General features: G+C 37.3%; 5 protein-coding genes and 1 pseudogene across 6 annotated transcripts; 3 read left to right on the top strand and 3 right to left on the bottom strand.

Annotated features, from left to right (window-relative positions):
• Positions 1 to 4893: 4893 nt before the first annotated feature.
• On the top strand, positions 4894 to 11365 carry LOC143597110 (uncharacterized). The gene is made up of 8 exons (XM_077075702.1): positions 4894 to 5228; positions 6474 to 6535; positions 8966 to 9249; positions 9336 to 9464; positions 9735 to 9857; positions 10687 to 10794; positions 10900 to 11078; positions 11169 to 11365. The coding sequence occupies exons 1-8, from the start codon at positions 4894 to 4896 to the stop codon at positions 11290 to 11292; spliced, it is 1344 nt and encodes a 447-aa protein (XP_076931817.1). The 3' UTR covers positions 11293 to 11365.
• Positions 11366 to 11430: 65 nt separating this feature from the next.
• LOC143597115 (peptidyl-prolyl cis-trans isomerase CYP40-like) lies at positions 11431 to 16613 on the bottom strand (annotated as a pseudogene). Its single transcript, XR_013146837.1, has 8 exons — positions 16374 to 16613; positions 14858 to 15299; positions 14316 to 14403; positions 12532 to 12584; positions 12353 to 12457; positions 12190 to 12265; positions 11586 to 11623; positions 11431 to 11492 (listed from the first exon to the last, which is right to left on the bottom strand). The product of XR_013146837.1 is annotated as a peptidyl-prolyl cis-trans isomerase CYP40-like (transcript).
• Positions 16614 to 44220: 27607 nt separating this feature from the next.
• Positions 44221 to 46985, top strand: LOC143597114 (putative GDP-L-fucose synthase 2). Its single transcript, XM_077075707.1, has 3 exons — positions 44221 to 44573; positions 45991 to 46189; positions 46616 to 46985. Exons 1-3 carry the CDS (start codon positions 44237 to 44239, stop codon positions 46983 to 46985), a joined length of 906 nt encoding a protein of 301 aa, XP_076931822.1. The 5' UTR covers positions 44221 to 44236.
• A 4004-nt stretch (positions 46986 to 50989) lies between these two features.
• LOC143597113 (peroxidase 10-like) lies at positions 50990 to 53292 on the bottom strand. The gene is made up of 4 exons (XM_077075706.1): positions 53065 to 53292; positions 52482 to 52673; positions 51817 to 51982; positions 50990 to 51423 (listed from the first exon to the last, which is right to left on the bottom strand). Exons 1-4 carry the CDS (start codon positions 53260 to 53262, stop codon positions 51011 to 51013), a joined length of 969 nt encoding a protein of 322 aa, XP_076931821.1. The 5' UTR covers positions 53263 to 53292; the 3' UTR covers positions 50990 to 51010.
• Positions 53293 to 58386: 5094 nt separating this feature from the next.
• On the bottom strand, positions 58387 to 60109 carry LOC143597117 (transcription factor HHO3-like). The gene is made up of 5 exons (XM_077075709.1): positions 59920 to 60109; positions 59121 to 59410; positions 58828 to 59041; positions 58634 to 58710; positions 58387 to 58546 (listed from the first exon to the last, which is right to left on the bottom strand). The coding sequence occupies exons 1-5, from the start codon at positions 60107 to 60109 to the stop codon at positions 58409 to 58411; spliced, it is 909 nt and encodes a 302-aa protein (XP_076931824.1). The 3' UTR covers positions 58387 to 58408.
• Positions 60110 to 66929: 6820 nt separating this feature from the next.
• Positions 66930 to 71648, top strand: LOC143597112 (serine/threonine-protein kinase SRK2E-like). Its single transcript, XM_077075704.1, has 9 exons — positions 66930 to 67119; positions 68708 to 68782; positions 68884 to 68985; positions 69164 to 69217; positions 69323 to 69415; positions 69502 to 69594; positions 70437 to 70541; positions 71162 to 71276; positions 71350 to 71648. Exons 1-9 carry the CDS (start codon positions 66943 to 66945, stop codon positions 71637 to 71639), a joined length of 1104 nt encoding a protein of 367 aa, XP_076931819.1. The 5' UTR covers positions 66930 to 66942; the 3' UTR covers positions 71640 to 71648.
• Positions 71649 to 72089: the final 441 nt, after the last annotated feature.

Below are 72089 nucleotides of genomic sequence, written 5' to 3'. Positions count from 1 at the left end.
TTGTATAAAACCTTTTTCTAGCAAATCGTCTAATTGCTTTTTCAACTCTAACCGTTCTGTTGGCGCTAAGCGATACGGTGCTTTAGCAATTGGTGATGTTCCTGGGATAACATGAATTCTGAATTCTACTTCACAATCAGGCGGTTGTCCCGGTAAATCTTCTGGAAAGACATCAAAATATTCTGATACTACCGGAATTTCTTTTAACTCCCTTCTTTTGCGCTAATGATTACAGAAATCATATATACTATACCCTGCTTTCTTAAGTAATTTGCCGCTTTCATTATCGATATAAACTTCGTAGGTCTAAGAACTTGGTCTCCTTGAATTGTAATAATCTATCCTGTTGGCGTACGAATCTCAACAGAATTCTTATTACATAGAATTCGAGCATGATTGGCTGCTAACCAGTCCATTCCTAATATAACATCGAATCCGACCAAATTCATTGGAAGAAAATTTGCTTTAAACTTGTGACCTAATAAGTTTATATTCTCTCCTTAAAGTACTTCATGAATATAAGTGGAATTTCCGTCAGCTGTTTCTACTATGCAAACTTGTTTAAGTTTGGTTAATGGTTGGTTTAAGACTTGACAAAAATTCTTATTTATGAAACTTTGATTTACTCCGGAATCAAATTGTACTTTAGCGTAAACGTCATTAATAAGAAACGTACCCGCAATGACGTCCGGAATCATTGCTGCCTCTTGTGCAATAAGCTGAAAAGCTCGTGCGTTCCTCTTAGGTCCATCAGTATTCTTAGCTTTGTTGTCAGGCACCTTTATCAACTTGGGATATTTTGGACGGATGTGGCCAGGTTCTCCGCAATTATAGCAAACACGGGTTTCTTTTCTTCTACACTCTTCATCCGTATGACCAGCCATCTTGCAGTAGTTGCAAAATTTAGTCTTTTTAAAAGCACATCTTCCTGAATGCCTCTTTCTGCAGACTTTACAGAAAGGCTCAGCATAGGATTGCCCTGTTCCTTTCTTTCGGAATTCTTGAGAAATTTTCTGGGCTAAGTCCTTCTTTTTGTTTTCTTCCTGTGTTAATCCTTCTGTCATGGTATTGGCTAGTTCAACTGCTTCCTCAATAGTCTGAAGTCTGGCAGATTTTACCAGATCACGGATTTCACTTACGAATCCCCAAATATAACGAGAAATTAGTACTGTTTCTGGCGAAGCTAGAGCCGGTACTATTCTTGCATATTCAAAGAATTTTGTCGTATACTCACGACATTTCACACCTTCCATCTTATGGTTCAAGAACATAGTAGCAATCTTTTCTCTTTCATATGGAGGACAAAATTTTCTTTCTACTATTTCTTTGAATTCACCCAGGTCATAATGTAAACTATGTTGCTTCCTTTTGCCTGGATGATTGTATTCCACCATTCTAATGCTTCATTAATAAAGAGATTAGAGGCATACAATATCTTATCTTCTTCAGCACATTTACTAATTCTTATAACAACTTCTGTCTTTTCTAACCAGCGTAGTGTTGAAATAGCTCCTTCATTTCCAGAAATTTTGGTTGGCTTACAGGCCAAGAAATCTTTGTAAGTACAACCATTAGTTTTTAACTTTTTAGGTTGTTTATTTTTATTTCCTCCATTCACACTATTACTAGCTTCAGTGTCAGATTTTCGTTTATTGATCTCGGTTTTATCTCTAATGACAGTTACTGGTTGTATATTTTATATATACACACAATTTTTTTTATATACAAAGAGGAAATTACGGTAATAAACATATATATATATATATATATTATATTAGTTATATTATATACAGGGTTCTCTATCGTAAAATCTCCAGATCAAGCTATCCCTGATGTTTCTCAGTTGGTAGTTGTTTCATTAAGTTCTTCCCCGTAATGACGGAGTTGTGTGGTCAGATCCGGTGTCATCGTGGGGTAGTTGGCAGTTTCCGGCGGGAATGGTGCGTACGGGTTTGTGGTCATTGTGTGGAATTGCCAATCGTTTGTCCACCATTCTTCAAACTGAGATTGGTTTGTGAGGCCATCAGGGGAAAGCGGGTTTTCTAGGTTTTGGTTTGGGTTGGTCGAGGTTCCTGCTCCCATGTTGTTAGCTATTGGTTGAAAGAACTCATACTGATCTAGGCATTGGCCTAGCCTTTCTTCCATGGGAAGTTCAGCAATGAGTTGTGTTGGTGGGGGTTGTGGTTCAGTTGGTGGTTGAATTTGTGGTTGTGGTTTTGGTACTGGAATCATAACTTTTCTTTTTTGTTTTCTTATTCCTTTTCTCCATTCCATATATCGTCTTCTTCTTTTTGGTTGATTTGGGGTTGAAGTCGAGGACTGGGCAGTGAATACCATTGGTTCATTTGGTTTTTCTTCAGTTGTTGTGTTTACTGTCTCCATATCTTCCGTACTGAACGATATGTTCTCAAAAGCCTCTATAAGCTCACTCATGTTGTTTAATCAAAAACAATAAAACAACGACCTCCAAAAGAAAATCATATTATTTATATTTATGTGTAGTTAAAATTTCATCCATAAAGTTAACACATAAGTTAACACATAGGTTAATACATTTATTTCCTAACACTTAATTAGGTATCGTTAAAATACCTATATTACTTAAACCAGTGACTCTGATACCACTTCAGCTGTCACAGCCCCCGACCCCTATACCCCGGGAGGGGAGCCGCAAATGTTGAGTGATGGTATCGGTGTTTATTAAAATGATTTGCAGCGGAATATTTCATCAGAACCGTAGTTACGAAAATTAATCAGAGTTATAAAAACACCATAATTCTTATTTCATAAACTGGGATAAAAACCCATTTTTTATACAAACATAGGTCTTATAGGGATAAACCTTAATTTACAAAACACATTTATTTATTTTGGTGACAAGCCACTTATTTAAGCTGGAAGCGCGCAGGCATCATTCTTTTGTCTCTAACAAGTCACCTGAAACATGTTTAAAAATATTTGATTAGCAGGAAATACTGGTGAGTACATTCATTTATAAATGACACATCTGTCTGCTTACAAATTACCGAAAGGTACTTGTCACTCGACCGTATTTGTGACTGTGGTCATATTACTTATTGGCTAACACTTGTCCAATAAGTAACGTGTAATAGCCCAGTAGGCAAGGCTTGTATACAAAACCCCACAATACCAGTAGTAACCATCCCGTAAGTCTACAAAGACTTAATCACTGTAATGTATTTAAAACCGTTTGAAAATATTTGGACTATCTGTCATGAGTTTAATGGATTTAGAAAAGTATCATGACAGCATTGGAAAATCAGTTGTCTCACGCAAATGTGAGTTGTGCAAAAACTCGAATGTCTCACCTTGCAAGTTTATATTTAACAAGCCTTTTGATGTTAAGCACCTAGATTAAGCACAATGTAGTATATCTATATTAGTATAAACCCATAATTATAACGATAATCACGAGACATGAAACTTTACATGATGACACAATGTCATACCTTGTTAAGGTAGAGCTTTTGGATTCGTGATATAAGTTTCTTTCGATTAGAAAGGTACCGTTACAATTACTCGGGTATAATACAAGTTTTAAGAAGAGAGAAAATATGAAATTTTTGAACGAGTTGTGAAGCCCAGATTTCTGCCCTATTTATACTTGAAATTGAGCATCCTCGCGTATTGCGAAGGAATCTTTGCGTATCGCGAAGTTGCAGTAGGGTTGTCGAGTCAGCCCTAGCTATGCCACGGCTCGACACGTGTCAGGTAACGTGTTAATGCTGCGTAACTTTTACGTCACAACTTTGCGTATCGCGAAGAAGCTTCGCGGCGATGCGAGTGTGCGTCATCAAAGCGCCACATTACTCCCATCGCACTTCGCTCGAGCCCGTGCGCGTCGAGTGCTTCGCACCCTCCGCTAGAACTACTGGGCGTGATTTGGCACATAAGAATATTATCATGTGAACTCTCTTCCTTATAAAGAGCTTACAAGTTTTGTAATATAGCAATGTGGGACAAGGGTTAGAAATCCTATTTATACCATGGTGGAAGCCTTCCATTTTCTTTCCTCCACCAATGTGGGATGGAATTCCCCTTTATATCTTCCATTCTTCCTTTTATTTATTTATTTTTCTTTCTCATTTCTTCATTTCTTTCTTTGATTATTTTATTTTTTATTATGGTTTGTTATATTCAGTTATATATATATATATATACACACACTCACAAATACATTTTTATATGTTGTTTTCAGTTTTTATATGTAACACATATAAATTTTGGCCGGAAATTTACCAGAATCTCGTTGAAACTGCCGATTTTGGTCGGAAGCTCGTCAGAAAACGCCGACTAAGTCCGATTATCGCGGTATTGGCCGTATTTTACCATTGACCGATTAATTAGCCGACTAGCCCAAAATTAATCAGTGAGGTGGGGACTTAATCAGGATTAATCGAATCAGACTTTAACGTATAATTTTTAGTTTTATATATACATACACACATTTTTATATGTAATTTCCAGTTTTTATATATACACATATACGTTTTGCCCAAAAATTTGTTGGAATCTCGTCGGAAACCGCTGAACCTCATCAGAAACTACCGATTTTGGCCAGAACCTCGTCAGAAAACGCCAACTAAGCCCGATTAGTCGCAATTTTAGCCGGATCTGACCACTGACCCATTAATTGCCCAACTAGCCCAAAAGGCTGAAAATTTGCCGTAATCTTGTCAGAAACCGCTGAATTCGGCCAGAATTTCGTCAGAAACTGCCGATACTCACCAAGTCTGATTAATCACGATTTTGACTGGATTTAACCATTAACCGATTAATTACCCGACTATCCCAAAATTCTTATGTTATTTATAACACTGTCACATACTCCACTCCACTCCACCACCACCACCACCACCACCACCAACCACCATGGCTTCCACCGTCCGTTCAATCTCTCAACAAGCCTTCAACGACTTAGTAACCGAAAACATAACCGATCTCGGTATGGAACCATCCGAAGCCCTAGCGGACGCAATCGAAACCCTAACTCTTCAAAACGTCGATCTCTCCGGCATTATAACCGATACACTCCCCGGCGAATCCAATCCGGTCATCCAGGCGTTAAATCGAATCAAACAGGTGTCCGATTGGACCGATAATGAGGCGTTTGAGCGGTTGATTGAGCTGTTACGAGAAGGTTCTGGAAACTGTGCGGTTGGTTCGAGGAATGGAGGTGTGGAGTTGATGTGTGGTGTTTGTGCGAAGTTTAGGGGTAGTGGATGTGGTTCGGTGATCATATCGGCTTTCGATGCATTGGCTTTGTTGATTCATGGTATGATTATATGATATGTTTGGTTAAAAGGTTAAATAGTTAAGTCTATATGTTTACTTGATAATTGTATAGCTATATCCTCTGGCAACTGTGACTGACTGAGAATAGAATAGAATAGAATAGAATAGAATAGAATGCTTAAATTGTGGATAAGTAGAAGGTATCTTGTTTTGACTTACGAGAGCTCGAGGTCGGCTTGTTTCGAGCTCTTTTTCTAAAGCTCGAACTCGGCTCAGGCTCAACAATAACTAGAGATATTTTTTTTTCGTGTTAGATCATTCATATTGGGCTGTGTGTGTATATCCTGACTGACTGAGTATAGAATAGAATGTGTATAAGTAGAAGGTCATTATCCATGCAGTTCTTAGGGGTACAAACGAGTCAAGCCTAGTCCGAGCCCAACTAGGCTTTTGGTGCGTCGGCTTTGTTTCTTCATGGTATGATATGATTGGTTAAAACTTAAAAGCTTAAATCTATATGTTTACTTGATAATTGTATATCCTCTAGCAACTGTGACTGAGCAAAGAATAGAATGCTTAAATTGTGAATAAGTAGAAGAAGGTCATTAGTCATGTAGTTCTTAGGGGAGCAAACCTAGTCTGAGGTAGGGCCGTCCAAACCGCTTGTGAGTCATTTTTTGATTAAGCTCGAGCTGTCTGGTTTATTAATTGTTAATTAATTTATACACATTTTTAGTTATCTATATATTTTGAGAAAAACCTTAATTAGTGTTAGCTTAGCTCGAGCTCGAGCTCGGATGTGTAGTGGATGTGATTTGGTGCTCGTATCGGTTGTCGATGCGTTGGCTTCGTTTCTTCATGGTATGATAAGATTGGTTAAAAGCTTAAATAGTTAAATCTATATGTTTACTTGATAATTGTGAAATTATTAGCTAATTAGTTGTATAACTATATCCTCTGGCAATTGTGACTGCCTGAGAATAGAATAGAATAGAATAGAATGGAATGCTTAAATTGGTTAAAAGCTTAAATCTGTATCTTTACTTGATAATTGTGAAATTATTAGCTAATTAATTGTATAACTATATCCTCTGGCAACTGTGACTGACTGAGCATAGAATAGAACAGAATAGAATAGATTGCTTAAGTTGTGAATAAGTAGAAGGTCATTAGTGATGTTGTTCTTAGGGGTGCAAACCAGTCGAGCCTAGTCTGAGGGTTAGTGGATGTGATTCGGTAGTCGTATCGGCTTTCGATGTGTTGGCTTTGTTTCTTCATGGTATGATTGGTTAAAAGCTAATTGAATTTATATGTTTACTTGATGATAATTGTATTAGCTTATTGTATATCCTCTGGTAGCTGTGACTGACTGAGCATAGAATTGAATGCTTAAAAATTGTGGATAAGTAGAAGGTGTCTCGTTTTGACTTACAAGAGCTCGAGGTCGGCTTGTTTCGAGCTCTTTTTATAAAGATCGAACTCGGCTGAGGCTCAACAATAACCGGAGATATTTTTGTTTCGTGTTAGATCATTCATATCGGGCTATGTGTGTATATCCTGCCTGACTGACTGAGCATAGAATAGAATATAATAGAATGCTTAAGTTGGAATAAGTAGAAGGTCATTAGTCATGTAGTTCTTAGGGGTGCAAACAAGACGAGCCTAGCCCGAGGTCGGCTTGTTTCGACTTTTGAGTTCTTTTTCTAAAGCTCGAACACGACTCATCAATAACTGGAGATATTTTTGTTTCGTGTTAGATCATTCCTATCGGGGGCTATGTGTGTATATCCTGACTGACTGAGCATAGAATAGAGTAGAATAGAATGCTTAAGTTGTGAATAAGTAGAAGGTCATTAGTCATGTACTTCTTAGGGGTGCAAACCAGTCGAGCCTAGTTCGAGGTCGGCTTATTTCGACTTTCGAGCTCTTTTTCTAAAGCTTGAACGAGTCAAGCCTAGTCCGAGCTTGACTAGGCTCGAGATCGTCTAGTTTTGACTTACAAGATCTTGAGCTCGGCTCATAAGTCAATTTTTGAATAAGCTCGAGCTCGCCTGGCTTAGTATTTATTAATTACTAATTAGTTTATATACATTTTTAATTAAAACTATATATATTTTGAGGAAAACCTTAATGAGCGTAAGCTTGGCTCGAGCTCAGCTGTGTAGTGTGAAATGAATACTTGGAAATTCAAGAGTTAAAACATTAAAGTAAATAAGGCTTGTTAAGGCTCGACGAGCCTAAACGATCTTCTCATACAAGGCTCAAGCTCGGGCTTGAGAAGTACACAAGCTTTATTTGAGGCCGTTTGCTCGGCATGTTTCGAGCTTTTTATTGATTCGATCTTGAGTAACCCACAAGCGGCCCGGCTTGTTTGAACCCTAAGATTTAAGTTTACAACCTTAATATGTTGTGATCTTTAAACTGAATTATGAATAGATCACAATTTGCAATGTTGAAGTCTTGAAGACTTGAAGGTTTTGGCAATGCTATCCAGCTTATACATTAATAGGGCAAATCGTGTGAAATGGAATTTACATCTTATCTCGATCGTAATAGATCCTATGTTACCAATTTTAGGAACCAAATTACATATTATTACCTGTTGTAGCAATGAATAACCTATTAAACAGATAGCAATATAGCATGCCATTTTTTGCCTAGTTTTCAAAAATTGTTGATGTGGCAATTTAAAAACTTATTTCTTTTTTAGTATTGTAGTATATTTGTATACGTCTTTTGTCTTTTGATATGATCTAATAATCACTTTTAAATATAATATAATCAAGGTTTAAAAATACGGAAACGAGCCTCGAGGCGTTTTCCCTTCGCCTCACGAGGCGTAAGCCTCGAGGTGAAACGAGGCGTAAGACCGAGGCGGAATTAGAAAAATAAATATAAAAATTATATATATTACAAAAACTGAAAAAGTTCATAGATTCAATAGTCATAAAACCAAACACAAAGTCTAATACATCAAACACATATAAAAACACACAAAGTTTGTAATCAAAGTACTTGATGTTCTACCCCATCCTTCCAAGCTGGATCTTTCCTTGCATTTTTACTAGACATCCCCTAAAAACTAATTGAAATAGCAAACATTCAACAGTAAACATTAAACTAATTGAAACGACAAGCATTCAAAAACTAAAACAGCAACAATAAAGTGGCAAACAGCAAACAGGAAACTGATCAAACTGAAACTGAAAACTGAAAACCGATCATACAGCAAACTGAAACAGCTAAACAAAAACAAGCATAAAAATATAGCAAATTAAGCTTATAAACAGCAACAAAAAATTATAAACAGGTAAAACAGCAACAAAAAGACAATTATAAACAGCAACAAAAACAGTTATAAACAGGCAAACAGCAACAAAACAGTTTATAAACAGGCATGCGCCTCGGTCCTCCGTACCGCCTCGATGGTGAGGCGTCCGCCTCACATAAACGAGGCGTGCGTGTCAAATAAGGTGCAGAGGCAGCGCCTCATACACGTTTTTCCTCCGAACTGCCTCGAGGCGCGCGCCTTGAACCTTTTTTAAAACCATGAACATAATAAGTATATTAAGTAAGTAGATTAGTTAAAATGAGGTTGGTAGGTAGCTAAAATCGGTAATAAATCTTAAGTAGTTTCTATTTTGCATTTAGTTTAGCACGTGCTGCTAAAATGAGGAAAACGTGTAAAGTTTGTTTCTGTTTCATGCAGATCTTCAAAGCACTGAAGCATTTAGGCAAAGTGGAGGACCAAAAATGTTGATGGAGATTCTAACCAAAGAAACCGAAAATGTGAATATCTTGAACAGTGGTTTTTCTGTTGTTGCTGCTGCTTCAACTGGTAATGAGGTTATTAAGGAATCTTTTGTGGAATTACACATAGATGAATTAATGGTTACAATTATGAAGAAACATAACAAAGTATGCATTCCTAGTTTATACGATGCTATTAGAGTGCTTTTGGCTGCTGATGATAACCGTGTAGTGGCTTCACAAGTAAGTTAACCTAAGGTTCAATATTTTGGAGTTTATCCTATAATTTGTGTGTTTTTAAAACAGATTCTTTATGTTTGTATTTTTAGGTTTATGGGTATGCTCGACAATTTGCCAAAGTTGGAATTGCTGAAGCTCTTGTCGAGTCATTGAATGATGGAATTAACTCACCGGGTCTTGTATCAGCAACTATTGCACTAAAAGCCGTTGCAGTGAATGTGAGTGCTATTTTTTTCTCTTCCCAAATGCTAGTTAAATTTATGTTGATGCATTTACAAAATAGCAAGTAGCTTACGGTTTTCCAAATTTTAGCAAACCAACCTCAAGTTATGTGCAAAATAAAAACCAGTTTACAGTTTATCCAACATCATTTTAACTGATTAAAATTATGCACATGTGAAAAAGAAGAAGCTTAACAGGTTTGAAGAAGTTATAATTAAAACCACTATTATCATGTGTTCATATTTTTTTGTTGTTTCTGGTTTTAGGATGAAATATGCAGATCGGTTGCCGAGAAAGGTGGTATAGATTCATTGCTCAATTGTATTGATGAATCTGGTGTTCAAGGGAATAAAATTGTGGCTAAAGCTTGTTGCTCTTTATTATCAAAGGTTTGTCTAAACTCAAAATATCTTAAAGTCTCACCTTATATAATATATATATTTGGTTATCTCAAGTGTACAAATTACAAGCTCCTTTTTAACATATTACCTAACGAAACTTATAATATTCATTTGTTATCATAATATAGACAAAATAATGTTTTATACATTAAGTATTCATGGAACACCCTTGTATTAAAGGATTACACTAAGGCCACTGAAATATCAATCCGGTCTCGTTTAACATGACAAAAATGATTCTAACTTCAATGCTTTTGACACGTCTGGAGGTGGAAACTACTAAAAAGTCAACTTTAGATGGATTGTCAAAAATGTATATGTAGATTTAGGAGCGTTCATGTCATCTTATGTTCTTGAGATAGTATTTTTTACACATACATATAAGTCAACTTTAGCTTTTGAGACATCTGGAGGTGGCAACTACTAAAAAGTCAACATATTATTGTACGCCACTGATCACCAAGTATTCAACTTTTTTTTTCCGTTAAGGCCACCTGCATATTGAAACTACTATATAGACCATCCAAGTATGTATCTGGTTTCTTTTATATAAAATCAAGCTTGAAACATATCAGATGAAATTGCCCTAAATTTTATTTAAAGGTAGTTTGTGTTTTCAAAGATTTTAAGGCCGTTTTCATCATCCTACATGTTTTAGCCTGAACTGGTAAAAACGAAAACCATATAAATATTTGGTAGCCTTGATCAGAAAAGTTGAATGCTAGGTGGCCTCTGTATATATTATTGCCACATCTATTGCTATGAAATGACAATAATGCCCCCCATGAATAAAGTCATAAACGTAGTACGTAATTAGTTGGCAGGAAGCGACTTCAACAAGAGCGCCATAGTTGAAAAAGGAGGGTTAAATCGACTCATCACACTTTCTAGCAGACTTGCAGATGATTCTTCCGTCCTCCAAGAGGTAAAACTTATATAACATATATCAAAATATAGTTTCACATTAATTTGGAATTTCTCTAGCATCTTTATTACAACTTAAGATGAAGTACACATGTCGCAAATCCAGGTGATGACCATAATATGCACCTTGTGCCTGCGATCACCCGCAACCGCATCTTTGGCAATGGAAGCAGGAGCAGGAGACCTTGCTATCCAGTCAATGCAAAGGTTTCCTAACTCGTATCAACTGCAGAAAAATGCTTGCCTTATGATCCGTAACCTTGTTGCCAGAAATCCAGAAAACAGGTTGATTCTTATTCTTTGCCGCAAATTATATTGATTTCAATTTTTTAAAATTATTTTGTAAGAATTTTTTTTTTTTTTTTTGGTGCACAGGCCGGTTTTATTGAGTAATGGTATTGAGAAGATAATAAGGAACGCTAAGGAAAGTCACAAAAGTTGTAGAGATGCAGCCGTTGCTGCTCTTCGAGACTTGGGGCTTGAAAACTACAACTCTTAGGTGCGCCACTCGATCATATTTCATCACCTGAAAAAAGATAATATTGTTTTCGTTTAAAACTTTGATGTGATATATGTGATTCTTGTGTTGAGTTGATGAGGTTTATAAACATCTTTTCAATGGTGTCGAAAGTACAAACCTTATTTTGACGAAAAATACTTGGCTTACGCTGCTTTCTCTTTCTTCAGTCTATTTGCAACCTGCAGGCGTTGTATGTTTATTTAATTATTTTAGGTAACCGTTAGAACCAACAATATGTAAACTATTAAATAAACGCAGCATCGAGAACATACTATCTCTTGTGCTGCGTTTAGCTCCCTTCTTATTCCAGCTGCAACATATATGATTTAGTCAATAATCGGTTTTGAACTTTGAAATTTAGTCAACCTTATATCGACTAATGCCAAAATATCATTTCACTCTCTTAAAACACTAAAAGTTTATTATATTATTTTTAAGATTATATTATATAGAGTGAAATCGGGTTTCGTCCCAATGGTTTATCCAAATCTGCGGTTTTAGTCCAATAGTTTCAAATATACTATTTTCGTCCCTGTGGTTTCATTTCACTTGCAATTAAACCCGACCCCACTAACCCCGTTAAGTCCGATCGTTCGTGCCTCTCACGTGAGGGGCAATTTTGTCCTTTTTTGTTTCTGAATACACCTCAGCCCCTCACGTAAGGGGGCTTACGAATTAGGGTTGGGGTTTATTTGGGGAGAAAAAGGACGAAACTGCCCCTCACGTGAGGGGCACGCTGATGGGTTTAACAACCAGACTTAATGGGGCTAGTGGGGTCGGGTTTAGTGAAATGAAACCACAGGGACGAAAACCGCAGTTTACTCTATTAGATATATTATTTATTATATATGAAGTTTTGGAACGCGAGGGTCTAACCGTCATTTGGCTCCAGCTCTTTAGCTTTCTTGAAACTTTGTATTGCCTTATCTACCTCATTCAGTGCCATATGCGCCTGCATGATGCGATTAACGGATTTTATAATTTATAATGATATGAAACACAAGTAATTTAATTAACTGTTTTTGATCTAGTTACCGACCTGACCTTGGCGGAACCAGGCCTTGGCGTTGTTTTCACTGTCACGCATTGCGAATTCGATGTCGGTTAACGCTCCGTTTGCATCCCCGAGTTTCAGTTTACAAGCCTGATGAGAATGAAATGTGTTCCAAGTTTTGTTTTGAATCTTGGTTATGTGATTGATTAGAGTTGGAGACTTACAGCACTGTTTGTGAATATCTGCGCCTTCTTTCGCCCCACAGAAATAGTTCCTTCTGCAAATTATTATCGAGACGACGACTTGAGATATTAAATACTCAATTACAGTTTTATAATTTTAATAATTTCAAGTTTCTAACGATCACAACGTACTATTTATTGTCATTTATTATTTACAGTGATGTGTATTAATTAATATATTTTGGTAAACATGCGGGTATCGACTATAATACGTCGCATGTCCCAATCTTGCAGAAGACTTGTTATCCGTCTCGAATGTTTATAATCTCATATGGTTAAAGAACTTAGTTATCTATTGTGATTCGGATTAGATTACCTCATCCTGATCTTAAACTTCGCCTAAAAAATCATTTATACTTTATTCTTTTGGGTTCTTTTGTTATCCCTACCTAAAAGGTATCGTAAAATCGAGACTTAAAAACTGGGCATTTTTCAAATGACGTGTAAAACCAAGTTGTACATCTATAACTATGAGATACATGAATAATTTCACGTATCTACTTTATTCTCGTGTATCATAAAAAAATGGTAAATTGGATTTTAATAATTCCAACTTAGAAAATAGTTGTTACTGGTCTCAACTTTCACACTGCTTGTTTTAATTGAACCCATGTTAAAAAAAACTTAACAATGTTAAGTTCTTTCCAAATTTCAAATTGATGTTAGGGTTTTCGTTAGGAATGAGGATACGGGTCGATTGATGTAAAACTTACCTCAAAATGGTGGTCCAAACGACTAAAGGATGCTTCAATTCCGGTGTGTAAACTTTTAATTAAAAAAATCAAGCTGTTTGGAGCATCGTTTCAAGGTAAGTTTTACATCAATCGATTCGTATCCTCATTCCGATCGAAAATCCTAAAACATTAATTTGAAATTTGGAAAAAAACTTAACGTCGTTCGGTTTTTTTTTAACAAAGGTCCATTGAAAACAAATTGTGTGAAAGTTGAGGCCGGTGACAACTATTTTTTAAGTTAAAATTATTATCGGCCAACTACATTAAATATTTAAATCTAGGTTATTAAAATCCAATTCGTCTAAAAAAATACATTAGAATATACAAACTTGGATCCACTTTTAAAGAAAATAGGAATTGTGTTGCAAATAAGTATGTGAAAAGTAGATAATTAGATACCCCACAAAAATCTCTATAAAAAAAAGAGTTAAAAGTGGGTAAAGTATGTGTATATGTTACCTAGAAACATAATCATTAAGGAACCAGTGTGACAAGAACCATAACCGGTTTCAACCTAAAACGCAGGGTTGAAACCGGGTTAGGAACCCCCAATTAAAATCGGTAAAAATTAGCCGGTCAAAGACCAGAACATGTTTGGAACTGAACCTATCCTTTTACGCTTGAAAACCAGTTAGGAACTAGAACCAGATGATTAGACCTTTTTTTATCTAATCCAGAACCGGTTTTCTACACCTCTACACTAAGGCAATGTTGTTGAAACTGGAGCGGACCAGGATTCTGTCCACTGTCCGGTCTGGTTCTGTGTAATTCGCTCAGCTCCCAGAGAACCGGCCGGTTCGAACCTGTTCAACCGGTCCGACCGGAAAATCAGACCAGTTGAACCGGTTTACTATGAAAAAAATATTTTAAAAAAACCTTTTTCCAGCCCTACCTGTCATTTTTTTACCGTATGTCCGGTTTGCTGTCTGATCCGGTTATGAAAATATTGCAGTAAGGTATGAATATGTGATAATTTTTCTCTTGTAAAGAAAAACAAATAAATATTAATAAGGTGAATAAATTTTAATCAACCTTCATCAATTCCTTGTTTGTCCCAGCAGACATCCAAATACCTCACAGCTTTCTTATACTTTCTAAGAGCCATTTTGTAATCTTGCTTCTGCACTTAAAACTTCAAAAAATAAGAATTTAAACCACAGTTGGTAATAGTTAACACGATCTGAACCCAACACGAAAAAAAAATGTCTAGGGTTACTAACACGGCCCATATTAAACACATGTTTGGTTCGGGTTCACGTGCATAAAAACCACTTTGTAATTATATTTTTGTTTGTTCCGCTTACTCATTTGCTCTATCGAATCCAAATTATGACCATTTTGTTTTTTGACAAAATCTTTTATTTTTATTTATTATTATTATTATTATTATTATCATCGATAAATGGGTTATTCATGGTCATGTTAGGTCAACCCCAATTTATGCGTCTGCGGGTTGCACATTTCAACCCGTCAACGGTCAACCTGCAGCACGTCTACCCACCAACCTGGCATGATTGACACCCTTAACTTAAACTAAAACAACATCATCATTAATCACATAACTAATCAATCACCTTAAAGGCTTCATTCCCACAAGCCCGAATCGAATCCACAGCCTCAAACCACCACGAGACCTGACTCGGCCCGCTATCCACATCAGCGGGCCAGTCAGGATACTCGTCACCATCTTTAAAAAAATTCCCAACCCCGTCTTTAATCTCGCCACACTTCTCAACAACAACATCAACAACGGGCCGATCATCGTCATCAGTCGCAACATGCTCGATCGCCTTAACGGTCCCCATTCCCTTAACAACTTTCCCAAACACAACATACTTCCCATCCAAATTCGGGGTTCGGATCGCTTTTCATGCTCGATCGCTTTTCATGTTTTAACTCGAAATTCTCATCGTCGAATGTTGGCCCGTAGATTGACTCTCCGCCTGTACCGTCACCCGCGGTTATGTCTCCTCCTTCTATCTTGGAGCTTTTGATCAACTTGTGGAATTTAACACCCTGAAAACATTGATTTGGATTTTGAATAACTCATTAAATAAATTAAAAATGAAACTAAAAATGTTGTGTACTGAACTCGGGATGAGACTGGTACCGTACTGAAAAGTACGGTTACAGAAAATACCAAAATATTTCTTCAAAACTGAATGGCACCGATACCAAAACATAAAAAAATCTAGTACCGGTACGGGTCAAGATTGCCACCCCTACTAATCGGTATCGGTGCCATTACATAATACTGAAAATTTCGAAACTGAATGGTACCGATACTGAAAACATGAAAATCGAGTACCGGTTCAGTATCGGTACTATGAAAATTACCAAAAAATATCAAAGCTGAATGGTACCGATACCGAAAACATGAAAATCAAGTACCGGTTCGGTATCGGTATCACTGAAAATACCAAAAAATTTCAAAACCAAACTGTACCAGTACCGAAAACATGAAAATCGAATGCCGATACCATTAAAAGTACTGAAAAAAATCGAAACTAAATGGTGCCAATACCGAAAACATGAAAAGCGAGTACACAACCGGTACCAATTGTGTGGTGTTCGATATCAGTACCATTAAAAATACAAAAACATATCGAAACTGAATAGTACCGATACTAAAAACATGAAAATCTAGTACTGGTTTAAGTTGTTTTCGGTAGTACCATTAAAAATACCAAAAGTAAATGGTACCGATACCGAAAACATGAAAAACAAGCACCAGTGCCGATTGTGTTCGGCTCGATATCAGTACCATTAAAATACCATAAATTTTCAAAACTGAAAGGTACCGGAACCAAAAACATGAAGATCTAATTTCTGGCACCGGTACAGATTGTGTTAGGTATTGTACTAAAAACATGAAAATCAAGTACTAATATCGATTGTGTTCGGTCAGTACCATTAAAATACCGAAAGTGAATGGTACCGGTACCAAAAACATGAAAATTTTCAAAACTGAAAGGCACCGGTACCAAAAACATGAAAATCTAGTATCTAGTACCGGTACAGATTGTGTTAGGTACCGTACCAGTACTTAGTAAAAAATGCTCATCCCAGTATTGAATTAAATATTTTGACCTTGTAGTGAAGTGGAACACCAGTGATGGGGCTGATACCTTTCTCCCCAGTGCAAAGTGCCAGGAAATTTTCTGCGGTTTTCGGGACAATTTCGGTGAATAATTCGACAACGATTCGGCCTTCTAATTCGCCGCCTATGCTAATGTCTAGATAACATCTGTCTCTCTTCATGTTATGGTGGTTTGAGACTGGAATTCAGTTGAATAAGAAGAAGAAATGAAACCATAAAATGAAACTATGGTGTGTATGAGCTTATGTGTATATATATATATATGAATAATAATAATAATAATAATAATAAGAGTGAACTGCGGTTTTCGTCCCTTTAGTTTGTTCAAATCTATGATTTTAGTCCAATAGTTTCAAATTTGTGATTTTCGTCCTTATGATTTCATTTCACTTGCAATTAAACCCGAATTTACTAATCTCGTTAAGTCTGGTCGTTAACCCCATCAGCATGCAGTTTTGTTCTTTTTCCCCAAATAAACCCAGTCCTAATTTGGGAGGAAAGGGGACAACAGTGTCCCTCACGTGAAGGGCACGTTGATTGGTTCAACAACCAGACTTAACGGGGCTAATAAATTCTGGTTTATTTGCAAGTAAAATGAAACCACGGGGACAAAAATCACAAATTTGAAATTATTGGACTAAAACGACAGATTGGATAAACCATAGGGACGAAAACCGCAATTTACTCTAATAATAATAATAATAATAATAATAATAGTGGGAATGGAATTGAATAATATTAAAAGACAAGGTGACACTCTTGTCTCCTGTTGGTCCTTTCTTTTTGTTTCAGTGTTTGTTTCAACATTTTTGATTGGTCTGCTTTTTTACCAAATAGATCCATGCATTATTACTTTTGATGGGAAAGTACTCTCAAAAGTACTTTTTTTACGGCACTGAGACCATGTGTATTGGGCGTCATATGCACCCAAAATGCCCATAAAGCACAGGGAACACCGCCTCTCCAAACGCCTTGGGTGGAAATGGGGTGAGAGCGTCTCCCACAGCGTCGGGTGAGCAGAAGAAGCTGTTCAATGATAAGTGGGTTGGATTTAGTTGTTTTATTTTAATAATAATAATAATAAGGTGATTATTGAAAATGCTCCATCCACCGTATCATTTTGTTGTAAAACATTCATATGGTGACGTGACGTCACATGACACAAAACGTCTCCATATGGACTCCATCCACTATACATAATCTAATTTAATAGGATAAACACTTGATGCCACTATGTTGAAAAGCTATCGGCTCTTGTGAATATCTTTAAATGATGAGAAAATCAGCATAATAAATATTGTTTTTGACTTTTTGTTATAGTAGTGATATTTCGTGATGTTTTTAATAATAAATAATAAGCTTTCGTGTAATGCTTAGGTAAAACTTGTTTGATATGGACGATAGCATACGAATATACAAAAGAAATATTAATCTCGTGAATTTCTTTATACTAATTATACAATCAAGAAAATCGTTAGACTAGAAAAAAAATATGACTGGATAGTCGTCTGATCGTGTGAATTACTATAAAGAAAACCACAAAAATATTACACACACATATTTAGACTAAATTACAATTTTTTTGTATCTTTTGCTACATTATGGAGTGAATCTTTTATGAAAATTGACTTTCACTTACAGTTCTTAATTTAAAAAAAACAAAACCAAGGTAACTTTTTAAATAAAAGACTTTGAGGGAAAGCCATTTTGTAACATCCTATCAGTTGGGGAGCGGAACAAAACGTTCTTTATAAAGAGATGGATACATTTCCAATCATAACGCGTTTTAAGCGCTTAAGGGTGTTGGGTCTCAGAAGTCAGAACTATAATTTTATGAACTAATAATTTATTATCATTTTGCTGTTAGTAGTTATAAAAAGAATGCATCTAGGTTTAAAGTTTAATAAAAATACTTACATACTAAAGTACTATATCTAAACTTTTTAATCAGAATTGCTATATTTACTTCTATCAAACTAAAAAACGTATAAAAAATAATTAAAAAAAAAGAAAAGAGTTAAAATACGTACAACCACCACCCATTAATAACTCGATTTTGACAACTTAAGAATTATATAAATTTATTTTTTTATAATAAAAGTTAAAAAAGAACAAAAACTAAGAAACAACTTCCAAATGACTTAATGAAAATAAAATACAGAAGTCACAGTCATGGAATTTAAATAAAAATACTAAATCAAAGCATTGATATCAACTACTAGTAGTAGTTCCACATTTGATTGTTCATCAATATTTCTTGCTTTTTTCAGCCATTCCATTTAGGTTTTTCCTAAAAGTTATAATCTTCAAATATATAAAAATGACTATTTGCCACACATGAAACCGAACACACACGCAAGCAATATATGAACACGAGTATTTAACGTGGTAATGTCTAAATTGATCTAGATCCACGAGTAACAAACGTTTATTATTATTATTATTTTATTTTATTTTTTTTGAGTGACAAACGATTACAAGCAGGAAAAATCATATATAAACAACTAGGGTTTGTAACTTATAAAACAAGAAATCTAAATTAGGTTGCCCGCACATGTATCCTCTCTTTACTTCAACTAATAAACCAGGCCTAAACAAAAAACCTATGAACCCAACAATTATACCATTGCATATATGAAATACCTTTAATTATTTATCATGTTTAATTTATCACAACAAATAACTAAAAATCTACTTTATTTTCACGTGTCTACTTTATTTTTACATATATTTTTTATATTTTTAAAAAGAAACATTCGTATATTATATAAAATTTTCATAATATCACATGAATAAGGGTGTAAATATCATCTTAATTAATCATAGGGATATAAATATATACATAAATGATTTTTTTTTCACGTTTTTTTAAGTTATAAATTATATTAATTAATAATTTTAAAATATAATCAAGAAATTCTGAATACAAAAGTTATGGTTGATGAATGAAAACCAAGTTTAGTGGGATAAATGGGAGAAAATGCCATAGTGACACTCACCATGTAGGAGCTCACCACTTTATGCTTCTAATAAAAAAAAATTATTTCATTCCATAATGTCTCCAAAGTTATTTATACTAAATTATCAGCAATTAAAATATAGGTTGCTTCCAATTTTAGAAACCATAAACCTATCAAACAAAATTGAATAAAAGTATGTTCTTTCTTGGATTTTAGCCCAACTTTAGATTAAAAGATAAAATTGTGTCCCATACTTCCATTAATCATATCAAATTTAAAAAGTAAAATAGTATTCCATACATAACTATAAATTTTTATAAAAATAACGAGTTTTTAAAAACTACACGAATTTAAAAATCTTCAACTTATACTCTATGTTTGTTTAGCTTCGTAAGCCTAATCAAGTTTAAACTATGAAGTTTATGTTATTAAATGAGCTCCAGTTTAGATCCGAGCTCAACTTGAGATTGTATTTGCTCAAATCAAGTTATAACTTTAACGAGATGATATCAAAGTATCAAGCGACCGCTACTTCACACTTATATTTATTTATGTTTATTTTTCTAATTCCTATTGATGTTTATCTTAAGTATGATTAATTTTTTTTTAATTTCTCATATTTTATTGCAAAGAAAAACAAATAAGTTTAAAAGTGTAAATGCTTTTGTGGTACCCTACTTACATTATTAATTAAAATAAAATTTAAATTATACAAGATAACGTTAAATAAGGACTTGCATTATTGATCAATGATTTATTTTATTTCTTGAAAACAATTATTGATGTTTTGTTAACACAACCCTCTTAAAGAAAGATAATATTCCACTTTATATTAGCTGTCTTTTTTAACTTCAGTTACTGTAGCTTGTACCTTTCTATTTTCATTTATTTTATTTCTGAAAGATTTATCATTCCTAGCTCGCCACACAGACTACCAAGTTGACGGAGATAGCATACACAATACCTTTTTATTTTTATTTTTATTTTTATTTTTAGACAGTGAATACACACTCTTTACACTGTCTTCTTATTCAACTTGAGTAGAGGTGTGACGAGCCGAGCTTGAACTCGATTAGGCTTGATTAACTTACATATCAAGAGCCCGAGCCTGAGCTCGAGCTCGACGCTTTTCAAGCTCTAGTTCTAAGCTTGAGCTTGACTCGTGAGTAATTTTTCAAGCTCGAGCTCGACTCATTTAATATTTAATTAACATATATTTATATTTATTTTATGTATTTTTAATTATATACAACATAATTTATATTATTGTCATAATTTTAATATATAATAGTTAACTATGTGTGTGTGTGTGTATATATATATAATAAACTAGTTTAGCCTCATGAGCTAGCTCGAGCTTGATAAGTGAAACTAGGACTCGGCTTGTTTATTAAACAAGATTAATTTTAGGTTTGAGTTCGTTTAAGCTTGATCGGCTTGATTCAAGCTTTTTACAAGATGAACTTGAGTAGCTCGCAAACGTCTCAACTTGTTTACACCCCAAAACTAAACTTGAGTTGTAGCAAACTAGCAATTGACATCAAACCTAACATAAATATGTTAAAAATAAATATATTAATAGTTTTTGTGTTTATTTGACCCAATTCGAATATAGACTAAACATTGTAAATGTCGGAGACAAGATTCCCGTTGGCTTAACTTGTGGTCGTTTCAATGATTTTTAGCGCTGTCATTCTTAAATGCTACGTCCTAAATATGCATTATTCATCGTACTTGTGAAAATAATAAATTAATTAATGATGCATATTTTATTTTGAAGTCTCACTATATTTTGATAAAAATAAATATTGGAAAAAAATATGACTGGTTGGTTTTGCTTTTCTGGAATATTCTTATATAAATATAATTTCGGATAAAAACAAGAAACTTTTATATTTTTATGATTGTGCAACGTTGGATCTCAACCTATTTTGAGGACTAAAAACAAATAAAATAGGAGTTTTTAGAAAGTAAATTTAATAGTGTGGCCATGAGATTAAATTTACATGTGAAAAGAGATGGCAGGGAAGAGTGACAACTATGGTTGGTTATTTAAAAAAAAATGTTATCTAATTAAAAGATAAGTTACATCTTTTTAGTGGTTAATATCTTTTAATGAGCATTTTCAGTCACATCATTGTCACTCTTTTAGCGAAAAACATGTAAAAATGTAATAGATATTGTAGAAATAATCATGCATGTTCACGGCCCTATAATTCGTGTGAAAACAGTGTAAAGGCTTTATCTGTCTCTGTAATGCTCAATTACGCATGATCTTACTATCTTTACTTAATCCAGCTTCAAAGATCTCCAATATTACATCATGTTTCAAACACTCATTTAAAAAAGTATGATAATATACACACAAAATGCTAATTTATGTAATTGAGTGAAAATCGTTTAAAACAACATTAAGGGCATTTAATTATTTACCGGTTTCAAATTCCACTATTTTTCAAAGGTAAATAAACATTCATACGAGATTTTTTCTTAGAAAAAATAATACACAATAAAATCAAGCATTTTTATCACCAATTTTGTGATTTTTCACATGATTATGTTGTTTTTTTTAACATTTTAGTGAAAATTGTGTTTTTTACAATTTATTATGAGCTCGAAGCCTCGAAAATGATTAGATGGCTAAAAGCGATTGACATATAATAAATTAAAATTAATATATAAGTTTGTTTAGAAAAGCCAATTAATTGACTCGAAGCATTCGATAAAATACACTGAAATAACCAACGATTAGGTCTTGTTTCTTTTTATTTTTTTTCTCTTTTAACTGAAAACCATTCGAAAACCATGGTTATGTTTTCGCTTATGCATCATTTTCAAAATAAATCACACCGAACTTGTTTGAATTTTTGTTATTTGATTCACGCATTGTTTTTGTCACAAATTTTAGGCCAACTTTTTGTTATTTGGATGGCCAAAATTTATTAATAATAATAATAATAATATTAGGAAAATTAGATTTTAATAATCTCATATTTTTACAATTAACAAATAATAATCTCACCTCAGAAAATAGCTGCCAATGGTTCCATCTTTCAAGCTAATTGTTTTAATTGGACCTCCGTTAAAAAACTTAATGCTGTTAAGTTTTTTTCAAATTTCAAACTGATGTTTCAGTGCTTTTGATCGTAATGAGAATACGAGTCGATTGATGTAAAACTTACCTCGAAACAATGCTTCAATTCGAGTGATAAACTTCCAATTAACAAAAATCAATCGACCTGTATCATCATTCTAATCAAAAGTTATAAAACATTTGTTTGAAATTTGGATAAAAACTTAACGTGTTAAGTTTATTTTGAAAAGATGTCTACTGAAAACAATTAGTATAAAAGGTGGGACCGCTGACGGCTATTTTCTAAGATAACATTATGATCGGGTAACTGTAAAAGGGTGAGATTATTAAAATCCAATTTACCTTAATAATATAAATAAGTAGTTAACAAATGTCCCGGTCCATACTGATTAATTTAATCAACTTTTTTTTTCAGATCCGAACATTTCAAACCTAAATGTAAAACAGAAACGATACACGTTTGTAAAACCAAAAACGATCGGTTCTCTAAAACCTAAAATTTTTCAGTTTCAGTTCGGTTTGAGTACTAAAACCGGCCCAAACTGTTTCAAACTTTCAACACATACAAATAATTAAAAATAAAATAAGTGGGCTGAGTGAGTGTTGGGCTGAAAGAGACAAGTCAGTAGTGAACATAAGTACATAACAGTGGGCCAATGAATTGGGCAGAGACCACTTGACCAGTGTACGAAACTTTAAAAGGTCCACATTGAACTCAACCGAACTTTGGTAGTTTGGTTTTTGAGTTTTAAAAATAGTTTATTTTCGGTTTTCAATTTGGGTTTTGTTTGTTCCGGTTTATTTAATTTTTTCATTTGAGTTTCAAAATTTTGGGTTGAAAAAAATTTGAGTTGAATTTCGACCTACATTATTATTATTATTATTATTATTATTATTGGACTAATATATTTGAGTTATACCAACGGGCAATCCTATTGAAAACGTAAACAATATTATGAAAATGGATCAAATATCTACATTATTTTAATTTTTATAATTAAAATTTAAAATCATATGCAATAAGAGTGATATAGTTGTGAAAGTGTAAGATTTTATTTGTTTTTAAACTGAAAAATATTAGTTCATTTTTTCATTCTCTATTTGTCATTCCAACAGGAGAACACATATAAAGCAACACAAAAGGAGTTTAGTTGTATTATATTCGGTATTTACTAAATTATGTAATTAAAGCAGAACATATACGGAATAAATTAAATATTAAAAAGTGGGCAGCTTGCCTTTGTAATGCTAGTTGTAATACACTAATACCAATGAGTCATATGTACCGTTTTTAAACCATATCGATTACTAAAGTGGTTCTTACAGAGTTACGTTAACAGGCTAAATTTTATCATTTCACAAAAAGTTAAAAATTTTGAACACTTATTTAAGGTAGGCGGGGCACCATACTCGCCCCCACTGAGTACTTTCGGGTTCAAGGAGCACACTACGCCCGCCTCTTTCTAGATTTTAAATTGGGGTACAATCGGAGCAGTGAAACTCTGAGAGGATGGAGTGAACGTAAACATGAAATAACGAAACAATTACAAGATTTTATTACTCTATAAATTTCAAGCTCTACGTCTAAAGGTCAAGTTAAGCTACTTTCAAACACCATATGTAACTACATATATTGAGTTTTTATTCATGAAAATAAATTCATAAGTTAACAAAAAATGTTATGTTGTTTCAAAGCGTGTTGTTCCGGAAACGCAAACTTGTCCACACCAGACCGCCCTAGATCCATCACGTGAGAGGTAAATCAGCCTTACTTAGCGGCAAAGCGATTGAAGTTTATGTGAAAGGCAAGTTTCTACTCATGAATGAACCATCACTCTCGTTACTCATACTCTCATTACACTTTTACTTGTGGAATAAGATTCTATGTTACAATAAATTTGATGCAATATCTTACAAAAATAATATGAAACTAGTTAAAAGAGTCAAATTAAATCCCAAACAAATCCAATTAAAATTCCTTCAAATTCATACAAAATTAACAACCATCTCAACTCTCATGTTTACTATGTTCTTGATGATTTGACACTTCTTCCGTGTGTGGGGCCGCTTCGTCAGCCCTCACTTCTGGTGACTCGTTGGCCCTCATTTCTGGTGACTCGGCGAGGACAGGAGTGGTGGCAGCTTCACTCTCCACAACCACCACAGGCACTGTCGCCCGCCGAGTAGGAGGACCAACCCTGCCATCGATACACGTGGAGCATTTGGTCTCCACCCAACCTTCAAAGTCATATTGAAAGTGACCCATGACCTGCCTACCCGAACAAAGCCGGCCTATCATCACAGCCACCACACCCAATACCATAATCACTGCAAGAACCCCGATCACGGGTCCCACTGACCAGTGATCAGAATGTGGCTTGTAGGTCTGGTTTTCGATAACCGGGAATGGCGGCGGTTGTTGCGTTGGATCAATCGTCGCCGGTGGAGTTGACATTATTATCAAATTTCTCAAAATCAAGCTTTTGTAAATCAAGAAACTCAAGATTCAAGAAACCCCGAATTTTGAAAAAAAAAGAAAAAAAAAACACCTTCAAATTTAATGAAATGCAAACTGGGTTTTCAAGAATCTTGTGAAATCAAGAAACCCAAATTAAAAACTTCAAATTTAATGAAATTTACAAATGGGTTTTCAAGAATCTTGTGAAATCAAGAAACCCATATCAAAAACCTTCATATTTTGTAAAATTTAAACGGGGTTTTCAAGAATCTTGTGAAATCAAGAAACCCATATAAGAAAACTACAAATTTTATGAAATAGGAAAATACAAACTGGGTTGTCAAGAATATTGTGAAATAAAAAAAAATAAATAAATAAAAACTACAAATTTAATGAAATTTACTAACTGGGTTGTCAAGAATATTGTGAAATAAAAAAAAACCCAGATCAAAAAACTACAAATTTAATAAAATTCACAAACTTTTTTTTCAAGAATCTTGTGAAATCAAGCTTGAATCAAGAAACCCAAATTAGGGGTTTAGGTGTGGTGAAAGAGGAGAGAATTGTCAGCTAAATCAAGAATGAATGAGTAGCTTGTACTTGAATAAATATTTCACATTTGTGTGAGTAAACTAATTTTGCAAAAAAATAAAATAATAATAATAATAATAACATTGAAAGTGGTGAAGTGGGAGCATCAAATGGTGACAGGAAAAGAGTATTTTGGGGGTATACAAAAGCTTATTTCTTGATTGAAGGAGTGAAAGACAACAATTTCAGGATGAATAATGAATGAGACAAGTAATTGAGTATAAAGTGGGCCAATGAGCTATGGCTCAAGTTGCTTTGTATAGATTAATTGAAAGTGAAAATTTGGGATGGATCTTGACATCCTGTAAGGTATTGAGTTCTAATTTCATATTAAGATTAAAGGTTAAGGTTTATTTATTCATTTGTCGCATCAATGTCATGTCAGTTTTGTCTTTCTTATTTGAAGAAACACTAAGTGACCCCGGACAGATTATAGGTAATCTGGGGGCTAAGTAATGTTTCCCACGAAGGTTAGGTCCAGCAGAGTAAGTTGTACTTCAGGGAACCTGCAAAACAGACACCGTAAGCTCGTCACTGAGAAGGGGGGGGGTTCCTCCTTGTGACCACCCTCCGGCGTGAGAATCAGTCTATATTGCTCTTTGAATATAAAAGTATATGAATACTATTAGAGCAGTTATCAAGTAAGTTATACGAGATAGTAGATGATGAAATGATAATACCATTTGCTGTCTTTTATAGCCGAAGGTGGGTTTCCAAGGGGTTTAGCCGGCCCAACACGCTACCAACTGTAACCTATGCACGTGCCCTACCTGTGAGTGGTGGATAGGTAGCGGCTGACACAGAGCAGGCGTGCCGTGCACTCTTCGTCTTCTACCAACTGCAGGCTAGGCACGTGGTCTGGCAGGAGTTGGTGGGCAGGCGGCGGCTATTGGTCACAGTGCTGTGGCGTGCTGTCTGCCACGCTGCTGTCAGTGAGCTGTCGCATTCTTGGTCAGATCTTTTGTCTTTACCTCGTCAGGTATCACGCAAAAGATCCTCCATCATACGGACTGGCCCATTTTGGCGGGAGTTTTCCCCCTCCCGCCTTTGCTCATTCTTTCAGGTGACACTGAATATTTGTAAGTGTTAAGCCTTATGCGTGTAGCTATGCTGTGCGGGTAGCCTTCCCTGATGGCTTGTATCCGCAACTGCGGGAACAGGCGGGTTACTTTACCATTGGGAGGCTTTTCCCTGCGTATGCAGCTTGCATACTGCGCGTAGGCTTCTCTGAGCATGGTGGGTCCTGCGGGAGTAGATGGTCTTTGCGCAGACATCCCTGTTCAAGGTGAGTCATGCGGGACCAACTGAGCCCTGCTGGGACCTACCTCTTCAAGTCCCCCCAGTCCAATGTTCTTCTCACGAATGTCTAATAAAGTGAGGTGAATTTTTGGACTTAAGCAAAGGGTTTTGAAAAGGGGTTTTTGTAAGGTTTTCCATGGGGGTTCTTCCCGCGGAAGTCCTTGTCACTTGCAGAAATTCCCGAGTTTCCTGCTTGGTCTTTGGGTATGATGCGGGTAGGTCTGTAACCTCCTCGCAAGTCAGGAGCATTGAGTCTTAGTTGTGCGGATTCTCCCTGTGGTTCTGGTAGTTTTTGAACATAGTGATCAATTATGTTTAAACCACCAATTCCATCTTGGAGCCTCAAACAACGTAGTACTCGATGTTCCCGCAATGCGGGGATATTACTTCCGTTTTCACAAGCATTGCCCAGAAGATCCTTCCTGGTTTCAATTCTCAGCGGGTGCTAGGTATGTGAAGGGTTTTGCCTTTACACTGTACCTGCGTCCGTCTTACGGTTACTTTACTTCCAAGGTATTCCTGGCGTCCATTCCCTGCGGGTGCTAGGTATGTGAAGGGTTTTGCCTTTACACTGTACCCGCACCCGTCTTATGGTTACTTGGTTGCCAAATATTTTGGCTTCAATTCCCTGCGGGTGTTAGGTATGTGAAGGGTTTTGCCTTTACACTGTACCCACACCCGGCTTATGGTTACTTGTTTGCCAAGGTAAGGGATATTTTCCCGCTTACTTTTTTGAACCTTAGTCTTCAAATTTTTAAATTTTGAAATTTGAAGAGTTGGATGGATAACAACCCAATACCTCAAACGTCGTGCGACGGTTTCTTCTGACTGTGTCAGGACGTGCCAGAAGTTATGGCGACATGACATTATGTGGTCATTCCAGTTGCTTTTTCAGGCGCGTGGGCACGGGATTTCGGGCGCGTGGGCACGGGATTTCGGGCGCGTAGCCGCGAAATCTCTGGCACACGTCCTTTTTGACAGCTGTTGCCAGTTTGCTTTTGCCACGCGTCATAGTTTCATTGCACCTTTGATTTCTCTCTCTTCCGTATTAAATTCATCGCATTAATTGCGATTGCTATATAAAGGGGGAGAAGGTTATTTGCAATTCACACTTTCCACTTTCATCTCTTCTTCTTCAGTAATTTCCGGCGAATTTCTCTTTTTCAGTAAAGCATTGCTCTGAAATCTCTTCTTTCTTCCACCATGTCTTCTCACGATGCTGATGATCAGAAGACTGCTGGCGAATACCAGTGTTATCTTCCTGTCGAGCTGTACCAGTATATCGTCAGGAAGTTCATGCTCGAGTCTCTCATGAAGAGGTAGGTCCCAGCAGGGCTCAGTTGGTCCCGCATGACTCACCTTGAACAGGGATGTCTGCGCAAAGACCATCTACTCCCGCAGGACCCACCATGCTCAGAGAAGCCTACGCGCAGTATGCAAGCTGCATACGCAGGGAAAAGCCTCCCAATGGTAAAGTAACCCGCCTGTTCCCGCAGTTGCGGATACAAGCCATCAGGGAAGGCTACCCGCACAGCATAGCTACACGCATAAGGCTTAACACTTACAAATATTCAGTGTCACCTGAAAGAATGAGCAAAGGCGGGAGGGGGAAAACTCCCGCCAAAATGGGCCAGTCCGTATGATGGAGGATCTTTTGCGTGATACCTGACGAGGTAAAGACAAAAGATCTGACCAAGAATGCGACAGCTCACTGACAGCAGCGTGGCAGACAGCACGCCACAGCACTGTGACCAATAGCCGCCGCCTGCCCACCAACTCCTGCCAGACCACGTGCCTAGCCTGCAGTTGGTAGAAGACGAAGAGTGCACGGCACGCCTGCTCTGTGTCAGCCGCTACCTATCCACCACTCACAGGTAGGGCACGTGCATAGGTTACAGTTGGTAGCGTGTTGGGCCGGCTAAACCCCTTGGAAACCCACCTTCGGCTATAAAAGACAGCAAATGGTATTATCATTTCATCATCTACTATCTCGTATAACTTACTTGATAACTGCTCTAATAGTATTCATATACTTTTATATTCAAAGAGCAATATAGACTGATTCTCACGCCGGAGGGTGGTCACAAGGAGGAACCCCCCCCCCCTTCTCAGTGACGAGCTTACGGTGTCTGTTTTGCAGGTTCCCTGAAGTACAACTTACTCTGCTGGACCTAACCTTCGTGGGAAACATTACTTAGCCCCCAGATTACCTATAATCTGCCCGGGGTCACTTAGTGTTTCTTCATTGGCGCCATCCGTGCATAAAGCTAGAACTACATCTTTCTCCAGTTTTTCAAAACTTCCAAGATGACTAGAGAAATTCCGGTAACCACAACCCCAGCCACTGGGGTAAACACCGGCAACACAATGTTTACAAACACTACCCCAGCCACCCAAGCTGGGGCAAGTGAAGTACATTTTACGAACACTACCCCAGTCACTCATGTAGGGGCAAGTGGAGTAAATATTCCACTGGGATTCACTGATACCCAGCTGGAAAAACGAACTCGAGCCCCTCGCCAAACACTTGATCAAGTGAAGGCATGGGCCGAGGCACGTCAACGAGAATTTCAGGCTGAGTTGGACGAACGCTTGCGTTCAGTCCAACAAGCTGAGGAATTCGGTAGTACTCGCCAGCACCTCAACATGAGTAGTGAGTACGAGCACTCGGACGACGAGAGGGAAGACTCCGACACCGACGCGAACCCTCGCCATAGGGCGAAAGGGAAGCGTAAGGAAACGGATCCCCAGCCAAAAAGGAATTTTGGGGAAGCATTCCAACCAGTCACGGAAAAAAGCTCGCGTGACTTCTCCAAGGCCTTTAGACCTACTGCCACAAACGCAGGAAGGTCAAAATTTGCAAGGGACATTGCAGAAGCAATCGCCCCGAGGAGTGCCAAACAAATGTCCAACATTGGCACATACGATGGTCTATCCGACCCAGATGACCATCTGAACAGGTTCATTGCGGGGGCAACCGTCAGTAACTGGACGGAACCCACGTGGTGCTACATGTTCCAGATGACTCTGGTAGGAGCAGCCAGAGCATGGTTCGACCGTTTACCGGTCCACCACATTTATGACTGGGCAGACTTCAGAACAAGTTCAGTCAACAGTTTAGTCAACAGAGGAAGCACACTGAGGAGCAGTGGACGATCCTCAACTGTGTGAGAGAAGAGGATGAATCCTTACTGGACTTCATCACCCGCTTCAACTCCAAGAAGCTGAGTCTGGGCAACATCAGCGAAGACCTCGTTCGCGCCGCTTTCATTCAGGGCGCTGAGTACCCAGAACTTATCCGCACTCTGACGGGTAAAGACGGCATGCCATCTACATGGGATGCCATAATGACGGCAGCCAAGCGCTTCGCCGAAACGGAGAAACAGCTGGGAAGAGATCTCCCCCAGAATACAAACCTCTACACACAGAGGACAAGGGAGAACAATGTGAGAACCGCCCGGCTAAACAAAAAGAGGCGGCAAGGTATTTGGCAGTCAAGGATAAACTTTGACACCCCCTCAAGCTCTCGCCCTCTGGTTGGCGGAAGGGACAACACGCACCCTTCGAACCGGAAAAACCGTTGGACGCCACTCACCAAGAGCGTCACGGAGATATTTGCCACGGAAAAACTGCCATGGCCAAAAGCCCCAGCGATCCGACAGAAACCCAATGCGGATCAGAGCAAGTCTTGTGACTTCCATGGGACAAAGGGCCATAGCACTGAGGAGTGCACATCCTTGAGGGACATCGTCGAGACATTCGTCAAGGATGGGAGGCTCGCACACCTCGTGGCATCTATCAAGAAGGGAGGAAGGAACGACAACAGGTACAGGGGTAACGGACGAAAGCCCGTCGACATCAGCATCAACATGGTCCATGGTAAGGTCAGAGGAAGAAAGAGACCGATGACCGAACCATGCGCATGGAAGGAAGCAGAAGTGCGCTTCCCGCGAGTGCCGGGAGGCCCAAACAAAGAAGGCCCCATTATCATTAAAAGCCAGCTGGGGCACTACATCACCTCCCGCACCCTCGTTGACAATGGCGCATCGTCGACAGTGATGTACAGGCAGTTCTTCGACAAGCTCGATGATGAAGACAAGGAACGCCTGGAGACGGTCTACGCTTCAATGGAAGGGTTTGACGGTAGCATGAACACTCCCTTGGGCATCCTTTCTTTCCCCGTCACTCTCACCGATGGGAATTATTCACGCACGGAGGATGTGGATTTTGTTGTGATGAAAAAACCACATCATACGTATGACATCCTATTCGGGAGAGACGGGATGGCAAGATTCAACGCCGTGGTATCCTCAGTCCACGGCATGATGGGATGGCCAACAACTGAAGGCGTAGCGATGATCACGGGCATTCCCCAGGTATGCATCGCATCTGTCTCCTCTAAACCCAAACCGAAGATGGCCAAACAAACCATCACTGAACCTGAACAGTGGGCATTCAATGGGAAATATCCCGATCAGGCCGTTACCATTGGCCCGACAATTGTTGATCCAACACGCACCTTACTCAAGCGCTTACTGCAGCGAAACGCAGACATCTTCGCGTGGACACCAGCCGACATGACTGGTGTACCCCGGGGAAAGGCAGAGCATAAGCTCAAATGCGATCCGGCCGTTACGCCGATCGTACAAAAGCGCAGAGTAATGGGGCCCGAGCAAACCAACGCGTGCAGAACCCAAGTCAAGGAACTCCTTGATGCGGGCATCGTGCGCGTCAGCAAATATCAAACATGGGTGGCAAATCCCGTAATGGTACCGAAGAATAACAAACAATGGCGCATGTGCATAGATTTCAAAGATTTGAATAAAGCATGCCCCAAAGATTGTTATCCGTTGCCAGAAATTGATCTCAAGGTGGATTCGGTGGCACCATTTCGCCTTAAATGCTTCTTGGATGCGTATAAGGGGTACCATCAAATCCACATGGCTGTAGATGACCAGGACAAAACCGCCTTTCGGACGCCCGATGGCACATTTTGTTATAAAATGATGCCGTTCGGACTTAAGAACGCGGGGTCCACGTACCAACGACTAATGGACAAAGAGTTTCACGCCCAAATTGGGAGAAACTTGGAAGTCTATATGGATGATTTGGTCATCAAAAGCCCCGAGCCAGAGGCGATGTTGAAAGACATTGAGGAAACTTTCAACACGCTCAGAAAGATAAACATGAAGCTCAACCCGAGCAAGTGTTCATTTGGGGTGGAAGAAGGGAAGTTCTTAGGAGTCATTATTACTAAAGATGGCTTCAGAGCGAACCCTGAAAAGGTCGAAGCCATTGTCAAAATGGAATCACCTACCACCATAAAACAGGCTCAAACACTTAATGGACGACTAGTCGCGCTTAACCGCTTTTTGGCAAACCATGCGGATAGGTCGTTCCCTTTTGTGTCAACGCTAAGAAATTGTTTAAAGAAAACGCACTTCCGCTGGACACCAGAAGCGGAAGCAGCTTTTCAGGAGATTCGATCACGCCTAATCGAACTCCCAACACTCACGGCACCACAAGCGGGGGAGGAGTTAATCCTATACCTCTCCGCAACAGATAGAGCAACCGGGGCAGTCCTGCTTGTAGAACGAAAAGGCATCCAGATGCCAATCTATTATGTTAGCCGCGTGCTGGCAGACGCGGAAACCCGGTACTCTACCCTGGAAAAACTGGTCTTGGCACTTATACACGCTTCACGCAGGTTGAGACGATATTTCCAGGGTCACCCAATCACTATTCTCACCAACTTCAAACTCTCAAATGTTCTAGGCAAACCCGAGTTATCGGGACGTCTAGCCAAATGGGCAATTGAATTGGGAGAATATGCGATTCAATACAAGCCGAGACCAACCATTAAAGGTCAGGTCCTGGCTGATTTTATTGCAGAAGTCCCCGCTTCACGGGAGAAAGAGTGCCAGGAGGAGGTTCAACCCTCCCCAGCACACGAAATCGATGAAGTCTGGCGACTCTACACTGATGGAGCAGCTAGTAACGAGGGTTCAGGCGCAGGGTTAAAATTAACAAATCCAGCAGGCCAGGAATATACTTATGCTATTCGGCTGGATTTTCCAAGTACGAATAACGAAGCTGAATATGAAGCATTCCTGGCCGGATTGAGGATTGCGCGAAAGATGGGTGTAAAAAATTTGGAAGCCCACGTAGATTCCATGCTAGTGGCAAACCAAATAAACGGGACGTACACGGCTGTGAACGACACAATGGCCCTGTACCTTGCCCAAGCCAAAGCCATCATGCGCGATTTTAATGATTGTAAAGTGATACACGTCAAGCGCAGCGAAAACAAATCTGCGGATGCGTTAAGCAAGCTTGCATCACTGGCCTTCACCCACTTGGGAAAGGACATCCGCGTGGAACTCCTCGAAACACCATCAGTCCCGCACAAGGAAATTTGTGTCATCCAAACCGGTACAGAAACATGGATGACCCCAATAATAAAATACCTTGAAGCAGGAACGTTACCAGAGTCGAAGTCACAGGCAAGAAAACTACGCTGTAAAGCACTGAATTATCAGCTGGTCAATGACACCCTTTACAGACGTAACTTTCTTGGCCCATTGTTAAGATGCGTGGACAACCAAGATGCTGACTACCTCCTAAGGGAGGTTCACGAAGGCATCTGTGGAGTACACGCAGGCCCCCGCGCTGTGGTAGCCAAGCTAAACAACGCGGGATACTTCTGGCCGGGGATGCATATGGACGCGTTGGCATACATCAGAAAATGCAGATCTTGCCAGCTTTACGCACCCAACACGCATCGCCCGAAAAATGAACTTGTTCCTGTCACTTCCTCGTGGCCATTTCAGAAGTGGGCCATTGACGTGACAGGCCCATTTCCAACAGCAGCTGGGAATGTTCAGTTCCTAGTGGTAGCCATTGACTACTTCACCAAATGGATAGAAGCGAAACCTTTAGCCCAAACAACCGCAAAGCATATCAAAAAATTTATTTGGGAATTTATTATTTGTCGTTTTGGACTTCCACAGAATTTGGTAAGCGACAATGGCACCAACTTTGCTGACAAGAAGCTACAGCAGTGGCTGAAAGAACTTCAAATCACCCACACCTTTACCTCAGTGGCACACCCGCAAGGTAACGGTGAGGTGGAAAGAGCAAATAAGAGCATCGTCGAAGGCATAAAGAGAAGACTCTTGGAACATAGATCCGGTTGGGTGGACGAGCTTCCACACGTCCTTTGGGCAAACAGAACGCTGAAGAAGACCAGTACGGGAGAAACCCCGTTCAGTCTCACTTATGGCACTGAAGCCATGATCCCGGTCGAAATCGGTTTACCCTCACCAAGGGTCTTAATCCAACCAGAAGACAATGATGCGGAAAGACGGTTAGACCTTATGCTAACCGAAGAGCGCAGAGACTTAGCCGCCGTGCGTGAGGAAAACTACAAACGACAAATGCAAAAATACTACAACACGCGGGTAAAACTCTGCAACTTCAAGGAAGGAGACTACATACTGCGTAACAACGAGGCTTCGAACCAACAACGCCCAGGAAAGTTGGCCCCGATTTGGGAAGGGCCATACATTATCAAAGAAGTTCTGGGAAAGGGCGCGTACCGGCTCGAAAGGCTCGATGGCACTCCCATCCCTAGAACATGGAATGGAGCTCAATTACGCAAATGTTATATGTAGATCAATTCCAACTTGTAAAGAAAAGGCCTAGAGCCACTTCTAATGGAAATGATTCTCCTTTCATGATGTATTAATAGCTTGTAACCTATGAACTTCCCTTACGGGAAGAAGTAGTTGCGTGTGGAAGGCGGCAATACCCGCATAAACACAACGCCAAAATGTTAAAAAGTTCTAAGGAAAACCTACACGCAGGTTAGATGTAGGTAAAGTTTAGCCATCCTTGTAAGTGCAAGTGACGGTCTTACCCGCACAATCACGAACAAGGAAGCCAAACTTAACTTACCGTCTACCACGTTAAAAGGTTAACTTATGAACACTTAAAGAAGGATAAGAAAAACCTACACGCAGGTCAGATATAGGTCTAAAGTTAAAGCCATCCTACTAAGTGCAAGTGACGGTTACACCCGCACAATCACGAAAGAGGAAGCGAAAACTTTAGTCCATTATCAACCACGTTCAAAGGTTTAACTTAATGCCTTAGAAATTTCGAAAAGGAAAACCTACACGCAGGTCAGATAGAGGGTAAAGATTAGCCATCCAACCAAGTGCAAGTGACGGTTTTACCCGCACAATCACGAAGGAGGAGGCGAAACTTTAACCCATCATCAACCACGTTCAAAGGTTCTTATTCTAAACACTTGGGAAATTGCTAATTTAAACTAAGTATGCAAGTCATAAGTTTATAAAGCAAAGAACCCAAGGAAATAACAATCTTATACGCAAAGAGATTAATATTTCACAATCAATTACAAGAATGGCTGGGTAACTACCCGCCTAAAAGAAATCTATACAAGGCTGTCTATCCTAGCAGTGGGAAGGGATCTTCAGTATCAGGCTTCAGGGCCACCTCCGCTTGGACCAGCACCGTCAGAGCGCGGCTGCCCAAGGAAAGCCTTAAGGATGCTTAGCCCATCATCAGCAGCAGCAGCTTCATTCACCTTCTCCACCACTGGATGCGGGAAGGCAGCGTACTGATTCACAGCTTGGTCATAAGCAGCTTCAGTATTAACATTGAATAAAGGGAAGTTGGAGGGCGGAAAGCCTCTCTCAGCAAACCCTAGACCAAGCAGGAAGCCAGTCTTCTGCCCATCCTCATGAGAAGCGTTGAGGGCTGCGCTCATTGCATCGTCGTAAGAGGTCTCTGAAAGGACCCGACGCACAACCTACAAAAGAAAATTACAAGTTAGAACATTTTCTAATTACGAGCGGAAAGCGTAAAGAAAAAGATAAAGATACCTCAGGCAACGCTTCTCGAAGCAGCCATTGGAGGGTAGCTTGACTTTCTTTGTAAGCACGTTCGGCTCCGCTTTTATCAAGGTTGGCAAGTTGAACTTCCTTGGCGGCAGCTTCTTCGACGCTTTTGAGTTTCCTTTCAGTACGGTCAAGCATCCCCCTCTGGTCAAGGATCTCCTGCAGCTTCTTGGCATCTTCCATTGCCAAGGCGTCATGAGCATGCTGAAGAGCCTTTAATTTGCATTTAAGCTGCTCATTCTCTTCGCGAAGTGGCTCAGCAACAGCTTCAGCCTTGGCAGCCCTCTCAGTTGAGTTTCGCGCAGTCTCCTTGGCCAGCCGAAGCTGTTCATTCACAGCTTGGGCAGCCTTGGAGCGGGCCTCGAGTCGCGCCTGGACTTCAACCTCGAGGGCCTTGAATGCCCTCTCCTTCTCGGCTGCGGCAGCGACCAACTGCCGGTTCTCCTCCCGAAGAGCCCGCGCTTCAGATACATCTTTGGCGCGAGCTGCTTTTAACTTGTCGTTTTCACGACAAAGCAGCTCGACGCGGGGCTGCGTTCGGGCCTGGAGAACCCGAAGCTCATTGGTTAGCCTACCCTCTTGGTAGCTAGCCATGGCTTCCCCCAACGCACCATGAGGAGCAGCGTGGCGAGCCCAGTCCACGCACTCCACAGGGGTGCGAAGGGTTGTTCCTCGGCGTATGTTCCATCTTGGAACATACACTTCATTGGAATCCGACACTGCAAAAGAAACAAAGGCAGTTAGGAAAAGATGACAAAAATATACAAAGAAAAAGAACCCTACGTACCTGTAGGGTCAATAACAGGCCGATAGCCGCCAAACCCATCACCTGAACCTAAGGGAAATCCATCCAACAGGTCAGGCAGATGGGAAGGTGGCATAGATCGGCGGGAAGCCCGGCGCGTACCTGATGGTCCGGCCGTCGGTGCCGGTGGCGCAGGTATAGTGGCAGCCGCCGTGGTAGCCATTGTTGGCGCCGTCTCCTCAGCAACAGTAACCGCCGGCTCCGTGAAAGATGCTGTAAAAATTGCACTCACGGCCGGCGGAGACACCTTCTCAGCTGGAACAGCCTCAGGAAGGCTGGAACCAGCGGAAGCAAGCGTAGACGCCTGGGTCGACGCCTCGGGAAGGCTGACCGAGCCTACCGTCATTGGCGGGGGAATACTTACTCCAACTCCACCCTGGAATGCGTCAACATCCACACCTGCACAAGCAAAAGTGTTAGAAATTTATTTGAAACAACAAATCTAGACAAGAATTATGGGGGTACTTACGGGGTTTCTTGAGCTTGAACGCACGGACGAGCGGGGGCGAACCCGATGGAGCCGGCCTCTTGACACCGGTAACCGTCGTCGTCGCTGCCTCCTCGGAGGTAACACCTGCAGCCTCCGGAGCGGTGGTCTCCTCACCACCGGGCTTCCCCGCCACCTCTGCATTATCTGACTCCGAGTCAGATAGGACTACCGGGTCGGCCGTAGAGGCCACCTTCTCCTTGCCTTTCCCGACGGCAGCCTTTTTCTTCCGCACCAGTGGAGAACCTTCTGCGGATTCCTCAGAAGAAGAAATGTCATGAACTCCGGCAGCAGGCACAGCATTGAGAGGTTCAGGGTAGAAGATAGGCTTACCTGGCCGTCGGTGGCTCAGGATCTCTTGGCCTGGCGGGTAAACCTCCACGAACCGACCCGCAGTCTGCTCTAAGATGGGCAACTCGTTCTCGTCCAGAGCACGAGTACCCATCCGCGCAGGACCATCTTCCTCCCGCGGATTCAGGAGCGACTGAAGATCGTTACCCTCTGAAATCAACAAGAAAGTTAGAAAAAAATCGTAGTCAGCAAAAAAGAAACAAGACATACCATAAGGGGTAGAGTTCGAACCATATTCAAGGACGATCGGAACCTTATCCGCATTCGCCGCCTTCCACACCCGGCTCATCCCCAGCATCACCATCGCCGACTCCGGAAAACGGAAAACCGGGGACTGGACCCGGGATATCTTCGCGAACCATTCCGCCTCCTCGTAGTTGATGGCGGGAAGGTTCGGAAGCGGCTGGCCATTCTTGAACTTCATGGCAATGGGGATGGCTCGAGCGGATATAAAGAAGAACTCTCTTCTCCATGAGCGAAGACTCCGCTCGGTGGTACAAATCTTTAAACCCTTGATACGGGTTGTAAGAGTGTACCACCCTTGGATGCACCTCCAAGTATAGAAGGTCATCAGGCGGTCAACAAGGGGCTCAAGGCCCAGTATCCGGCACACCCACTCAAAGTGCCGGACCTTGGCAATGGCCATGGGGTGCACCTCTGTCAGGTGCACACCGTGCCTCTCTAGGACACGGTACACAAACTTTGTCAACGGAAACCTAAGGTTCCCGTAGACAAAGAATGCAGCATAAACCCCGATTTTGCCACTAGGGGCATCGTACACAGTATGGTGGGGCTCAGGAAACTCAGGCTCGAGAGACTCGAGCATGAACTTCCTGACGATATACTGGTACAGCTCGACAGGAAGATAACACTGGCATTCGCCAGCAGTCTTCTGATCATCAGCATCGTGAGAAGACATGGTGGAAGAAAGAAGAGATTTCAGAGCAATGCTTTACTGAAAAAGAGAAATTCGCCGGAAATTACTGGAGAAGAAGAGATGAAAGTGGAAAGTGTGAATTGCAAATAACCTTCTCCCCCTTTATATAGCAATCGCAATTAATGCGATGAATTTAATACGGAAGAGAGAGAAATCAAAGGTGCAATGAAACTATGACGCGTGGCAAAAGCAAACTGGCAACAGCTGTCAAAAAGGACGTGTGCCAGAGATTTCGCGGCTACGCGCCCGAAATCCCGTGCCCACGCGCCCGAAATCCCGTGCCCACGCGCCTGAAAAAGCAACTGGAATGACCACATAATGTCATGTCGCCATAACTTCTGGCACGTCCTGACACAGTCAGAAGAAACCGTCGCACGACGTTTGAGGTATTGGGTTGTTATCCATCCAACTCTTCAAATTTCAAAATTTAAAAATTTGAAGACTAAGGTTCAAAAAAGTAAGCGGGAAAATATCCCTTACCTTGGCAAACAAGTAACCATAAGCCGGGTGTGGGTACAGTGTAAAGGCAAAACCCTTCACATACCTAACACCCGCAGGGAATTGAAGCCAAAATATTTGGCAACCAAGTAACCATAAGACGGGTGCGGGTACAGTGTAAAGGCAAAACCCTTCACATACCTAGCACCCGCAGGGAATGGACGCCAGGAATACCTTGGAAGTAAAGTAACCGTAAGACGGACGCAGGTATAGTGTAAAGGCAAAACCCTTCACATACCTAGCACCCGCTGAGAATTGAAACCAGGAAGGATCTTCTGGGCAATGCTTGTGAAAACGGAAGTAATATCCCCGCATTGCGGGAACATCGAGTACTACGTTGTTTGAGGCTCCAAGATGGAATTGGTGGTTTAAACATAATTGATCACTATGTTCAAAAACTACCAGAACCACAGGGAGAATCCGCACAACTAAGACTCAATGCTCCTGACTTGCGAGGAGGTTACAGACCTACCCGCATCATACCCAAAGACCAAGCAGGAAACTCGGGAATTTCTGCAAGTGACAAGGACTTCCGCGGGAAGAACCCCCATGGAAAACCTTACAAAAACCCCTTTTCAAAACCCTTTGCTTAAGTCCAAAAATTCACCTCACTTTATTAGACATTCGTGAGAAGAACATTGGACTGGGGGGACTTGAAGAGGTAGGTCCCAGCAGGGCTCAGTTGGTCCCGCATGACTCACCTTGAACAGGGATGTCTGCGCAAAGACCATCTACTCCCGCAGGACCCACCATGCTCAGAGAAGCCTACGCGCAGTATGCAAGCTGCATACGCAGGGAAAAGCCTCCCAATGGTAAAGTAACCCGCCTGTTCCCGCAGTTGCGGATACAAGCCATCAGGGAAGGCTACCCGCACAGCATAGCTACACGCATAAGGCTTAACACTTACAAATATTCAGTGTCACCTGAAAGAATGAGCAAAGGCGGGAGGGGGAAAACTCCCGCCAAAATGGGCCAGTCCGTATGATGGAGGATCTTTTGCGTGATACCTGACGAGGTAAAGACAAAAGATCTGACCAAGAATGCGACAGCTCACTGACAGCAGCGTGGCAGACAGCACGCCACAGCACTGTGACCAATAGCCGCCGCCTGCCCACCAACTCCTGCCAGACCACGTGCCTAGCCTGCAGTTGGTAGAAGACGAAGAGTGCACGGCACGCCTGCTCTGTGTCAGCCGCTACCTATCCACCACTCACAGGTAGGGCACGTGCATAGGTTACAGTTGGTAGCGTGTTGGGCCGGCTAAACCCCTTGGAAACCCACCTTCGGCTATAAAAGACAGCAAATGGTATTATCATTTCATCATCTACTATCTCGTATAACTTACTTGATAACTGCTCTAATAGTATTCATATACTTTTATATTCAAAGAGCAATATAGACTGATTCTCACGCCGGAGGGTGGTCACAAGGAGGAACCCCCCCCCCCCTTCTCAGTGACGAGCTTACGGTGTCTGTTTTGCAGGTTCCCTGAAGTACAACTTACTCTGCTGGACCTAACCTTCGTGGGAAACATTACTTAGCCCCCAGATTACCTATAATCTGCCCGGGGTCACTTAGTGTTTCTTCATTATTCTTTCTCACCCTTCAATCTCGGGTATGAGTTATTTTTTTCATTCTCCATCATTCCATTATCTAATATTATATAAAACCGAAATAGAAAAAAAAATAGAATTTTGATTGGCTAAAGACTCCACTAACCCATGCGACCATAGGCAACTACTGAAATGAGATAAAAGGGGGTGGTGTTCAAATGAGGTAGGTGCCATTTTAGCTCATTTGGTGACCTTCCAGGGTGTATACTCACTAGCCTAATTTGGTTTTATCGCAGTAGGTCTTTGGGCAACAGGTTTTTCTTGGAAAAGAAGATGATAGGCTTGGGCTATCCAATGCTTTCTACGATCACGGATGTATGTAGTTGCCTTTTGCCATTAGTTTACCCCAGATAGCGGGGCTTTATTTGTTGGACATTAAGAAAAAGATTTTTTAGTACAAAATAGGTATAAATTAGTTTTAAGAACTTTTATTAGGCCATGTGTTATGGGTGTGGGGAAGGACAAGCGCGGTGTCAGCGTGGAGTCAATTTTGTGTGGTGGGGGTGATGACAATGCTACTCATCGTTCAAGCACAAGACGTAAATGGAGATGCTGTGGGGAAGGAGACCGGCGTGTGGAGCAAGGAAGGGCAAAGCACCATGCTGGTGGATTGTGGTAGGACGGGGAATCCTGAGAGTATAGCTATACTAGATTGAATATTAGCGTACGTGTAATGAAACATGTATACCCGTAAATATTTTCTTTTACATTCTCTGTTTTTTAATTCGAAATATTCAACACAGGTGACATATTATTGGTATGGACCAGGTATATACTAGCTTAAAAAGTTTATGAGACGAATGTAATATTACGTGATAGCCCATGTGGTTACTTGAGCTCCGTAAACATACAAACTAAAAAAACGAAAAGAAGTTACAAAATTTAAAGCATGAAAAAAAAGGGATGACATGGCATGAGCTAGCGCCGTCAGTGCACTACTGACAGTTTTGCAACTCCAACCCATTAAATTTTATCTTATATAATTTTAAACTAGCTTTTGAACCCGTGTATTACACGGGATTTATTAAAAGATAAAAATAAAAAAAGATCATTTATTTCAATTGTGATTCTTAAAGAAAAAACAAATGGGTTAACAAAAATGATTAAAATAACATGGTTTTTGGAAATGTCGGGTGTGGATTTGCAAGAAATTTAAAAATGTGCTAAAGTTGCGTAGTTGTTCAAACATCAGGTATGAAAATGACACTATGTTATAAAATCCACACCATGTTATAACCTACTTGACAAAATGATTTTGACCAATGACCCAATGATAGCTAGAATGAATGACATTAGAGATTAAAAATTATGAGGTTTGTAGGCTTGACACCTAAACTTCAATATTTTCTTTTATTAATATTGTAAGATAAGATAGGTAACTTTGTAAAGTACATTAATTAATAGCATCTCTGTTAAAGAAAAACATTCATTTTTGTACCGTTTTGAAGTTTTATTTTCAAAGACCAATAAAGGAAGGGAGTGGTACAAGAAATCAATTTAAGTGAGATTGATTTTGACTTTTTTTACATGCCTTTTTTCACACGTCTGTTTTTATTATAATAAACTTATCTGCCTGTATTTAGTTGTTTATTATTATTATTATTATTATTATTATTATTAACTTGGATGCAAATTTTATTGTTGAAGTCACCCTAGCGGTTAGATCAATACAAAGAATATTAATAAATTAGCTATATCTCACATTTTGAATAGCAAAACTAAAGTATTGTAAAAATCGCTTCCAAAACTAAAGTATTATAAAAATCGCTTCCAAAACACATAACATACTATGCATGACTGGCTGGACTAGACTAATTAGCCTCATAGCCTTGGTATATCACAAATAACTGAAAGCAAAAACAAGACGGTTCCAAACAAAACTTTATTCCAATTACAAATTATCAAGACATTGGATATTTGGATACCATGGTAGATATTCGGACACCATTTGCGACCTATACGACTCGTATTGGGATATACGAGTCGTGAATGCACATATTTTGTCAGTTTGTGTTTATGCCCCTCGTACAGCCCTATAAGAGCTGCATAGGTCTATATAGATTTATGCTACTCGAATAGTCACAATTTCTTTTCTTTTTTAATTAATTAAATTTGTAAAAAAATATAGTCGTTTGATAATGGAGATGTTGGTTAAAAACAAGTCGTTTGACGATGGAGAGGTTGGTTAAATACAAGTTGTTGGATGATAGTGTCAGATGACAAAAACCTAAACGAGTCGTATGGCACATATACAAGCGAAGGTGAAAAATCTGGAAAAAATAATAATAAACATGAATAAGATTTCATATCATGGCCTATACGAAGCATATAGTTCATCCATGAAAAAATGTACGAAATTTATAGGGCGTTTATGACGCATTAAGGGTCACAAAAAACTAGAGGTATGCAAAAAATCGAAAAAACCAATCCGAAACCGAAAAATCCGAACCGAAACAAAACTAAACTTACGGTTTGGTTTGATGTTTTCGTAAAAACGAACTTACGGTTTGATCTTGGTTTCGCATGTAATAAAAGCTGGAAAAAAAATCAAACTGAACCGAATTTCTAGATTTTTATTTTTTAATTATTATTTTAAGTAATTTATAATAATTTAATAAATATGTAACTCAAATATTTTTAGCCAAAAGTATATTAATCAATTAGTAGTTAATAAATGAACAAAATTATTTATACCTAAATTTATTATTTTTGGCTTGAAAGTTTCAAGATTAATCGGCGCAAACCGAAACCGAACCAAAACCAAAATGAAGACCGAAAATAGTAAAAACCAAAATTGAACGGTTTCAAAAATCCAAAAAAAAAAAAGTTTCGGCGTCTGGCTTGGTTTTAGCTCAAAAACTTTACTAAACATCATGTTCCAAATCCCTCAATTTTTGCAAAATCACAGACAAATAATTCCTGCATTTTTAGCAAATTCTGTTATTTTGTTAGAATTTGTTGCTGTCAATTGCTAAACAGGTAAGGTTTATTTTTTTCTCGGTCATATACGATTATATCTATGAGATTTTGCTTTGATGTGTACAAATTTGTGTTAAACAAACCGAACATGTGGTCGTTCATTTAACTTTAACTGAACACGAACACGGAAGAACATATAATCCAACATTTTTTTTGTTCAATGTTCGTTCATTAAGAAAATGGGCATGTTCGTGTTCGTTCGTTCGTTCGTTCGTTCGTTTAAAACCTAAACAAACGGTTAACAAATGTAAACGAACATAATTTGTCAAACATAAACGAACATTGTAAATATATGTTATTTAAACCAGCCTCTTTTATGTTTATGTTCATATAAATATAACCACTTATGCATTTATTAAAAATTTATGAACAAATATAAATGAGCGTAAATAAATGAACGTAAATGAACGAACATTAACGGATGTTCACGAACATAAATGAACGAACTTTTCGCCTAACAGTTCATGAACGTTTGGTTCGTTTACAGGCTAATATGACGTCAGATTTATTTGCGTAATTCGACCTAAATTTTGTGTTTCTATTCGATTAACTGTAAGTTTGCTTGATTAAAGATTGAAATTTAATCAGTTAGTTGCTTTACATAGTGTTGTTCATTGCTTGATTTTGATATGTTTATATAATACGAAAATTTCGTGTTTCTATAAATCAGTTAAGTTACATATTTATTAAATTCTTATAAAGTACTTAAATTAAAAATAAAAAGGGAAAGTCTATAAATTTGGTTCGGTTTTGTTTTTTCGGTTTTTATTATTTGCAAAACCAAAAATGAACTGTAAGTTGTGTTTTTACAAAATATAAAACCAAACTGTCGGTTTTTCTTTATTTAAGGCTGCAAAATGACAGTCGCGGATGGCCCGAAACTGGACAAATCTGACAAGATCTTTGTGGCGGGCCACCGTGGACTGGTCGGGTCTGCTGTTGCACGCCGCCTGCGCACCCTCGGCTGCACTAACCTCATCCTGCGCATGCACTCGGAGTTAGACCTAACCAACCAGTCCGCTGTCGAAACCTTCTTTTTCATAGAAAAGCCCGAATATGTGATCCTTGCTGCAGCCAAAGTCGGCGGGGTCCACGCCAACAACGCGTACCCTGCCGACTTCATAACCATCAGCCTTCAGATTCAAACCAATGTCATCGACTACGCGTACCGTTGTGGTGTCAAGAAGCTTATATCTACTCGAAACACGCGCCTCAACCAATACTAGGGGTGCAAACAAGCCGAGCCGGGCCCGAGCTCGACTAGGCTCGAGCTCGGCTCGTTTAACCTATACAGAGCTATAAAAGTTAATCGAAAGAAAGTTCAATTAATAGCACAAAAAAAATCAAATCATAGACCTGAAATACCATCAAGATATAAAAGTTAATCGAAAGAAAGTTCAATTAATTTTATTACGCATACCGAAAACAATAAATTACTTAACGAGAAAATAAAACCGATCTTCACTAGCTTAACTACATAAACAAAGTGAACCTTAGGGGAGACTACATGTCATCGCTATAAAAAATTCTATAGTGACGAAACTTATGGCAACGCCATTTTTTTACCTTTAGCGTCGAAGTAACAATCCTCTTACCATCAAAAATCCCCTAAATATTTTAAGATAATATTAAGGTTTTGGTTAGAAACATACCTCCAAATAGTTGATGTTGATGCAGGGAACTACGATAGATAGAACATATTTGTGTATGGTTTTTATAAGCAATTTATTGGCATTCAAAACTTATTCTTCAAGCTTATCTCCTTATCTTTAGCCTTAACTAGTTGTGATTGATTATGTTTTCTTTTTCAGAACATTAAACTTGTATTCAAATTTCAAATATAATGATATATCTTATTTTTAATCACTGATCAATCAATATACACAAATTTTGTTATGAAATCTTCTAAGATAATACGAAATTCAAATGAATAATTTAGTTGCCTCATTGTTTAATAATTAGTGTAAAAAATTGAACTCAATTAAAAATGTAAAAAAATAAAATAAAATTTGGTACCTAACTAGCCCAAATACAGAAAATACGGATACCAATTTTCTCAAAACGTGGCTGCTGAATATCGTATCGAATCAATCGGCACAGTACCCGTGTCCGTTACAATATGGCATCTCTATGTTGTATTAGTACAGTACCAGAAATACTTATACCGAAATTCTGGAAGGTGGATACAGAATACTATACCGAATCTTTATCGGTACAATATCAGTCATTTGATCTGCCACTTTGGTTCATCATCAATTAAACATTTAAGTAATTTGCAATCTTCATAACCATTTAGTCAATTGAATTAAGAATGAACACGTATCTCTTTATTTTTGATCGGTTCTTCAACAACGATCAAATAACAAACAATATTATAAATATGGATGTCTCCTTAAAAATAATATAAATATTGTAAACATGTAATATTTAATATCAGAAACTTAGGTGGTGTTTGGGATTTCTTAGTTTCCCTCCGTATAGCTTATAACTTATATGTTACAAGTTAGAAGGAAAAAAGTTATATACTACATAAAAATTGGCCTAAGACAACTTTTATTTTATAAAAAAAGTTGCATTAGGTGAAGTTGCATTAGACATAATGCAACATTTGTTTTACAAAATGCAATTGTTTATTTCATGTGCAACTTCAGTCCAATACCCGAGTCAGCTTTACTAACCGGCCCGTTAGGGCCCACTAACGAGTGGTATGCGGTTGCCAAAACCGCAGGCGTTAAAATGTGCCAAGCGTATCGGTCACAATACATGTTCGATGCAATATCCACCATGCCCACAAATAGGGGTGAAAATGAGCCGAGTTAGTCGTTAGCTTCATCGAGCCTGAGCTCAAGCCTAAAAGCAAGCTCATTTAATAAACGAGTCCGAGCCCGAGCTTCACTTATCAATCTCGAGCCGGCTCGCGAGCCTAAACGAGCCTGTCATTTATATAACTTTTTAAAATATATATTTAATAATTATTAATTAATAAATATAATGTTATGAAAATAAATAAATAAAAATAACTCAATAATATATATTATTTTATACATAAAATTATAATAGAAAAAAATATATAAAAATAATTATAATTACATAAAAAAATAGTTGATATATAGTAAACGAGCCGAGCCCGAGCCGAGATCGAGCTTGAAAATCTACTCACGAGCCGAGCTCGAGCTTTGAAAATAGAGCTCGAAACGAGCCGAGCTCGAGCCTAGTCGAGCTTGGGCTCGACTCAGCTCGTTTGCACCCCTACCCACAAACTTATACGGCCCAAATGACAAAGTTTCATCAGCTAAACATGTACTGGTGTGGGGTTCAGGGGCCCCATTGCATGAATTTTTGAACGTTGATGACCTGGTGGATTCGGTTGTGTTTATGTTGGAAAATTATTCTGATTTAGAACATGTGAATGTGAGAAGTGGGACCGAGGTGTCGGCTAAGGAGCTCGTTGAGTTGGTTAAGGAGGTTGTCGGGTTTGAAGGTGAACTTGTTTGGGATAGTTCAAAGCCCGATGGGACTCCGAGGAAGCTTATGGATAGTTCCACGCTCGCTACGTTGGGTTGGGAACCGAAGATTTCGCTTCGGGATGGTCTCCTTCGTACTTAGGAATGGTATGTTACGAGTCTTTCGGCGTGATAAGTTAAGCCATTTCTATGTTATTTGTTAAAACCACAACGGCATATTATGTTTCTATGTTATTTTTGGTTGATTATACATGATCTTGAATGTTACTAAGAATATGTTTTAGTGTTTGTAAGATTTAGTTGTTTTCATGTTTGAAGATCACTAATTAGTGTACCCCTAAATCATCAAGTTTGCTACTTAAAACACAACAATTAAATAATCTGATGTTATGTCAAAGCTAGTTAAAAAAAGGAAAAATTCTTAAAATAAGCATTTATAAAACAAATTTATAGTTTTAGCCTTTTAGGTATTATTTATTAGAAATTCAAGAAATAAGTATTATAAACTAGTCGCGACAAGTATTTTGTAGAAACCATTTAGAACTTGCCATGTGTCCTTAAACTAACCGTAACGAGCATGCTCACCAATCATTTACTCGTCACAACTAAATAAGTTTCATGCATCGTAATCAACACATATGAGTAATTAATGAGTCCTTTAGTCACGACGACTAGATTATAAGGTTAAACTAGTCGTGACGAGTTAACTACTAAAAAATTACTCGTGTAGGGAATGTTAACCGGGTAAACTAGTCGTAGCGACTGAATGACTTGTGAATTACTTGTGGGCATTGATTACGAGGCATGAAACTTATTTAGTCTTGACGAGTGAATGATTAGTGAACGTGCTCGTTACGGTTAGTTTAAGGGCACGTGACAAGTTTTAATTGGTTCTACAAATAACTCGTCACGACTAGTATATAATACATATTTCTGGAATTTTTTGCAAATGGTACCTAAAACTTGAAATTTGTTTTCATAAATGCTTGTTTTGAGAATTTTCCCTTACAAAAATCTTGTGGCAGGAAGCTTGGGTTTCTTTAGCGGAGACCGAAGTTCGATCTCCACTTGTAACACTTTTGGTGGATTATGACAATGAACGGTTTAAGTTAGGTCTTCTGCAAGGTTGTCAATTCGATGCCCGAGCCCACCCGCGTTTTCGTCCCATCATGTGTTACGTCAGAGATTTCTGCTCTTGTGGCGGCACAACGGCTGTTAAGTGACAGCCGGTGGTATGCTTTCCCGAGGGAACACCCAAGCCAATCTCTTAAGTCAGCATGGACCTGGTTAAGACAACATAGTCTGACCAGAGTAAGGCAACATGACTCTCAAAACTGGGAGTGCGATAGCCTAAATATAATAAAACAAAAAAGTCACTTCCCTTAAAAAAAAACTAAATATGAAATGTAGAAATAAAAATAAAAGTAAAATGTAGATTAAGTTGGTACTTTATTAAATGTTTGCAATTTACAAAACATTTATAAAATGTCCATAATTTATTCTCACAGATTTATGAAGCACCTGCAAGAATCTTTTAAGTACATTATGAAGAGTAGAAACACACTAAATATGTACTTAGGCTTCTGTGGCAAGTACCATTAATCCCTTAACTTAAAAAGTTGTTGAAAAACAGCCCCTCAATTATATTTTATTTCTTGGTCTCAGATTTGTACTATTATTTTGTCTATTTGAAAAAGCATCTGCAAGAATCTTTCATAATTTAGACACAAAAGTCAAAACTCTTTAAACCTTTCTCTCACTATCAAGCTCGTTTAACATATACAGAGCTTGAGTTCGGCTTCTGATCTTTATTTTTAAAACTCAAGTTTGGCTCGTTAATTATGTTTTCAAGTTCGAGCTCAGCTCGGGCTCGACTCGTTAACTATTCTTTTAATTAATTTTTATATATTTAATTATTTATAATTATTTCTATATATACTTTCATTTCTAATTTTATAGATAACATTATGTACATCAGTTAGTTATTTTTTATAACATTATATATATTAATTAAAAATTATATAAATGTATGCATGTATATACATAATTAAAATTATATGAATGATAGGCTCGTTTAGGCTCGCGATGACGGCTCGAACTCGATAAATGAAGCTCGGGCTTGGACTCGTTTATTAAATGAGCTTATTTTGCTCGGGATCGTGCTTGTTTAGGCAACCTCGGCTCAATCGACCTTTTTCACGAGCCGATCTCGAGCAGTTCACGTGCAACTTGACTCGTTTGCACCCCCTGCTATCAACCTATAAAATAGGGATATGATCCTCCTACACCACCCCTATATGCTTACACGGCTCGTATAGGCCTATACGGTCGTATAGGCTACGCATTACTGATAGGGGACAGAAAAAACAGTTTTTTTCAACTTATATGACCGTATAGACCTATACGAGCCGTATAGGTGTTAAATGGCTCGTATTGCTATCTGACACACCATAAAACCTATACGGTCGTATAGGGCTATACAACCGTATAGAAAACTTTTGCAGAAAAAGTCAGCCTGTCTTTGACCACTGTTAACCGCTGCTGGAAAACGACTATACGAGCCGTATAGTGCTACACGACCCATATAGACAGATTTTCAGGTCTCAAAGCTTAAAACATGAAATATTTTAAACGAATGTTTTTGGGGTACAACTACAAATTATTTAGCCGACTATATTATGTAAATGCTAATAGACAATATATTCTATTCTAAAATATCATATTTAACCAAGTATGTTATGTACTTAATACATTAAAATGTCAGATATTAACGTATTAATATTTAAAATTGTGTCAAAAAAATTGTCTATACGGCTGTATAGCCCTATACGGCCCGTATAGATACGATCATATTAACGTATTAATATTTAAAATTAAAAATTGTCTATACGACCATATAGCCCTATACGGGCCGTATAGGTCTATATGTCGTATCGGGCTATACGAGGCACTACAGACAATGAACGACAAGCTCCGACACAAACTGATATGATTCAAGAGCTATACAACTGTATAGTCCTATACGAGCCGTATAAAAAAAATAATGGTGTGTGATGATCCAAGATGGTGTGGGAGGATCCTAAGCCGTAAAAAAAATAATAAACATATTTATTTGTTGCTGGGTTTAACCACACACCAGCCTGAGAATATGCTACATAAAATTTGAACACAATATGAGTTAAATATGAGTTAAATGATATCAATTAAGACACATGTTAACATTGGCAATACCCTTCTTGTCAGCAACAATGCGGAATCGACAACACAAAACTCACAACGCACGCATATAGAAAATATAAACGGCTCAAAGCTAACCTAAACGGTTTAGTCTAAAGCAAACTCATGAAATTTATATAACATTCGTGACGTGTAAGAGGTTCATGTAAGCACGCCCCGAATATAAACACTAGCTTAAAACAACATTGAGATATAACTCATAACAATATATGTAAATTAGATCAAAGTTCTTACTTGAACCTTTAGGGGTTGCAACACAACAACCTTACCACCATGCTACCTACATTTATTGTTTATATATATATATATATATAATTACCGATGTGTAAAAAAAAGGAAAATCAATAGATACCGCATGCCATTCATCTCTTGGTCAACCAAAACACTGTAGCATTTGATATGGCACATGCTGTCGATTTATATGCAGGGCCATCTTGGACCCCATACAGGGCTCGCCCGCTGTCTAGGGCTTGGTCTCAATAAGGACATGATTTTTTCAAAAAACTAATGTATATAGTTATTTTTAACTGTTATTAGTTAATTGGGCTGAAAATGGCTGATAAGAAATGTCTGTAAGTGCCAAAAGCTTTGAACGAGTTTATTAACATTAAACAATCTAATAAAATGTTATTGGATCTGAGCCTAGTAATGAAGTAAATCAGTAACGGACAATTAGTTTTGAAAAAAAATTATAAAAGGGTCATTTATCAGTACCCGTCTTAAGCACTTGAATCCTTGGAAACGATCCTGTTTATACAGTATATAATTTATTTCTTAGTATGGGTAAAACTTCATGAACTCATACTACTTTTTGGTCACACATACAAGACCACAAGTGATACAAGTTACAACAAAGGTCAAAGTCAAAGTCAAAGTCAAACCCTTATTTTCAAACATCTAGCAACATAATAACCAAACTAACTATCTAACCTAATGATTGATCACACCACATTTTTTTCTAACTTCACCATTTAGCCCTGTGATCACCCCAATATTACCGAGTTTCGTCATCGATGTTGAAAAATCGTTATAAAAAAGATACGGGTACATGCTATAGTCGTTGACTATAGAAGCCGCCTTTGGGTCACTCATTAACGCTTGATCGGATTCAAGTAAGCCAGCATTGTTGACGAGGTTTTTATAATATGCGTTATCAAACGTGTATGTAGTCACCATGTCTAGGGAATTAAGGTTTGTGTTTGATTTATCAACATTTGGACACGCGGTTTTTAAGCATGTGGCTAGAGATGAGTCAAGGTTCGGGTCATGTTGACCGGTCCCTTTGAAGTTAAATAGTCGGTATTTGAACGTGAAGCATTGAGCTAGCCCGATAGTGTGTGCACCTGTGACCCATGAAAAAGAACGTGTAAAACGCAATGTTTTCAGAACCGGATTGGACAGCAAACATGACATGCTATTGGTTCAACCGGTCGGACCAGATTAGCACCTTTTGTCTCAAAAATTATGGTTAGGGTTGAAAATTTTTTATTTTTTAGAAAAGTTAGATATTGCGATTTCGACCTCTTACTTGTTAATGGGCTGGCCCAAATTATGTTTAATTTCTAATGGGCCAACTATAGTAAAATAAAATGAAACAAATAACTTACTATTATTTTTTCTTTTTTTTGGACAAAAATATTTTAGATATATGGTTAAGTTTCAACGATGGCAAAAGCCTATTTGGCCCGTTATCGTCGGGCTGAACCGCTTTACGAAAAACTTTAAATGAGTCATACCCGAGAGAGCCACGACATCTCTCAAATTGAGACCTACTGCTGCAAACTTAGCGGTGATGGTTGCTAGAGGGTCAAGGGGCGAAGGCAGGTCTGTGTTTGCTGATTTCAGGTTTGCTGTCAGCCCGTCTCGCCGGCCTAGTGGAACCATCCAGTTTGGCCCTCCTGACTGCATCATGATAATTAAACTTTTTAAGGAAACACAAAATTGGTGTAAAGGAGAATCGTTCTGACACTAACTCATTCTGACCCGATCAAAATGACTATTTTTTAAAATGACCCATTGCGACCTAACCCGTTCTCACCAATGACCCTGCCCGTTTTGCCAGCTATCGGAGAGCATAGTAACATTTTCGACCCGTTTACTTGTAAATGGGTCAAACTGTCATATACTTTACTAAAAGTAACAGGTTTAATGGGTTGCAAATATCTATAATAATATATTTTTTTAAATCGTTTAATTCAAAGATTTAGATACCTATAATAATATATTTTTTTATAAATAACTAAATCGTTATTAATAACTTATACTTTTATAAAAAAATCTCATAAGTTAAACCCAACCTGGCATGTTTCAAGTCAGACTAAAAGTGACTTGTTCCAAGTTCAACTTGTTTTGACCTGTTACCTAAAAGTGAGTAAAAATGAATGCTTTTAATTTGTAATACCAAAACAACGGCTTCTTGAGCTGCAAGTGTCAAAATGTCAGCACATGAAACGGTCCACGGGCAGGCCCGCTCCACGTCAGCTTTTATGTTGTCGATAACTTCATACCCACGAATCGAATTTCGATTCGGGCCTGCATTCTTTTCCCCCTTGAAGGTTTCAGTATCATCCAAAAGCACAGAACCGTCACAACCCTAAAACCAACACAAGAAACAATATACTTATTATGTTATAATACAACAATAAGTTGTTCAATTTGCACAGCCTATTTTTTTAGTGAAATAAATTGTTTTGAATAAAAAATTAGCGTTGTTTATTTTGAAAAGAAAAATAAAAAATAAAAAACGACCTGCCAACAAGCAACGCACAAGTCTACCACTAGACCAATAGTTATTTTTGTTTCTAATCTGCCTATTAAATAAATATCTATATATAATAATTTTTATTTTTTAATTTGGAGGCCTTAATTAAGTGTGGGCCTAAAGCCCCATCTAAATTTTGTTGGCCCACGGGCCGGCCCTGATAAACAGTTTTAATAAACGATATAAAACACCTTTAAACTTAAATCAATCGTAAAATGATTACATTAACAAAACAATCATGGAAATGAAGACGAAGAATAGACGCAGGGACCCTTGAGTCGTTCTTCATGGCAGCCCAAACACCATACTTAACAATCATTTGCAAGTTAGGACATGATGAATAATAATAATAGTAATTGAGTTGGCCATTAGCCAAATGCAATGAAAGAAAAACTAAGAAAATGATGTACTTTTGATTCATATTGGTTTAAATGGAAAAGGATATTTTGTGAAGATTAAGGTTTTTGATAAAATTAATTGTGGATGTATGCAACTATTTATAAGCCAAAAAAGGCATAATAATCAGGGGCGGACCCACATAGAACCTATCGGGGTCCCGAGACACCAATGTTTTTTAAAAATTACCAAGAGGCGGTGTATTAAATTTTGTAAGGACCCCATAAAAATTAATACTTGGAACCCATACTATTAAGGTTGAACTGGTCTAGTGGAAAGTCCCTTGTTTTTCTTTTGAGAGGTTGCAGGTTCAAGCCTCACCATACTCTGTTTTTGTTGTTTTTTATATCCTAGTCCATATTAGTTGTTTAGTTAGGGTATTTGTTTTTGTTGTTTTTTTATATCCAAGTCAATATTAGTTATTTAGTTAGGGTATTTTTGTTATTCGTTAGTTTCTCACATATAATCATTATCACCATGCAACATATATAATGATAACATGAGTTTTGCATATTCGTTTATTCTTTATCTTGTGTATGCATATTATAATTAATCATTTATATGTGTTAGAGTTAATTTTTCATGTTTGGTCGTGTATGTAATACCATATATATAGCTTACGTTTATGTTTTTCGTGTATGAATAAAAATGAATTAAAAGTCTCTTTTCTTATCTAGTTTCCAATCTAAATTCTTACTACTTACTCGTTTCCAGTGACACCATATTTCCGTGTTTTATTATGTTCATCGTCTCGACCCGACCCGAATAACGACCGGCCCGGAAATTTTGTAAACCGAAAAAATTAGGACCCCATTGACAAAAATTCTTGGGTCCGCCACTGATAATAATATATAGATCCAACTATCCAAGTGTGTTTATTGGATGGGCTACTAGAGTGGTACTACCATTATAGTTGTGGTTAACCTAATGGCCATGTTTGTGATGTTTGTTATTAAACAATGATTTCTTTTAGGTCCATCATGTGAAGAAGATAAGTACACCAGTGAGATCATCTTTGTCTTTTTCAATTAACAAAATATTGTTATGTAAAATATCTATGGTTTCATGGTTTGTGTCATGAGAGCTAAAAAATGAGCCAAGATATGTCAACACCAAAGTTAAAGAGTGAAAGTTGTCACACATAGATGACTAAACAAATCAAAAACCATAACTTTATGGAGCTAATGTGTTTATAAAACACCTTATTTAGATTTTACAATCATGTCTATACGCGTTTAGTTGTTCTGTTTGGTTATAAAGTGGTTCATAAATACTCTCTTCTTATTTCTGTAAAAAAAAAAAAGACATAGCCCCACTAGAAAAAGGTTTTCTTCATTCTCCCATCCCTAGTCCCTACGAACAACTCTCATTCATTCGCACATAAAATACATATGTTTATACTTGCGATTCATATACAGATAGATTCATACAAAATATTGACTAATCGTCAGAGTGTGGTCACCAAGGCTTCGTCTATAGGACCCTTAAAACTTCCTTTTCGTTATCTATAAACCAAGGTTGAGTTATGTAGAATCATGAAAAATCACCGCCAAAATCACTTCAACACGAAACAATCTTCTTTTAACATGGCTATTAACGCCCAAGTCCCGTTGTAAGAACCTTTATAGCAACACTACACATTTCATCTTTCACATTCGTGTTATATTTCACAAAAGATACAGCGTACGAAACCGGACTGTATGCTTCACTTGAGATATCGGTAATTTTAATATCATGTTAAATTCATATATACAATTTAACACTAATAATTCAGTATAGTCTCCTACCATTAACAAATTAACCTTTTACAAATTGCAAAATATTAACAATCGTAGCAAGTAAGAATTGATTAAGACTTAAAACAATAACAATGAACACTAAAAGTTGATAATTAAGACTTAAAGCACTGATATCGAGAATATCGGTGATATATCGGTCAAATATTAGTCCAATATCGGTCAATATCGTTGATATTATTGGTACCGATATTCTGACTTATATACCGCCAAGGGACCGATAACCGATATATCGGTAATGTATCAGCGATATCGATTGCATAGCTCATGAGATGATCAAGGTCTACCGTCTTGAATTCGTTAAATTTTTTGGGCCAAAGATAGAAAATAATTTTAGGCCTTAAGTAAAAAAGTTTTTTTGTTGGGTTTTAACACATGAATTTTTTAATGGATTTACATGGTTATGATTTGTGTTGCGAAAAAAAAAATTTGTTCATAAAAATGTGTTTAAATGAGTTGATTAATTGGATTGAATATTAAAAATGCATATATTTTTTCATAAAAAGATATTAAAAAAATAAAAATTTCGATTCTAGAAGGGTGATCGGACCGGGGCCGTCGACTACCTTGCCCTCCTATCCGCCATGATCATGATTCATTAGTGTTACATGTATCGAGATTTCTCAGGACACTACCAATACTACACTCATCCAAACACAGTTATATTTTGAATTATTTAGATTACTTTTGGCCTCTCAATCAAGTATTAAAAGTTATATAATGGAAGATAAAATTAGGAAAATAAGTTTTAGATAATATGTTACTTGTGAGAAGAGAAGATGCCAAATACAACCTTTTTATTTATTTATTTTTTTTAAGTATCAGATTAAGCTGCTGGACAGTGGAGTTTCTGGGCTTAAGTGCCTATGGGCCACTGGGCCGGAGCAGAAAGTAGGCCTACGCCCAACTGTTTAGGGAGGATTGGGCTTAGGAGTTAGGTGTTAATAGTGTTGACTGTGTGACAAACTGAATTGTTTAATCTGAACACGACTTGTTTTTAAATTTATTCGTGTTAACAAAATAATCCTAATCCGCACAACTTAAACTCATGTAAAAAAATACGACTCGTTTAATTAATTTATCTAAGCATGCCGAACGGGTTGATGAGTAGTAGTCAAGTGTAAATGACTACACGTGTTAATCGGGTTGGTAATTTGTAAAAATAGGGGTTATACGGATCGGGTTATCGGGACGATCTGTTTAATTAAACGGTTTAGACAGCTCAACCCCAGTTTAATTAAACATATCAACCCGAGCACGACTCTTTTGTAAACATTTTAAATATGACAATTTAAAATCTAATTAATTTCTTGTCATGTTTGAGTCGTTTCTGAGACTGCCATTGGCCATCCTATGATGAACGTAGGATTTGGGCGGCTTTAATATTTGATGATCAAAACTTATGTAAACATAAGTAAAGAACGATGGATGAAAACAAAAAAGAAAAAACATTTTTTAATTAGAAAGATAATTTGCATTGGATCTTTAATCTTGTATATATTTAATATATGCGACATTTTGGAAAAGTATAACTTACCGTTGCATGTGGTAAAATGTTGAAATCGGTAAAAATCAAAAGTTAAGTCTGATGCTCGAATGTTTCTTAACGTCTAAATTTTCAATTAAGGCTAGGTCGGTCACACTAATAATTACAATTTGCCATTGCATGCGATAAAACTGTTATCTTTGGGCGTTGCTATCTTGTCTCCCTTCAAATTTCTATAAGATCCTAGCAAATGGTGTTGAACCATTAATGTATGTCTCTTCTAGTATAACCTTGCAATCTCTCCAACATCGTCGGTCTTTCTGCCTCAACTAGAGATAGTCATTTTATGCTTTACGTCCCTCCTACTAAATAAAAGTAATCAAATGAGATTTCCTATTCTTAAGAGAGAGTCGACTCGTTACAAAGATGCATCTAATTCATTATAAGAGTGCGTTAAACTTTACCTATATTATAGCAAAAAATATGGTAGGCAACTACAATCACCTAAAATTTACACATGTATACCATGCCGGATTAAAGTTCTTGTCTAAGCTTCTTATAAAGTAAACTTTCTTCACATGTATACATGTAATGCACCCAATTAATACAAAACAACAAGAGATTGGCCTAATTTCATAAGATCTTTATTCTAAAAGATTCTTAGCAAGGGACCATTTTCTCATACAAACATACCTTTTACCTAGAATATTGTGTTGCAAGTGGGATATGAGTGGTTTGGTAAAACTAGCACTAAATCAATTTTAAATCCCAATTCATTGACTATTCACTTTTAAGTTTTAGCACCTTTTGGAAGCTTTGTTTGTTTATGACTTTATACTTTGAATCCATGGACTCTTCTTTTTATTCACATTGTAATAACCATAGCAATACCAAATGAGAACACCAAAAATAATAACATTAAATATTAACTTTGAATCTTCATATTATCATTAAGGATAAACTTAGATATTATTCTAAGAGTCACATAAAGGTGTCATCTTAATCATGAATTACAAGAAGTTGGATGGTTTGAAAAATATGGTGTCTAATCTTAAAAGCCTAGGTTGACATATATGTCATTGTCTTCTTTTTGTACTCTACCTCTGGTCATCATCTTGTTCCCATATCCATGAATTTTCTTGTGACTTGCTTTTTCACCAAGTTTCACAAAATTCAAAACAATTCAATGACTTTATAGTTTCAAATACATATTGTTGACAAAAATATAAGAATTTTATATTGTGTGTGTAGACGGGTTAAACACAATTGTATAGATATATAGATATATAGGCAATAACTGTATAGATATCTAGATCGATCAAGATTACAACTTTATGTTAATATATCTCTATACACATATGTATACTTGTTTTGTAATCCCAAGTACAAACATATCAATATAGAAAGAGTATAGTTTTAATGTTATAATTTGAGGGGAAATGTATCAAACATCTTATAAAGATTAAAGGATGTTATCAACATTTTATAATGCTAATTGTGGGTAAAGATGTAATTTCACATAAAACAATACAAAAATACACATAATACAAAAAGACCCCATTTAGTTTTAACTTCTAATTTAAAAATTATCACATGTTTGACTTGTCAAAGTATCCACACCTATTACCTACTAAAAAGAATCTAATTTCACCTTTTAACAAATGAGTGAGCCAAGTCCATTCAAACACAAGAATGATTCAAGATCTTCCTAAATATAATATGCAATAAATAAAAAAATAAATACATGGTCCATTGTAGAATGATGATGTTCTCTTATCTCATAACATATGTGCTTCACATCTTGGACCAATAATCCAAAGACATAAGAAAACTCAAAGCAAGATAGGTTCAAATCAAACTAATCCTACAAAATTTTACAAGAAAATTTGCTAAAGATTGCCACTCCAACAATAATATTCCGATTTCGCGTCTTCTTCATCGTCAATGTTGTTCCCACTATTTAGAAGGGGGACGTCAGGAGAACCAGATTTAGAACTGCTACATTTTCGCGTATGAAGTCTGTATTTCTACGATTATAAGACAATTAAAAGAAATATACTTAGTATTCATGAAAAATTATATGAACAAAAAGGAAGTTATAAAAATTAACTAACTTGCAAATGACTTTTCACTTCATCATTCGTTAAACCGTCTACTTTCATAAGCTCTCGAATCTGCTTAGGGGTAGCTACTACAAAACATTTTGTAACAATCTTGAATTAGAATCATCATTTAAAACATGTTTTGAAAACAACATAAATTACTTGCACGTAATCAAACAAAAACAGTTTCGACAATAAGGTCTAACCATGTGAACCACCAAGTTGTTGCAATGCGTAGACAAATAGTCTATGCAACTCGCCGGACCAACATCTCCTTTGTTTCCTAAATGTAAGCTGCTGAGATTGTGCAAGCATAGTACTACCAATTTGTATGTTTGGTTGAACATTTGGTGTATGACATAAATTCAATCTATTATTTTCATTCACACTTGGTCTCCCTTCATCTTCTTCCTCAGTTTTCTGCATCCAACTCAAATATAAATTCATATATTTAATGTTTTATAAGTTTTAAGTTTTTAACTAAATGTAAACATACCACTTGGGCTATTGAATTTGCTTTGTGATTAACACTCTCATTAATATTCCATAGGTGCGTAGAACTCAACCAATTCTTCTTATCACCATTATCTTCTTGGTTTGTGACTATTTCAACTTTTACATCATCATCATCATTATTATTATTATTATTATTATTATTATTATTATTATTATTATTATTATTATTATTATCATCAAACCTCTTCTTGAGTGGTATGAATTCTTCAAGTACTGGTTGTGCATTTGATGAGTTCTTCAACACCATTAATTCCTCTTTCAAAGCAACAATTGCTGAAAAAATATTATGTGCCAAACATAATCAAATTTCTCTCATAGACATATTATCAAATATTTGTAGCTCATTATGTAATCACATTTATTGTGCACGAACCGAAAAAACCAAACATAAACAGAAACTGACGGTTTGGTTTTATGTTTTTGTGAGGTTTTGCATGTAACAAAACCGAATTTCTAGATTTTCATTTTTTACCATTTAAAATAATTTATAAGAATTTAATAAAAATATATAACTCAACTTTCTTAGCACAAATTACAATAATCAGTTAGTTATTAATTAACAAAATGATTCATAACTAAATTCATTACTTTGACCGGAAAAAAAATCAACAAATGATATTCAAGCTCAAATAGAAAAACCGAAAAAACCGAAACATAACAGTTTAAAAATCCAAAAATCCGAAAATGAAAGTTTCTGTTTTAGGTTCGGTTTCAGACCAAAACCAACCCAAACAGCACCCGATAAGTTTAAATCGATCAAGTTTTAGAGAAATGAAACAAACCATCACTGATCAGGAGCATGCAAAGAGGAAGTTCACGTTCAAACGCTTTGATTTTCCTCATTTCCGCTTCTAACCGATTAACAAGATCATTAACTCGCAACACCTTCTCGTTTACGCATCCGGTTCGTGACAATTCACATAGAAATTGACTGATTGATGTGGGAATAAAACTTGGAGTTAAGCTCCCCATGAGAATTTTAATACTCAATTTTCTTTATTGAAAGTTGGATATGAAGAGAAACATAAAAGAGTGATGTTTAGATGTATGTTTGTAGAAAATAATGTAGGAAAAGAATTAAGGAATATAAATAGAAAGAATGTGAACGACAATGAGAGAGAACCTAGGATGGGATTTAGTCTTAGATTCTTTTTTCATGTATCGGTTCGTCACGTATGTTATTGTCCCACACTGACTCTTATAGTCTAATGTTAATTTAGTTTTAGTTTTTAATGAATTAAGAGAAAAAGATTTTGTTAGTTAATTAAATTTTAGTAGGTTTGGAGTTGCTTGCTTGTTAAAAACCTTGTCGTAAACTAGGAATTTTAGATTTTTGTTTCCCAGATAAATATAGTAGTTTTCATGATTTTAAGACTAATGAGTAAATTACACAAATTTTTCTTAGGGGGTGTCGTGAGCATGACGGAGAATAAACCATGTTAGCTCACCCTCACGCAAACATTGTGTCGCTTGCCCTCGTGTCTGTGTGAGCCGCGAGTGTGTGAGGGTCATAGCCGTAAGATTAAATTGGAAATTTGGCCAACCAATCAAAATACATCATAGTAATTTGTTTTTTATTTATAATATTTAATTTCATGTTGAATATGATTTTTAAAATAAATACCCTTTTTGAATTTGACCCTTACCAATTTCTATATTCGAAGCAAGATGTTTTCTAATTAGGTCAGCAAATTTAAAACACAAAATACAAGGTTCTACAATTGTATTCAAGATAAAATATTATTTTTGCTCGGTAAACAGTTTTCATGATATTATTAATGAAAAATAATTACTAAGGTAGCGTTTGGTACGCAGGAATGACAATAGGAATGGAATGATTCATTACGTAGGAATAAAAAAAGTGGTGTTTGGTTGCGCAATGGAATGGAATCATCCATTACACATGGAATCCCATTCCATCAAATCCATTTCTTCCCACCCCCCTTCTTTTTTTTCATTTCATTCCTCCTTCACCCTACTTTCTCAACAACACCATCACCTAACAACCACCACCACCACTACCATCGGCACCACCACCAACTCCGCTGACACCACCACCGTTGCCACCACCATCGCCACCGCCGCCACCATTTTCGTCGCCGGAGCCACCACCATCGCCATTGTAGGTTTTTTTTGGGTTTAAAAAGTATTCACTTTTTTGAGATAGAAGTGTTTTTATTATTTCTATTTCATTTCTACAACTTTTTAGATACAAAACAATAAAAATTAATAAATGATTTCATTCCTATAGATTAACCAAACAAGGAAAATGAATGGTAATGATTCATTTCATTCCCTTGTCCATTATTTTCCTTATTCCATTCCATTCCCCCTTCATTCCATTACCTCCAACCTGTTTGGTTGGAGGTAATGGAATGAAGGGGGAATGGTTAGGGTATGTTTAGTTGGAGGTAATGGAATGAAGGGGGAATGGAATGGAAGAACGAATGGAATGGACAAGGGAATGAAATTGATCATTCCATTCCTTTGTCTTGTTTGGTTAACCTATGGGAATGAAATAAAATATTTTTTTATGTTGTTTGGTATCCTAAAAAATTGTATGACTGAAATAGAAATAATAAAAACACTCCTATCTCAAAATAATTTTTTTTACAAAAAAAAAATCGCAATGGCGATGGTGGTGGTGTTAGCTCCGGCGACGAAAATGGTGGTGGCAGTGGCGACGGTGGAAGTAGGGGTAGCAGTGGTAGCATTGGTAGTGATGGCGATGATAGGGTGGCAAGCGACAGTGACAATGTTTTCAGTGGTTACAGCGACGATGGTGGCGACGGCGGTGGCAGTGGTTGCACTGGTGGTAGGGTGGTGGTGGTGGCATAGGCGATGGTGGTGGTGATGGTGGCGGTAAGGTGTCGGTGATGGCAATGGTAGTGGTAGTTGTTGTTAGGTGGTGATGATGTTGAGAAAGTAGGGTGAAGGAGGAATTGAATGAAAAAAAAGAAGGGGGGTAGGAAGGAATGGTTTTGATAGAATGAGATTCCATGTGTAATGGATGATTTCATTCCATTGAGCAAACAAACACCACTTTTTTCATTCCTACGTAATGTCATTCCATTCCCCCTATCATTCATGCATACCAAATGCTACCTAAATGTATTATAATATTAAAAGTCGCTCACTCTTTATACTCACTAGGTATGACGCATGGTCAGTGAGAGTGAATGTCTTTCCTACTTACTTGGAGACTACGTGACGATGATCGCTCCTCATATGAACTAGGTATAACACATGCGTTTATGTTCAATATAGGCCTATATGGGTACTAAACGGGCCGTCAATGGGTTGGCAAGTCCACCCAACGTTGAATCCAAATATTTGACACGAACCAAAAATTTGTCAAACACGTGAACCGAACATGACACACATATTCGCGGGTTGACCTGAACATGACTTATTTGACCCAAATTTTTTTTATTTATTTTCTTATTTTTTATTGTTTTTACATATCGATACTTATCATTTGAATTTCGGTTCTCATCTATAAGATATGATTAATTTTGGGCTTTTGTTTGCGTCGTTAGACATAAATAATTCCTTGCGTTCGACTACCGAAGCTTTTGATTAAGAATCACTTGGTTTAAACAGTTTTTGGTTGCAAGAAAAAAATCAAGGGGTCAGAGCTGAACCATGATCAAACGCAAGAGACTAATATTTTGGAGTTCGATGTGAGTGTTTTTGCTTGTGACTTCATAAATTGGATCAACACCATTGAACCGATCTTTAATCTTAAGGAGATTCTCGAGCAGTTGAAGGTCAAAGTGGTGTCCATAAAACTGAGAAACCGGTTTTTGTTTGGTAGGAAATACCAATAAACAATGGTAGAGAGCCGGTAAATCCAAATTAAATCATTAGCCAAGATGAAAATGGCATTAAACAGGGAGTTTTTACCTCCTAACCACAAACAAGAAACCTTCTTGGTACGATGTCATTTAAGGAATTTATTAATTGTTTTGACCGGATTGCGCATGCGGTGTGTTGTAGACAAAGAAGAGGAACGCGTGGTTGCAAGGTTTTCAGGGGCTTTGAAGGCCGAGATATCATATATGGTCTAACCACAACAATTTAAGGAAAAAAAATCAACCGCTTATCATATCTTCATAATTAGAGAAAGAAAATCTTAGATGAGGCAAAGTCGTTGTACATAGAATAAACATATTTTATGACAATATGCCTATATGCCGGAAATCATTGTATAAATTATTGCACATATAATAAACGTATTTTATGACAATATATCTATATATCGGAACCAATCCATCTATTTTGTGTATATTCCCAAAATATTATGTTATGCCGATACTACAACTACAAATACAAACACCACACATTAATCAAATTCAATTTATTCTTTTTAGAACAACTTTCTTGTACATAGCCTATGTACAAGAAAGTTGTTCTTTTTCCAAGTTGTTCTTTTTAGAACAACTTTCTTGTACATAGCCTACTACATGATTTGGGAAGACGCCGGTAAACGTCAAAAGGTAAACACCCCAAGCAGTGAACTTGGAAGGTATGGTGGTACCAACTTTGTGAAACACATGACTCCGGATGAATTTAGAAGTCTTGATTTGCTGGCTTGGTGGAGAGGTAAGGAGGATGAGTTTCCGATCCTCGCCGCCATGGCCAAAAATTTACTAACGGTCCAAGCTTCCACGGTAGCTTTGGAGTCTGCTTTTTCTGTTTCTTGCAGGGTTATATCGATTAGGAGGACTCGACTCACTCCACCAGCTATAGAGATGTCGATTTGCTACAAGGATTACTTGGACTCTTTAGATAGGGCACAACATCAACGCTCACTCGAGGGGGAAATGGAGTATGAGGCGGGCTTGTATGAAGACGAGGTCAATGAAGGACACACTCAACCAATGACCGATGAAGAAGCCGCGTACGACGATTACCTAAGGAATAGCTCGGGATCGGGTAGCGAAGAAAATTAGTTAAAGAAACAGCAAACATGGAGGCAAATAATGAGTAAGAAACAGCAAGTTGTTCATGTAATCGTGTCTAAGCATTCTTTAATGTTTGTATTTTTGAGTTACGAATATGCGATAACGATTTAATGTTTGTATTTTTAATGTAAAAACTATAAATGAAAGTTATGTGTTTTTAATCTTCCAAACAAAGAACCCTAACAACGAAAGCAAAGAATGGCTTCGGTCAGTCCGTTTTGCCTTGTAGCTACCGGTTTGCCTTGTAGTTACCGGTTTGTTTATACTGTGTAAAAATAATGGTTATTTAAAAAAAAAAAAAAAAAAACCGGTTAACCTAAAAACCGGTTATTAAAAAACCGGTTAATAAAAAAACCGGTTTATTAACCGGTTCTAACCGGTTTCTAAACCGGTCCTAACCGGTTAGACCGGTTAGGGTTTTGACATACAAAAACCGGTTATTAACCGGTCCGGTTATTAACCGGTCCGGTTATTAACCGAACCGGTTTTTTTCCGGGCCAAAAAAAACCGGTCCGGTTAATAACCGAACCGGTTTTTTTAAAAAAACCGATTTGTGCACCTCCATACATAGGCTATTAAACTCTTAAATTTGAAAAGTCCCGATATCTCACTCTAACAAACTACGTTTTCTTAACCAACAAACACAACACATTAAATACTCCAACTTATTCTAACATGACAACAATGTGAACATGCTATTTTTTTTAATTACCCCTGTTATATCCTACATAACTAATTTTATATTTTCAACGACTTATCCTACGAGATAAAAATCGGTGCTGGTGCCGTAAATTTTTTTTTTAATTATTTTATTGATTTTTCTTTTTTAAATTGACCAAATAATTATTTTGGATTTCGTCCCCGTATCAAAACGAACATAACCGATTGCATCATCGGTGAAGAACATTATGAAAGTACCGCACAACAGGTTAAGCGATCGAATTCTCGTCGACTCAAGCCTCTATGCGCGGGTTTTACCGGCCATTTAGTTTTGGTACTGTAACGAACCTGACTGATATCAACCGATTTTGCGTTCACATCTGGCCACAACGCTCAGGTTTTATCGACTGAACTAACTTCTTTTTAAACATGATTATCTTTTTTTATCATAAACTATACAAATGCCACCACTATTTTGGGCTGGGTTTAGTGTCAGTTTTTTTTAATGCTAATTTGACGAGATTATTTTTTAAGTTGAATGATTTTTTAGGAATGCTCGATGATGTTTTTGTGTCTTCCTGTTCAACTTGCTCGCTGACATCTTTGAAAAAATGTATGCTGCTATCGTTTGAAAAAAAATATCGCTATCGGAATCGTTCGGCGGTATGAATATCCCGAGATCATCGTTTGAGAAATTAGCCATCGAGGGGTTGAGTGAATAAAAATGTTGAGGTTTGAGTGAATCAAAATGGTGGAAGGTTTTAAGTGAATACAAATGGTGTGTGATAAAATGTGCAATACATTAATTATTAATAATTCATTTTACTTCTCAATAAATGTTAAAAAGAAATCAATCTTATGTGGCAAAATTTTTGCTATGGAATGAAGCCATACATCCTACCCACATAAGATGGCAACGGTGTTATCATGTGGTTTGAAAGCCATGCACTCTACCCATACGGTTCCTCGTCCTCTCTACAAAAGCCTAATTGTGTACCCAGTTTTATTATCTGTTCCCAAGTTCACTTAATGAGAGAAAAAAAAAGAAAATTTTTGTTTTCATTTTTTTTCCGTTCTAACATTTCCTTCAGCTTCTCTTTATTTCTCCTTCCATCTGGTTTCTTTTCCTTCATTTAATGAAACTCATGAACACAATTTTCTTTAATTTCCTTTATTTTCTTTCATTAAGAAAAAACCTATGGAACACAATAATATTTTTCTTTCCTTCTATTTATTTCTTTTCACCCCTAAATTAACTCGGGAACAAAGTGTTAAGGGAAGGAAAACAAGTGATCGAAAAAAATGGTCATGTTCTCAAGTTTCGTTTAAGGAAGGAAATGAAATGAATACAACAAAAAAGGTATTTTCATTAAAAGAAATAAAAGAAGAGAAATGAAGAGTAAACTGAGATAATTTGTTTCCCTCCCAACCGAAAAGATTTGGAAAGAAAGGAAAGTACTTTTTTTCTTCATAAAAGAACTCGGGAACACAACGTAACTGATATCGACCGAATTAGAATCGATAACTTATAATAATAATAATAATAATAATAATAATAATAATAATAATCGGTTTCTGGGGACTTCTATCCCCCACTAAACGTACTTTCCAAACCATTAAAATATTATAAACTAATCATGTCTCCTCCAACGACATAACTCACTCATCGACTATGTAGATTAGCTGCTTCAAGAGAGAGAAAAATAAATAAATAAATAAAGCTGTCATCTACACGAGTTTGTTTCATCAAAATCTTTATATATCTATATATCTATATCTATATGTACATATCTTGCAGGTAATTTATTCACCTCACCACCTGTCACTCCCATTATTATTATTATTAAAAATATCGTCAATTATCGTCATCACCACCTAGATTTCAGCAATCCATAATATTATAACAATATCATATAATAATAATAATAATAAAACCCAGTTATTGGTGCAGTGTAAAAGCTCTTCATTTCACGGGGTTTCTGCAAAAACCCGCCAAATTGATCCACCTTTTGGACCAATCCTTGTGACCCAACTGCTGCCACGTTAATTTTGATGCAAACCCAGATAATAATGAATTATTAGATTATTATTATTATTATTTGGGTTACGTGGATGCATTGAAGGAGTTGTTGTTGTTGTTATATTGTGTTAGGGTTTGGTTTTAAATTAAATATTTGGATGGATCGAGCTGCGTTGACGGTGGGACCGGGTATGGATATGCCGATTATGCACGATAGTGATCTGTATGAGCTGGTGAGGGATATCGGGTCGGGTAATTTTGGGATTGCGAGGTTGATGAGGGATAAGCAGACGAATGAGCTCGTTGCGGTTAAGTATATCGAGCGAGGTGAGAAGGTTAGTGTTTTGTTTTGTTTTGTTTAGTTTTGTTTCGGATTTTTTGGTGTCGAATTTGGTTGCTATTTGTTGTGTTTGTATTTGTTTACCCGACCCGGACTTAATATTTGCAGGGGCGAAACATAGTGAGGGCTAGGCCGTTGCTCCAGTTTTGTTTTTTATAGTAGTGTAAATTTAGTCGTTTTTTGCCTAAAAATTTTTACACGTAGTGTAAATTTACCCGTGTTTGACTAAAAATACGAGTCTCCCCCCCTGGTTTATGCATTTTGAGTCCCTCCCGGCGTTCATGTCCAACCTTCCCACTGAGTATTTGGATCCTTGATCATTAATAAAACGCGCATTTGTTAGTATTTGTTAGTTTTGAATTTGTTAGCAATTTGTTATGTATATCGAGTGAGGTGAGAAGGTTAGTGTTTTGTTTCGGATTTTTTGGTTTTGAATTTGCTTGCTATTTGTTGTGTTTGTATTTGTTTATCCGACTTGGGCTTGGTGTTTGGATCCTTGATCATTAATAAAAAGCGCATTTGTTAGTGTTTGTTAGTTTTGAATTTGTTTGCTATTTGGTGTGTTTGTATTTGTTTATCCGACCCGGGCTTAGTATTTGGATCCTTGATCATTAATAAAGCACACATTTGTTAGTATTTGCTAGTTTTTGAATTTGTTACCAATTTGTTATGTCTGTTAGGACTTGTTAATAACGGCCATTTGTTAACATGTTAGTTTTGAGTTCTTTTGTTGGTCGTTCCAAAAAAAAAGGTTGCTTATATTATTTAGTTTTTTGAAAATGGAATAAAGGATATGTGTCTACTTAGTGGATGTTATGATTTGATTTAAGACTGTTTTTAACTTTTGATGACTTTTGTTTCGGTAAATATTTGATATTAATTAGTGTACTTAAACAGGTCATGTCGTGTAAGTTCGTGTTTGAAAAAATGACACGATTAGTTATCAACTTATCGTGTCGTGTTCGTGTCTAGTGCATAGGTAATAGTCTCATGTCTGACATGTTATGGCAGCTTTTCTTCCAATTTTGTTAGTGTCCGTTCGTTAAGCTTTTATTGGACAAGCAAACAGTTTACGAATAGCTAACCGAACGGAATTTCTTGTTTGTGTTCGTTCATTAATGCAACTAACAAACACAAACGAACAAATAGAGATGGACATAGACAAAATAGACAATGTATATTTGATTTGGCTAACTGAGAATATTTAAGTGTCAGCGGTTCGGTCTGGCTACCAAGTTTGCTGGTAGCCGAGATGTGTTGGTGTTTTTTTTAACATTCATAATAATCATACATATTTTTGTTTAATGATAAGATTAGAAAAGTCATCAAAAAAGATTTAATGAACAAATATAAACAAACAAGCATAAAATGGACGTAAATGAACACATTATCGAACGTGCATGAACATGACTGAACGAACATGGCCTCTGTTTGTGTTCATTCATTTATTAAACGAATGGATATAAACGAATTTCCCGTCTAGCGTTCAGTTCGTTTACAGCCCTAATTTTGATTCAAATTATTGTTTTGAATTCAACCAAACTGCTTCATTTAGCTGTAACTGCAATCTAATCTTGTAACAGATAGATGAAAATGTACAAAGGGAGATTATTAACCACAGATCACTCAGGCATCCGAATATTGTCCGATTTAAAGAGGTTTGTCAGTTGTCACTCTTTACAGTGTTACATTGATAAAAATCATTTTTAGCATCACAAACTTTTATTATTATTATTATTAATATTATTATTATTTCCAGGTCATTTTAACACCAACACATCTGGCAATTGTTATGGAATATGCATCTGGTGGAGAGCTGTTTGAACGGATTTGTAACGCAGGCCGGTTTCCAGAAGACGAGGTCTTTAAATTGTTGTTGTTATTATTATTATTATTATTGTTGTTGTTGTTGTTTGTATTATTATTGTTGTTATTATTATTATTATTATTATTATTATTTTTATTTTTTTAATTTTTTTTTTTTTGCATTCACTTCAACTATAATAACTGCTTTTTTTTTGGTTCGCTTTTTGTTGCAGGCCCGTTTCTTTTTCCAGCAGCTCATTTCAGGAGTCAGCTATTGTCATAATATGGTAATAGTTAAACAACTAGTTAATTATCACTATTTATATATATATAAAATATGAGTGTTGAACTGATGAACTATAATTTATGTTTTTGTATAATGTATAACATAGCAAGTCTGTCACCGTGACTTGAAACTGGAAAACACGCTTCTTGATGGCAGCCCGGCTCCTCGGCTCAAAATTTGCGATTTTGGGTACTCAAAGGTATATTCTTTTAAAGGTTTAGATTATTTTATTGCTCATTGTTGTATAAAGATTATTAAAGTTGATTTTTTTGGTTGTTTGGTTAGTCGTCTGTGCTGCATTCACAACCGAAATCTACTGTTGGGACACCTGCATATATTGCTCCTGAAGTCTTGCTTAAGAAAGAATATGATGGAAAGGTAATTTATTTGCATACCTCATTTTGATACATTTTTTCTATCACAGCCCGTTCAACCCGAGCCCGTTTTGGTCAAGCCCGTTTTGACCCGAACCTAATTGATACTTTTCTTGCACGACCTGTTTTGACTTATAAGTTGTAATCCCATTTTGATACTTTTTCTACTACGACTCGTTTAGCACGGGCCAATTTTGGTGAAACCCGTTTTGACCCGGACACAATTGATACTTTTTCTAGCACAACCGGTTTTGACTTGAAAAGCCCATTTTGATACTTTTTTCTACGACCTGTTCGACCCAAGCCCATTTTGGCCAATGTGCCAAACTCTTTTTGGCCCGAAAATTCATAGGGGTGCAAATGAGCCGAGCCCGAGCTCGACTAGGCTCGAGCTCGGCTCGTTTAACTTACATGGAGCTTGAGCTTGAACTCGGCTTTTGAGTAGATTTTCAAGATCAGGCTCGGCTGGTTTACTATTTATTAATTATTTTTTTATATATTTATCATTTTTTATATATTTTTTTCAGTTATAATTATATGTATAAAATAATATATATTATTTAGTTATTTTTATTTATTTTCTCATAACACTATATATATTAATTAATATTTATTAAATATATATTTTAAAAAATTATATAAATGGCAGCCTCATTTAGGCTCGCGAGCTGGCTCGAGCTCGATAAGTGAAGCATGGGCTCGATCGAGCTTTTTAACGAGCCGATATCGAGTAGCTCGTGAGCGGCTCGGCCCGTTTGCACCCCTAGGCCCGAACCCAAAACATACATACCCGTTTACTCGAACCATACCCGTTACACAAACTGATGATTTATTTTATAAAATCAGATTGCAGATGTCTGGTCTTGTGGTGTAACATTATATGTAATGCTTGTGGGAGCTTACCCTTTTGAGGACCCTGAAGAGCCCAAAAATTTCCGGAAGACCATACAGGTAACACATATCGGGCCGACCCGGCCCGATTGGTTGACCCGCTTAAAATTTTCCTTTGATTCATTTCAAAAGTTTATTAATATTATGATTACAGAAACAGTATTTTCAACAATAATATGACCTTTTTGACCCGACCCTTTTGAAATATAGATGGTCCGAATCGACCCAGATGACTAAACATGTACACTAGGGTGTTCTTCGGGTTATTTATTCGGGTTTCGGGTTGTTAATTTTATCGAGTATTAGTTTATAAAGGTTTTACTATAGTGTACTACACTATAGTAAAACCTTTATAAACTAATACTCGATAAAATTAATAATTTGTCCGGTCCCAACTTGGGACCAGTGCAAAATTGGGCCCCAATTGATAAAATAATAAGATAATAACTTTTTTGAAATCCCAGTGACCCGGTGTATATAAATTGGTCCAACAAAACTATATAAATTACTAACAGATTCCACTTGGAAATTTAAAGGTCATCGGTAAAACCTCTTTAAATTAATAAATTCTTAATTTATCGATGTAATAATATCTCGCTAAATTAATAAAATATCTCAGTCCCAACATAATTAATTTAGAGGTTTACTGTACTTGTTTGACTTTGTTTGACTTTCTGCAGAGAATTCTCAATGTTCAGTACACGATTCCATCCTACGTTCATATATCTCCCGAGTGCCGCCATTTGATTTCCAGAATTTTCGTTGCTGATCCGGCTAAGGTAACCTTTGACTCTGGTCAAAGTCAAAGTCAAAGTCAAAGTCAAAATGCATTATTTTGGTTTACTGATTATGAAAAATACTTGAACAGCGGATACAATGGACGAGATTAAAACCCACGAATGGTTCGTAAAAAACCTTCCAGCCGAGCTCATGAAAGACGACGCAATGGACCAGTTTGACGGGCCCGACCAGCCCACTCAAAGTGTCGACGAAATAATGCAGATCATCGCTGAAGCCACAATCCCGCCAGCAGGCTCAAATAACCTTAACCAGTATCTTACTGGTAGTTTGGATATCGATGATGACATGGACGAGGATCTCGAGAGTGATGGTGACCTGGATATTGATAGCAGTGGCGAGATTGTATACGCGATGTGAGTATTTGGCAAGTTATGTGACAGCATTTCGTGTTGTATTGGTTGCGCGAATTCGATATACTTTTATAAAAATGTTGTATTTGTATGTTGTTATATACTATATATGAGTGTTAATGTTGTGTTAGTATAAACTGTATAATGTGGCTCCCCTTTGTTTTTTTTTCTTTTTAGTGTGGGGATGTTACTGGTTAGTAATAATAATTATAAATAGGGTGTGAACTTGTTATGTATTGTTGAATTGTTTTGTTAATAATTTTATTTTATTTATATATTATTTTTTTTTTGTAATTTTAATCAGTTTATCGAACCAACTAGTAGCAGATCGAAGTCAAACAGTAACCAGTGGTGCAAATACTGGTTAACCGGTTTCTGGGTAGATTAATTTCTAACCTGTGTAACTGGTTAGGTTATTAACTGATGCGGTTAACATAAAGTTTTTTATTTTTTTAAA

The sequence above is a fragment of the Bidens hawaiensis genome, unplaced genomic scaffold (genome assembly GCF_021521415.1).
Source record: "Bidens hawaiensis isolate Kalapana, Puna unplaced genomic scaffold, B.hawaiensis_p1.1 tig00047582_1, whole genome shotgun sequence".
NCBI classification, from domain to species: Eukaryota; Viridiplantae; Streptophyta; class Magnoliopsida; order Asterales; family Asteraceae; genus Bidens; species Bidens hawaiensis.
The sequence above is the reverse complement of the archived record's forward strand: the minus strand, read 5'-3'. Positions and strand labels throughout refer to the sequence as shown.

Bases quoted from the DNA above. Each gene is read 5' to 3' on its own strand.
- LOC143597110 (XM_077075702.1), top strand. From the start codon at position 4,894: ATGGCTTCCACCGTCCGTTCAATCTCTCAACAAGCCTTCAACGACTTA. The intron at 9,250-9,335 runs GTAAGTTAACCT...TTGTATTTTTAG, and splicing joins ACCGTGTAGTGGCTTCACAA to GTTTATGGGTATGCTCGACA. The intron at 10,795-10,899 runs GTAAAACTTATA...TCGCAAATCCAG, and splicing joins ATTCTTCCGTCCTCCAAGAG to GTGATGACCATAATATGCAC.
- LOC143597114 (XM_077075707.1), top strand. From the start codon at position 44,237: ATGACAGTCGCGGATGGCCCGAAACTGGACAAATCTGACAAGATCTTT. The intron at 44,574-45,990 runs CTACTCGAAACA...ATGCAACATTTG, and splicing joins TGGTGTCAAGAAGCTTATAT to TTTTACAAAATGCAATTGTT. The intron at 46,190-46,615 runs GCCGAGTTAGTC...GGCTCGACTCAG, and splicing joins ACAAATAGGGGTGAAAATGA to CTCGTTTGCACCCCTACCCA.
- LOC143597113 (XM_077075706.1), bottom strand. From the start codon at position 53,262: ATGAATCAAAAGTACATCATTTTCTTAGTTTTTCTTTCATTGCATTTG. The intron at 52,674-53,064 runs GTAATCATTTTA...TGTTGGTTTTAG, and splicing joins TCCATGATTGTTTTGTTAAT to GGTTGTGACGGTTCTGTGCT. The intron at 51,424-51,816 runs GTATGACTCATT...CATGGGTCACAG, and splicing joins AGATGTCGTGGCTCTCTCGG to GTGCACACACTATCGGGCTA.
- LOC143597117 (XM_077075709.1), bottom strand. From the start codon at position 60,109: ATGGGGAGCTTAACTCCAAGTTTTATTCCCACATCAATCAGTCAATTT. The intron at 59,042-59,120 runs GTGGTATGTTTA...AGTTGGATGCAG, and splicing joins AAGCAAATTCAATAGCCCAA to AAAACTGAGGAAGAAGATGA. The intron at 58,711-58,827 runs GTTAGACCTTAT...AATGTTTTGTAG, and splicing joins ACAACTTGGTGGTTCACATG to TAGCTACCCCTAAGCAGATT.
- LOC143597112 (XM_077075704.1), top strand. From the start codon at position 66,943: ATGGATCGAGCTGCGTTGACGGTGGGACCGGGTATGGATATGCCGATT. The intron at 67,120-68,707 runs GTTAGTGTTTTG...ATCTTGTAACAG, and splicing joins ATATCGAGCGAGGTGAGAAG to ATAGATGAAAATGTACAAAG. The intron at 69,595-70,436 runs GTAATTTATTTG...TTATAAAATCAG, and splicing joins AGAAAGAATATGATGGAAAG to ATTGCAGATGTCTGGTCTTG.